General features: G+C 52.3%; 3 protein-coding genes across 3 annotated transcripts; all 3 read right to left on the bottom strand.

The window, feature by feature from the left end:
* Positions 1 to 4,103: 4,103 nt before the first annotated feature.
* On the bottom strand, positions 4,104 to 18,888 carry LOC100901434 (uncharacterized). The gene is made up of 3 exons (XM_003740127.2): positions 18,610 to 18,888; positions 7,562 to 7,682; positions 4,104 to 4,554 (listed from the first exon to the last, which is right to left on the bottom strand). Exons 1-3 carry the CDS (start codon positions 18,663 to 18,665, stop codon positions 4,384 to 4,386), a joined length of 348 nt encoding a protein of 115 aa, XP_003740175.1. The 5' UTR covers positions 18,666 to 18,888; the 3' UTR covers positions 4,104 to 4,383.
* A 20,113-nt stretch (positions 18,889 to 39,001) lies between these two features.
* On the bottom strand, positions 39,002 to 48,064 carry LOC100902300 (uncharacterized). The gene is made up of 18 exons (XM_029110557.1): positions 48,018 to 48,064; positions 47,705 to 47,775; positions 47,285 to 47,367; positions 46,841 to 47,033; positions 46,517 to 46,716; positions 46,195 to 46,392; positions 45,108 to 45,302; positions 44,744 to 44,954; positions 44,354 to 44,589; positions 44,031 to 44,222; positions 43,689 to 43,885; positions 43,004 to 43,193; positions 42,520 to 42,849; positions 41,348 to 42,145; positions 40,858 to 41,143; positions 40,432 to 40,716; positions 39,461 to 39,685; positions 39,002 to 39,354 (listed from the first exon to the last, which is right to left on the bottom strand). Exons 1-18 carry the CDS (start codon positions 48,062 to 48,064, stop codon positions 39,002 to 39,004), a joined length of 4,290 nt encoding a protein of 1,429 aa, XP_028966390.1.
* Positions 48,065 to 52,161: 4,097 nt separating this feature from the next.
* LOC100901292 (apolipoprotein D) lies at positions 52,162 to 65,335 on the bottom strand. Its single transcript, XM_003740126.1, has 4 exons — positions 65,181 to 65,335; positions 56,177 to 56,390; positions 54,158 to 54,356; positions 52,162 to 53,763 (listed from the first exon to the last, which is right to left on the bottom strand). The coding sequence occupies exons 1-4, from the start codon at positions 65,301 to 65,303 to the stop codon at positions 53,655 to 53,657; spliced, it is 645 nt and encodes a 214-aa protein (XP_003740174.1). The 5' UTR covers positions 65,304 to 65,335; the 3' UTR covers positions 52,162 to 53,654.
* Between the last annotated feature and the right edge of the window lie 4,736 nt (positions 65,336 to 70,071).

Raw genomic sequence — 70,071 nt, 5'->3', positions numbered from 1 at the left:
CATCTCTTCGCTTTCCACGTATGGATCCGAGAGGATCGCGAGCCCGCATAAACGAATCCTGCCGTGGGAGAGTCTCAAATCATATTTCACACGGGAAGGGCTTCGTATCAGCCAGGAGGAAAAATCGTCCATGAATATATTTCGAAAAGGGTGAAAAATATAGAAATATTGGTTGATTGATTGATCGGTGGCTGGTGATCGGGAATCGATTCCGGTTTTTTACGCTTCCCGCTTCGAAAAGCGCTTCCGATTTGGTGAGCACGATGATGGAAGTCGATATTGTCGCGGTGCTATGAATCTCAACTCACCGGGGAAGTTCCGGGGAGATACGGAGGCGAGGTTCTGCTCATGGAGTGCCACGCAAACTCGATCACGTGAGGTCTCCTCAAGTCGGAGTCGAGACTGTCCGGAAGAGTGCAACCACGCCGTGCGGCCGAGCTCCGTTAGCTCGGAGGGAGAGCGAAAAATCGCGTTCCTAATTCCATGCATAAAATGTCTAACCACGCCCGCAGGTTGCCGTGAGAGAGCCGGGAATATCCGAGCTCTCTCCACCGGTCTCCGGTCGTCTTGTTCCTCCTCCTCCTACTCGAATAAATGTCTACTCACAGCGAGAGACTGATGAGTTGCCGCACGCGAAAAGTAGCGAATCTCCCGAGCGCTTCCTTGGCTGCACCAAAGAAGATCGTAACCGAAGTCCCAATACAGCTCGCGAAGGAGTTGTTGCCTGGAGACGTACCTCGCGACTTGGCCACTCGCTGTATGGGTGCTAGGAATTCACAGAGTCACACCATTTGATCAAAGCGTAAGCTCGTTCCGACAAGTTTTCCTCGGTGGTGTTTCATGCTGCTCAGTGTTTGAGTTGCGAGCAAGTCTCTCTTGGGCTCCCTCAAGGACTGCGGAATAGAAGTCGCTACGAGCAGAGCTACTCAGACTTTTGGAATACACTTCCAGACTGACTGAGAAGTCTGGGCTAGGTAGGAGGAGAGCATCCATATTCAGACTCCGGGTCCAGCGACGGGATTAGGATTCAGGTCCACTCCAAAATCGGAGCGGCTTTTATCTTCATATAATTGCGTATCATATAATTGCGTTTCATATAACGTGCAGATCCCTAGTGGCATATCGGGGCCCTCTAATCGTTCGTCAAAAATATTCAGGCACGGGAGACTCGATTTACAATGCGTGCGGAGCTTGAGGAACGCGCGCTTCTTGTTCTGCTCTCGGTATGGAATTGCATCGTGTCTCGCGCTAATATGATGGCGGGCGGCTCGGAGCACTTGGGGAGTGATGAGACACAGGAACCTTGAACGGCCCAACTTGCTACACTTCCGAAGTTGATGGAGCAGGCGCGCATGAATTCACAATCCCTATAAAACATTATCCTCTTCCCATGAGGCATTAATTCCCCTTTCACGACTCCCCGTACGAGCCGGGGCCCCGCGTCACTAATTGTTACTAGTGGCGTCATCGCTTTACGATCGAGAGCAAGAGCCGCGAATTCTTTTTCATTGCCCCAAATTATTCTCATTGCCGCCTCTCACGGGTTCCTGACCTCCAACTCGAAACTTCCCACTGCAAAGACGCAGAAGTAGCCCTGGATAAAAACTGCAACAAGTCCGAAGATTTATTAGGAGAAGATGAAAGGAGTCCCGACGGCGCTTCAGGCCGGAGTGGACTCCTAGAAGGGATTCGGGAGCTCTTCCTTTCAAGTCTAAACGTAGCACTCGAACAGCGCCAATGTCTATTCCTCAGGCTTGAGGCAGAGAGTTCCACGGATGGGGATGCCTGGCTATCAATCGTGCTAACATCGGTAGCGAGCAGAGGATCAACCCCAGGCTCCGAAACTTCGATGCGGGACTCTCTCTCCGATTAGGGGAATATTTCACTTTCTCTTGTCTTCCCCTCTGCCTCTGGGAACGGGCGCAATGCCCGGTGCTTCTCCTGACTTCTGAGCTGAAATTATTAGTATCGCTATCGATGGATAACCGAAGGGATCTCCTCTCTCATTATTTCCCGTTCGACTTCAGGCTTGAATGAAATAGAAGGGAGAACACTTTTTCAGCGGCGATATTGACAAATCCGATGGCCGACATCTTGGGCGGCTCAAAGTCTGAAGCGGAGACGGATGCGGCTCCCGGAACGGATGATATTTCTTCTTTCAAATCCGGCAGGGCAACGGGGTTCGGACGCTGCCGCCTGGGCCTCCCGCTGAACCATTCCAGGAGGGGAAGAAGCTTCCTCTGAGTTCTGTGCGATCAATAGCGAGGCCCAGATGGCTCTGCCAAATGAAATACTGTCTTACGTTTGACGGGGGGCATGCCCCGATCTTCGAGCATGTTCTATTTAGCAGGCAGGGTCTGAGACCTCTCATTAACTCGCTAATTCCAATCGCTAGGAACGATATCTCCTGGTCGCCAAGAAGCTCGCTGAATCTCGGAGAGGTCATGATGCAGTCTCGGCGGAGTGTCAAAGGAGACAAACATAGACGAGCTTAGTGCTAGATGATCCGAAACCGACTAAGATGCGCGAAGTACCATAGAACGGTACAAAAATGATACGGAGATGGACACGGGAGTCGTCCTTCGTGTTTTTCTATGGCTGCAGAAACGAGTCTCCCCCTGAAACAACAAATTCTCTAATATTGATGAATTATCCTATCCGAGGGGCATGCTCCAATGCTGGTAGAGGAAATACGGTATTCAATCCGAAATCGGTGATAACACAGAAGTTGGCTCGAGCCTCAATCGAAATTGTCGAACAGATATTTCACAGATTTCAGTCGATAACTGAGAATCTAAGAGTGCGGGATGTACATCGCGCACCCCTGGTGAAGAAGGATCTCGAACAAGCGATTCGGATCTTGGGATCATTCGATCCGAACGCCGTGGTGATGAGGAAAATTCTGAGACGATGAGATGCGGCGCGGTGTTCTTTGCTCCTTCGGTCTATCCTTGAGTTCGAAAACAAAGATCTTTGGATAAAACGCTGGATTTTATTGACGTGACCGATTCGCCTGATCAGTTCGTACGGTTTGATATCAGTGTTCGGTCTTTCCGAATCTCCTCGATCACATTGCTGGGGTATATCTCTTGCTCGTTAATTTTATTGTAATCGTCGCATTGTAATCGTAGCTTTCGTGTCAATACGACAGTCGTGTCACCGGTTGCCAATGGGGTGTCACAAGTAGAACCTGAGAAAATCTTGGATAACCATTTATTGTAATGAGACGAAAACCCTCTCAAATGGAGAGATTTACGCCAAGGAAACAGGCGGGTAATTCATTTCACGGTAACTCAACCCGCGAACGAGCCAGGTAGGTGCTGTGCCTGAGGTGTCGAGAGTGGATAACGCATTATCAGCGTTTGATCTGACTCGGTTCTTCTCAAGGAAACTCCTCGGGAGACGTGAAACAATCCTAAACATCAACATCACAGAGGGGTGCGGTGTGGGGTTGCTGATTTCAGCCGGCCAGCCAGCCAGTCTGCAGACACCAATAAGTTCCGGTGGAGAGCTCGAAGATCCCGGCATCGCACGACTTCGTCGAAATACTTCAGTGTTTTCCCGTGACCGTTCCAAGTTCGACGCCGCAATTGCTCGCATCCCCGCCATGCGCGAGTCAGACCCTGAGATCCGCGTGTCCTGTTTCGTCGTATATGTTTCGCGAGCCAAAAAAACTCCCCTCCCCCAACTCTCGTATAACTCTCGTATTAGAAACTGCGTAAGTCCTCAGATAAAAATATCAATCTGTCGGTTTCCTCAGTCAAGCTGACGCTTTCATGGGGCGAGAAAGGACTGGCTGGCTCCGCAGGTGTTGCTTTCGAAATTGCCCTCCATCGGGCGTCCAGAATTGATTCTCTCACGGTATTCATTCTCCCTAGGTTTGAGGAAAATTTCCTCCGATATGCTTAATGTCTTCCATGGGTGTCGTCATGCAAGAGTGTGTGAACACATGGTGCAAACTATCAGTTATTCCGGTGAACTACAATATACAAGCGAAATCATGATATGTGGCTCCCTCGGATGTCTTCTATTCAGTCGACACCCGCCGGAATCTCCTGGCGTCGTCGTGTCATTCGTCTCCCGCTCCCTCCCACAGGAGCTTGCGCGGCATCCACTCTATGTACACTCGTTCCTTATGTTGTGGGGTTTCTTCCGCTCGATCACAAAACGATCTCACCCGCAGGCCGAGTTGACGGAGACACGACGCTCAGGATTTCTCTCGGCAAACTCGTCTCTCGCTCAGGTCAAAAGTTTCATAAATCTCGACTTGGGCATCCCTTTTGGTTCCTTTTCCCTTCCCGGGTAGCGGTTCTCCGAAAGCATCAATGTACACCAGCGAGCCCCCAACCTAAAACCCATCACGCGAATGAAAACTCTCTCTTTTCACACAGGTTCCACGGGGACCTCAGGATTTGACTGGGACGTTCCTCCGTCTTCGAAGCGGACGACTAGTTGACGTCTTTCTCCCGACGAGCCTTGGTTAACGGGTTGATAACGATGACATCCGGTGCCCACAAGGAGCAAAACGATTGCCGCGAACAAAACGAACACCACCTGGAGGAGAAGGGGAAATTTCGTCAGTCGAAAGTTTTCTGCGAAAGAAAGACTGCGCGGAGAGCTCAGCTCCGCTCTAATTGTAGCGACAGGTCGACGGTCGCAAGGGAATTGTGCTCTTGACTCGGTTGGATTGTGATTCCCCATCTGTCCTGAAAGTTGGGACTGTTCTTCTGCTCGCTCCTGATCCTCCAGTGGAGCTTCGAAATGAGATTCTACGTTCTCCGCGAGGTCTGAATTTCCTGAGGTCCGAGGACTTATCTCGCCAGCAATATATCGAAGCGATTGCGGGACCCCGGAGCGGGGGGATCAGCGATCATTTATTTCCACAAAGCTGAGATTGAAAACGAATAGAGGACTACGTTTTCTGTTATGATATGATCATCGTCCGGATGAAGCGAAAGGCGTACCTCGAAGCGAGAGGGTCTTTTTGACTTTAATGCTCTTCGATTACGCCATGACCTCGATACCGCGAGGTTCACCACGGCGACGCCGACGTGGCGGTCATTCAATCACGCGGTGGATTCGATTCCCATCCATGAGTATCTTGAGGATTAAGTTCCCAGGCATCCGCTCGTGGGTTCGGACGCCACGCAGCTCCAAGCGGAAAGAACGTACGGTATGAATTGGGTACGGTACCGCAGCTCATTTTTTCGGCGGAGCATTATTCTGCCGTGACGGCTCTCTTCGGCTGTCCTCCCGAACTCCGAGCGAGACGTCCCTGGTTGGTGGTGGTGAGAAATATGGTCAATGGACCGCTATCATGCCGAGTTGTTGTAGTACCCGAACAACAATGAGAAGAAAAGTGGGTCTCGAGTTTTTCTGACGTATTCCGCTCACGGAACGAGTCGTGCCCCCCTCTTCACATTGAGGATCATAATAGGCTCGAGAATAGTTCCGTAGGAAGGAAGATTTCTGTTGACGCGTAGTATCCGCTCCAAACAAAACGAAGGGGGGCGGGGGAATCAGAGCAGACAGCCGGGGAACGCCGAGATTTCAGACGACGATTTTTCTCTTCCTCCCCTGATCGTACGCTGTCCTGCCCTCGAAATTTGCTTCTCTCTTGTTCCTTAATTCTTCTCGACAACAACAACATGTCGGCTCAGAGGATGAACGGAACGCGACGCGTCTTGGGTCGGGGGCGCAGTTCCCGAACTTGTTGAATCTAGTTCGGCGCGAAAGAAATCCCCGAACATCCAAAGCCGTGATAAGGATGCTCACACTCTCTCGCTTCAAGATTGTTTCACTTTGATTGGCGTCTGCTCTCGGATTTCCAGTAAGAAGACATCTCTCGTTTGTTTCTCGTCGGATCCGTTGAGGAGCAGTCACGTCGCGCTGTCGGGATCAGACGAGATCTTTTGTTCATTTTGAATAATCTCTTCGTTACGGCTGGAGAGAGTTTGCAGATACGCGGAAGCACTGGACTGGTAAAGAAGCACTCCAAAATCAACTCGTCGCCCCCGCTGCTGCATGGGGGATGAAGTTTCGAAATTATAAGAGAAAGTCATAGGGGGATCCTCATATTCACCGGAGCGTGAGAGGTCCGCCGGGACGGTGCTATTATCGCTCCTAAGACTCCCCGGAAAAGCGTTCGGAGTCCTTCTCTGAGTCTCCTTCCCTTTGTCTTTCTTGACTTGCAAATACATCGATGAGCACTCCGAATTCATTGCGCTGCTCAGACTCAATTTCCAGTGCTCCTCCCTGCCCGATGCCGACTTTTGTTTATGCCTCCCCTCTCCCTCCCGCTTCGATGGGGTTTAATGGAGATGCATGAACGAACCGGGTGACGGAGAACGGTTTCACGATGGGACTCAGCCGGGATGATGCGTGGGCGCAACGCTCACGCTGCGTATGAGATGGGCGTGCACCATCGCCGATTGGAGGAGGGGGAGAGGGGGGAGGGGGTCACAACGTATGACTGCCGGTGTCGTTGGCGGTTTCCCCCGAGGGCCTTTCCGCGAGTCATTTTCAAACTACTTGGGAATCGGAACCAGCGTCCGACCCGTCCGGAAAACGAATGGGACCCGATTTTCCCGATTTTTCCCCGTCGTCAACCGACGCCTCTCAGACCTCTAGCCGAGCTCCCATCGGATTCCCTGGACGTCGTAGGTGTCTCGACAACGGACCCGCTTCAGTCTCTGGTCAGGTTTCGGAACGAAAAACGCTTTCCACCGATCAAAAATTATTTCTCCTCACTCGGGCCCTCGGCTCTCCCGACGGGAGGCTGAAGGGGCGAAATCAGCTCTGAGACCCTATCTGACACCGGGGAGCTTAACGGCGACAATTCGGCTCTGTAAACAATGACCGCAGCGGGCTGGCCGCCGACACCTGCCCCAGAAGCGCCCATTAGCCTGGAGCAAATCGAGCGAGCCCAAAAACAGGAGCCTTTCGGTCTCGGTCAATTGCTCCCGTCTGGCTCACTGTGCTCAATACGCTGAGCGCAGCGGTCCTCCAAGCAAGCTTCATGGCCTGCCGGCCTCATCCCATGTCGAATTATCTGCTACCGGAGAGCACCGCCATGCGGAACATCGCTCCGATCCTGAACATGAGCCCAACTTCATTGTCTTCGCGAACGACGGGGCCCTAGTTTTCTTAAATGGAGCGCCGCGCCGAGTTGGAGTCCCGAGAAAGAGCGTCAGATTTTCAGCCAAGGCAGCTGAGGACCTCCCCTTGGAATGCCCCTGAGGGAACGACCTGAATCGGGCGGCGACTGAAGACGATTTCTCAACGACATGGAGCGGGAAAATCACCGGGACCAAGCGCGAAGAGAGCCATGTGTTCAAAACACTCGGTGCAGATCACGCGCCGATTTGCATGGCCACGCCGACGGTGTCCCGAAAAGAGAGCTGCCGAAACGAAGTTGGAGGGCACCCGTTGCTCCGATGAGGACCCCACAGGAATCCGGGGTGTTCCCCCCTCCAGATATCGGCGTTAATCATCTCCGTACCAATAGTTTAGAGCTTCGGTGCTATTTTCCCGGGGTAAAACGTTGAAAGAAAGAGCTCACCGTTACATAGATGACGGCATCTATGGATTGATCGATGCGCGGGTAGTGGAACGTCTTGTATGTGGGCGAGTGTGTGAAGCCCAAAGCATTCGAGTTCAGCGTCACATCACATATCCGGAGCCTGGAAAACGAAAAGATAAGACCATAAGACACTCCATCCGCCCCACGAAAATTCCTTGCGCCTCGTTATGGGAGGTTTTCTCTCTCTGAATGTATGGAGTTTGGTTTCATCGAAAGTGCAGCCACGGCCGCTTTAGTGGAGGCCGCGAATTTCCGCGGATTTGGCGGAAATTTTCCGCGAAAAATTTACGTCCCTAATCATAATTGACTGAGCTAATCTCACTTCTTTCCCTTGATGAGTATGAGAAGCCTTCCGATCTGCCGGAGATGTTCACTACCCGGACATGCGACACGACTGATATTTTCTACTAATGGGCAGTTTTTTGAGACTACTATGTTTTCAGGCGCTTCCAGGGAAATTCACGTTCACACCGAATAGAACCTCGGGTTGAAGAAGATCTCATCTGTGTCCAAAGAGGTGCCAGCAGCCGTGGCACCGCTCGTTTGAGCATCGGAGCGAGAAGCGGAGTGCACTACGGCCAGAAAAGACTAAGAAAGTGAAGGAGTTCAGACGGCCACACACAACGAGCAGTTGTATGCAAATGTATCCCCTCTGCGCCGAACAACAAGCCTCCTCCTGAGTAATAGGGACTAGCGGAAAATAAACTTTACAAACAACAAGCCGCCTTGTTTTTATTTCACGGATCTCTCGCTCTCTCTGGGGACGTGACGACGACGACGCCGACGTAGCTGCTCTTATCAAGTGCGCTCATCTCACTCGGTTGTCGGCTTTCCCTCATCGACTCAGACAGCGCAACAAATCCTCTAGATTCTAGATCGCTCGCCCGCTGGTGCTCTCGTCTTTCTTTCCCTTGCAAGAGCCAGCTCAGCCGCCTGTGCGGCGACAGACTTCACCCGGCGGGCTCATTTGACACTCCGTCGGGGTATGCGCGACCGAGGAGCTATTTTGCATGAATGATGGATGTTCATCCTGGTGCTGAGGGCGAAATTGTTTTTATTCGGTCATCCTGCCCGGCTGCGCTCTCAACTCGCCGGATTCTCTCTTTTCTTTCCATCTCAACGTATTCGTGTCCCAAGGAGCGAACCTCGCGGCGAGCGCGAGTCAGCCGCAGACAGAAGCGGAATGAAGAACGACTCCCTTGGAAAATGCCACCGCAGGAGCAGGAGAAACTGAAGGTAGTGGCAGAGTTTCGCAAATAGACGCACGATCAGAAAAACAGCGCGTCATTCCGAGCGAGTGTCCCTGGTTGTCCCTCGAGGAAAAATATTCGGCACATTCGTCCCTGGCAAATGTTTTCGTGCATCAAAACCGTAGCCGTCGCTGCAGGTGTTCAGTCCTCCGCTGCGTTCGACAATGGTAGCAGTCGCAGGTGTACGAGCGCACATCCGAACACTACGCGGTACATAAGCGAGAACCACTTGCGCTGGATAGCCGGAGCATTGTGAGTGCAGATGCACTTCCTGAGGGGTGACAGTGTCTCCTCGAGAAAGACTGTAGATGCGCAGCTCCTCGCAGATGGGCTCAGCTACAGGTGTTCGCGGAAGACGTTTCGGGAGGAAAGTCCACCAGGGGATCCTTAACCGTTGGATCCCGGTTAAGGATCCCCGGGATCCAACGGCTAACACCGTGTCCGCATTTTTGAGACGCAATCTCAGCCCTGTCAGCCAGCCGGTCGACTTCTTCTGTGCTGGAAGTTCCTAAATTCAGAGCAGCCTTATTACTCCTCCGCATCGGTTCCTACTGCATAGCCTAATCAGGATTCATTGCAATCGACGTAGAGTTCAATCAGGTGGAGGAGGGATGGGAGAGGGCGAGCGGAACCGAGCCAGGGAAAAAAACACAAGCAAGGAAGAACCTCCTGCGACGGGAATAATCGCAGGTGAAAATACTTCGTGGCACAAGCTCGACGGGGGGGGGTAAGGTACTTTGGATACACGATGGAGCAACTTTCATGCGGGTGTGTTCTGACAGATCTTTTGTGTGGTTAGCGAAACTCTCCGCGGAGTTCCGGCGGCCCAGCTACTCCCCCGCTGCTGCAGCGGGGGATGGCCGCAAGATCTAATACAGTTTGTTGACGCCGGCGCCGCTTCTATTGGTTCTATTGGTGTTGCTGCTCAAACACACTCGGCCTGCATCTGCTCGCTCGTCTACAAGGGAATTTCTACGAGTAGCGGGACGACGGAGAACATTCGTCGTATCCAACGCGTTTTCCTTCTGTAGTTTGAAGCTGTTGCCGGGGAACAGAAACACGAGGCGACCGAAGGCCGATAAGCGCGCACGACGCTGAGGTCGGCTCATCGGAATCGTCGTCGTCGCGATCCAAAATAAAGACTCCCGAGGGAAAGGATCGCTGAACTGCCAAATCACCCCCCTGGGCTCCTAGGCTTACCGTTCCGACCGGGAACGCGACGGGCTATTTACGCGCCTAGAAAATGGCGCTTTAGATTCAATATGCGTCGTTGTACAGCCAAAGGCAAGAGCCGTCTTAATCCCGAGACCGGAAAACGTTTCTTTCAACGGCTCCATAATGTTTCCGAACGCCAGGCGGGGAACCGAAACATCCGTTGCACTGATTTTCTGTAACACGACTCCCAGAGAGAGGTTCCACCCTCCCAACGGCGAGCGCAACGATCTTTAACGCTCCGGTATCGTGATGATTATTCGCTCCGCTAATTGATCCTAAACCTCCCTCATGATTTCCGCAATAATTGAGGAACATCAACGGATCGACTCCACAGAGGAGGATCGAGGAAGATGAATTATTTGGATAGAGTGATTCTAGACTCATCCAGCCGAAATCGTAAATCGAACTCGGGCTGGGGAGGCTCAAACCCAGAAGACCGTTTGAAATCGGAGGAGGTCGGGCTCGAGCCGGACGAGAGGAACTGTGGACACCGGCGTCAGTGCAGTGAACAGGTGAGGAATCGAACGACTCTCTTGGGACCGGTGTTTCGAGCGCACAGGGTAGTCAGCGGACGGCAACGGGAAGCCGCTGGATGACGAGCACTTTTCACTCCACGCCACTTGTGGCTGCGATCTGCGACGCGGAGATGCCGTGGTAGAACACAGTGTTCATGGCTCGGCCGAGCTTCCTTTGCGTTATGCACGGTGAGTGTTTTCCGTGCTCGCCCGAAAAAATGCCATCGGAATAGATCCATGACTCGCAGCAGGAATTCCATCGACCGGAAAGCGCTAACCCGATGGAATTGTGGGATGGTCCAATCGCGGGACTCCTGAGACGCGAACATGTCCTGACGTCAACAAAGAGTAAAGATAGCATTGATGTCCACACACAAGGAGCGAACTAATGAAACGGAATAGGACCATGCTTTCGCCTTCCTTTTTTGTGTAGTCGACCGAACGACGTGGCCGCTCCCAAAGTAGATCCGCGTCACGGACGACACGCGCATTAATCCATCGGCGCTTCAGCGAGCCCAACCAGGGGAATGAAATATTCAATTACACTTCCAACGGTGCGACTAAGGCTGGAGTTGAAGTGCGCTGATTTGTCACGTTCCTCCGCTCCACGTCTGATGTGAGGTCGTCATCCGCCAACCGATCGGATCTCCTATCGATATGCGAGTCCGAGCTTGCTTCCATCACCTATTGTGGGCACTCTTATCGTCACGTCGAAATGGGTCCCTGAGATGGGGCGGGCATCACTCCCGAGATAAGTCGTCAAAGAGCTTTTCGATTTTGTTGGGGGACTCTCTCGAGACGGTACCGGACGGCTCCTCGTTTGACGGCCCGTCGCTCCCAATTGGGGAGCGGAATTATCTCCGAGAGGAGCAGCTTGAGGAGGGGACAGGCTCGGGAGTGACAGACTATTTCTTCCGAATTGCGCCCGACCAAATGCGCGTCATCGGCACTGGGATGATAGATAGGTGTCCGGAGTCTGGTTTCTTCGGCAGGGGGATTCCCGCCGGTCATCACGGTCGGCGGCAGACCTCTCGGTCCTGAGTCGCAATCCACTTGCCCGAAGCCGATCTGTATCTTGTCGTGCGAGATCGGTACGCCTTGTTTGGAGCTTGATTAATTTGTTTCCTTCTTCCCGACTCCTGTTCCCCTCCTCCCCCGTCAGGCCTCTGTCCTCATGTTGTTACGGCTCACCAGCGGAGCGATCGGGATTGATTTACATTTACCCGATAGATGGGGAACCGAGACGGACTGAGTGGAGGACAGCTTGCCAACGACAAATTCATTATTCCCGGCGAATTGAATGCGCTTCGCTGGATTCGATCCCACGTACAGCAGCCACTGTTGATTACTTTCTCACCGCGCCTGCGGACGGCGATGCTCACGAACATACATTTGATCGGAACGAGCCCCCCGGAAAGAGGCACGCGCGGTTATACCAATGCTGCTTATATTTTCCCGGGAAAGATTTCTGGACAAGCCTCCGGTTTCGAGAACGAACCGAGGAGCCGATGAGGGATTGAGGTACGGAAGAAACGCTGGAAAGAAACGAAGCTGCTGACTGGGCTTCCAAGCGACCAAGTGGCTCAATCGAGTTCATTCGGCGCGTTGCTGACGGATGGTGGGCGTAGCAAACTGTTGATTTATGAGAGACGTGCGCCGCGGGTCAAAGGCTAGCTGCCGGTCGGTCGTTGGGTCAGCTAGCCCCACCACCATTACAATAAAACGGAAGATCCACAGCAAACTTCTCACTTTCCAACACAAGCTTCCGATTGGCGCTGCCGACGCCGTCGTCATCGCCTTTTCCAGTCTCGCTGGATGACCGGTCTCACGAAGTCATTCTTCCCGCAGGGGAGGAGCAACCCAAGCGTCCTGGCAGCTGTCCCCGCGGCTGTTGTTGTGCAACACCTGCGAGGACTCCGAGACGGAGTCGAGAAGCTGCTCCAGACCCTCAATCCGTCTCTTCCAAATCTGGGCAACAATTTAATTTTTCCCGAGGAAGTATTTGCATTGGGAAGCTAAAATGGTTGCCATGAATCTTCATGAGCGTCCTCCTCCTTGGAACAGTTCTCTCGCTGCGTCGTTCCCCGGAAGGCGATTCGAGGCGGCACGATCCACCGGGATGTATTAGGAACGGCGTGCCTGCGATGATTTATAGGAAATTCCACGGAAGTGCTTCCCGAACGCCCGCAGAAGAGCTCCCAGCAGAGATCGTTCCGGTGGAGGCCTTCAGAGCTTTGCGAGAATGAGGTCTCTGAATCAACCGGCAGGAACAAGCCGTTGATTGCCTCTGACTCCGACCGAGGAAACGTTTAAGGATAAATAATCGAGGCGGGAGCGAGCAGTCGAGAGAGCCGGCGCCTTGGTGAAGCGCCAGCGTTAATTGGGGCAGAAGAGGCAGAAATGCGTTCGGTCGATTAAATCCTTTTAGCATTGAGCGGGTAGGGATGACGAGGAAAAGCGGAGCGAGATGGTGGGAGGGGAGGATCTCCGGATCCATCTCGGCGATACGGAAAACCAACGCTGTGCGTTGTTGACATTATTCTCACTTATGTTAGTCGATCATCTAGTCCTTTTTGTCCGTTCAGTCATCTTCGCCTTGTGTTTGGCATGTAATTCCGACGCGGGGACTATATGCATCTCCACTACAGCTCGATTAGCGAGAGGTCCATAAGGGAGAAGCCTTTTCCCGGTGGGCTCTCTTTTTCTGAGTCTCTCCTTTCGATAACGGTGATACTACCTAAGTAAACTTCGCCATATGCCCCTGCGCGGGCTGTGACCATCCACCACCGTGTGATCGTTAGCCGAGTCGCCTCTAACGTGTTTCGTTGACGATATCCCCAACGCTAGATTGGGCCAGTGCTCCCTTCGCGAACGCGAAGCTGTGGACGGTGGAGTTTGCCGCGGCCCGATCATTCCTTGGGAAGTATAGGTCATTCCTGTAGCCTATAGGTCACTCCTGATTTTCTGAACGGCTCTCCTCGGGAGCAGAAGACGAGAAGTTTTTCATATTACGATCTGCAGGCAAACCGAGTGAAGCGTGCATCTCTCATGCGTCCTCCGGAGCTCGGAGCCGCCGGAATTGCGAAATCGGGAAACTAGGCGTGTTGCTTCAATCGAGCCAGCGGTCGATCAGGAGGGCTTTTTCTTCCTGTCGGATACCCGCTCGAAATTCAGCGGAAGTAGGTCATTTGGAGCCACGACCACAATATTTCCATGCTCCCTTCGGATGTTTTTCCTGGAACAGCCTTCCCCAGGCAGTTGCTTTCCGTCGGGAAGCCCACATATCGCGCTCGAGCCAGCCCGCCAGTTCAGAAAAGCATTCGTTGCGAGTATTCAGAGAGCTGAATCGCAGCCTGAATCGCTGCAGAGAGCCTCAAGGAATGTCTACACCCGTGATATTGGAAGCAACGTTCGTGTTGGTAAGGGATTACTGGAACGATCACAGGCAGCGGTGTTCAACCCGTCGTTCTTTCACTCGATCAAGTCCCGGCATCCAGCTTCGGCTGGATATTGGGTGGAAAATGCGTCTGCCTGTCGGATAGCCGATCCGGCCTACCGGCAGACGGACCAAATTCTACAGAAAGCTCGCATGGCGAGAGTCTCGAATAATTGGGAGTGCGGTAGAAGTATCCATTCGAAGAGGATCCGCTTAGGGCTTGACGTCTTTGTCGAAACCCATCTGTTCATTGTCGTCAGCCGTTCCCCTCATTCCTTTGATCTCTAGACACGCGTAATTATCGCATGATTCGATCGATGCGAACGATTCGAGTCTCGCTCATGGAACTCCGAATCGGGCAGGCACAGGTTGACGAGGGAGAATCGAAGGCGGCACGACGGGGGGGTTTTCAATTTGATTCGACAGCGTGAATATTTAAACAAGAGATTTCTGCCAGCTGCGCATTTTTGATGACGACGGCAGCGGCTGCGGCATTGGTTTCATGAAAGGAGCACGGAATGGAGACGGGGAGCGCACTGACAGTGAATCCCCGCGAACCGATTCGGCGCACAATGCAAACATGCGAGAGCGAGTGGGAATCTCCATGCGTGCGACATCATGGCAAGTGTTGCTTCGCGTGTATCTTCATCCGAACTTTTCCTCGAACGATCGGCTGGCTCATTGCAAGCGGAGGCAATCATGCGAGCTCCCCGGCGGAGTCTTGAGATTCTCAACAAAAATAAATTATGGCTCCCGACTCCTTTCGATGTGCCGTCGCGGGCCCGACCAGAGCGGGTCGAGACACGAATGGCTCCCCCCATTCCTTTCGGGTCGTAATGACGGGCGCTCGCGAACCCTGAACGAAGTCGAGCGGCTCGGCAGGTGAGGGGCTTGAGTGGAGGAGTACCGTCGACGTCGTTCCATAAGGAATCGTTCGCTCTTTCGTGGACCCGTTTCCGATTGGAATTCGATTACGTCGTTCTCCCATTCCAAACAAACGACTCGAAGCTCGCACGAAATGCTCGTCGAGTTGCTGCACAGTCGCCCGCTGCGCGGCCGGAGATTAGCGGCGAGGCAGGAGTCGTACACGACGAATAGTATACTCGTTAACATGGTTACGACGTCAGTCAACCAGACGCAATATGTAAGCGACAAGCTAGTCCAGGCCGACGCCGCCACGTCGCATTCGATGTAAGGTCGATGGGTGTTCCCCTCGCCCATGTTCCCCCAGCCGGTTCACGCCACGAACGAGAGGCAGTCAAGACTCCGCAGAACTTTCCAGAGTACATAATACATCTTGAATCTGGAGCATCGAGCAGAGATAACAGTAGGACAGAGCCCTAACTCTGAGGGATGTCCACGCGTGGAAAATGCAGGAAAAAAATCCCCAGCGCCCCTGCAGGAAATAAAGGCGTGCCCAAACTTTCGAGAAACGTCGATGTTTCTATGACAATATCCAGGAGGGAGCGCCACGATTCACGAACGTGACAAGCTCCCTATGGTCCCGCGAGCCGAGGGAAACGGGTATCCGTTCGGTGTTATTCTTCTTCTTTCGCCTCAAGAATTGTGGTCAACGTTTCCTAGGAGCTCGCCCGGAGACGTGTCGGTCCGAATGGCGCGGGGAAAGAGGAGAGACGGAAGCTTCCCGAATGGGATCGAATTCTGAGCGCAGAGACATTTTCCGAACACATAAAAGGATATTTTGGATCGCATAAGCGCTTCCAGCATGCTTTTACCGTCCGCCGTCGGCCTTCGCTCGGGCGCCTGCCGTGGAAACCAACAGTGCGGAGGAGACATCTGAGATTTTAGTCTCACTTTTGAAATCCCCTCCTTTCATTCCGGTTCCCAGAAGCGAACGACTAAGCACGGAAGCAAACACGCATACGGGCGGGCACGCTTGCTCGCATGCACCCACGCATCGATGCGAGGTGCACTCAAGTGCTCTCTAATCCGATACGGTGCCTGCGTCGGTCGTCGATGCCGCCTCTGAAAGCCCGAGCGCCGAGTATTTTCATTTTTCCATCGTCAGAAAGCTCTCTGCGGTCGTAGCCCCGGATTAGATATCCGACGAATGGGAGGAGTCCTCTGAGGCGTTTTTCCATTTTGTCAGCAGCCTCTTGCCGAGGACATCGGGCCAAAACTCGGTAACAATATCGTTAGAATTCTCCAAAGCTCGGGGCCCAGGCTTCGCCCGAGTTCGCATCGTCCCATTCGTACTGGTCGCAACAGTGTCGCTGAGTCTCTCTCACTCCATAAACATGAAACAACGACGACGACGACAGCCGGTCAATGTAGCTCTTCTTCCTTTGTGTATCTGATTCTGAGTACTCTGTGCTGCGTCAGCGACGAGAGGCAGGAAACGAGTATTGAGAAAGGAGCCGATGACCTCCTCCAGCGAATAGAGTCAGAACCTCGCCGCGATACCCGAGAGCGATATTCGCTCGATAGATCTGGCCAAGCGCACGGACTTGACACATTTCTACCGACCGCACAGACGGAGACGAAAAATGAACTCTCAAATCCCGTCTCGCTTACGGGCATTCAATCTATCCGAGACTCTCTCCATATCTTCGTTTTCGCGCTGGGTATGCAATCGACGAAGCCTCGCTAAGCACATCACCTGTTTCGCAACTACGTATACCAGGTACATGCGCCGTTCGACCTTCTGTTTAGACCTCCGAGCGGTCTGATGCCAACCCTCCCCCCCCTTCTATACCTTCGCCGCGTCTGAAACCGGGAGATATCGCCCGATTTTCTGCGAACTCATGAGTTCGACGAGGGATCATAGGCCCGACGTGGCATTCCCACCTGAAGGCTGCTCCCATAAAAACCTCGAGTGATAACCGCCTCGAGAGCTGAGCAGAGTGCTGGAGTAAAAACGCAGTCAATCATCGCAAGATCCGTCTTCCGTGGCTCCGCATCGTCAGCGTCGAGGCATGGCAGCTGCCAACTTTCTTTTTTAGAGTGAGCGCGATTTTCGAACGTCCACCGACGTTCTCGCGAGGCTCGGTGGTGTGCCCGCCGTTTTCACGCTCGAACGTGCGGTTCTCTCGCTCCGCTCGAGGAGGGTCACATAGCAACAATTTACAGCTGGATGCCGTATGAAGATATCCGGGTTCATCGATTCCATACCGTGTGCGTCCCGGGTCCTGGCAGACCAACGAATACTCGAGCTGACTGAGGGGAATTATTCAGAAAATTTCTTCCTCGAGAGAAAGCCTCCGGGAGAGCGAGTTCCGCTCAAAGGATCTGGACTCGATCGGTGCAGATTCGTGCGAATCGTGTCCGCCCATATTTAGGGACGAGGTCCCTGGCCTGAGGTCGATCGTTGTTTGACCTTCGGAGTACGTCTCGTTGATGAGCTCCTGTTGGGTGAATATCGATGATTCGAATCGAATGCAGGGGTAAACGACTATTCTTGGATCGTTATTTGGGGATCTTTCGTTATCAATTTCCGGCCGGCTTGAATTTCCCATCGAATCCAGTGATTGTACCTCCCTTTGCCAGGCGCGCAAAAAAAGCCGAATAAGCAAGGAGATGATGACGAGAAGTGCACTCGATCCGTCGGATGCAACAAGCGCAAATACAGGCGTCTATAGCCGATACAAGCTAACATTGCTCCATCGGAGAACCATGGCCATGGAACACGGCGAGTCTCGGGAGAAACGAAGCATCGAGCGATTCCCACCCTCCACGCGTTGCGGTGTTTGTCGAATGAACTCGACCACATTATCGCAATGCGGCTTCACGGCGGTGCGCCATATTTACCCCCTTTCCGTCCCTCCCATACAGCTTCGCTTCCCGGAGGGAACATAATCGTTCCCTGTGCGCAAGGAAACAGGAGCGGTGGGAGCTCTTAGCAACTGAGAGGGGAACGGTGAGAAGCAGAAAGAGAAGAAAACTCTCGTGTCCGATGCGATGAGGTCTTCGGAAGAAGCTCTCAAAATGTTCCACATCCTAGAATCCTCTAGGCTCTGTGACTCAGTACTCTTAAGTACCTAGGCAAGGTTGCGAAGATTATAATTGGCCGACATAAGGTACACTCTGAGAGTCATTCGGAAATTATAGGAACCCCAATCCGATTCAATCGCTCCCCATAAGTGCCCCATATCGATATACCACCAGGAGCTCAGTGGGAGAAAGACTTCTCGGGTACCATGGCTCGCCCTCCATCGATGGGACATCATTTCTACCTCAGAAGATCCGGTTCCACGTCATTTCTAGTCACCGGATCCGCCTGTCTAATGATGGGGTTAAGCTACTATCTCATGATCCGCATTCGGTTCAGTAGACTCATGAATACTTCAACGCATGGTTCGAGACTCGTGAATAAAATGAACCACATCAGCGAGTCTTTCGTCGGAATGTTTCCTCTCGTCCATGAACGACGATACTCTCAGGAATGAAAATTCTCCGAGCCTCCGAATGAAGACCGAGCGAAGTCGAACCCTCGCCAGAGAGCGCAAAGCAACACGCCGGCTCGAGCAGCAACGTCATATCTCCAGCTGGGGCTAAAAATACGAATTTCGCTTCCGGACGCCACACCGGTCCTGCTTGTTGACAACTGAATAATAAAATCAAACGTTTTTCCTTGTTTATTTCTGAACTCACTTGGCCTCCTTGCAGAGCCTCTCGCGGGCGAGCTTCAAATCCCAATGATGATGCATGTTGTTGGAGCTGAAGGCAGCCTGGAGCTCAGGATGGCCGTTCTATATTTCCTGGCTCCGCCGGTGATCCAAGCGCAGATCTCTCGACCTGAAGCTCACTCGTTTCAGCCGAACAGCCCAGTTCACGGTCCGATCAACGATCGGACGATCCAACGGACGAACGTACGAACAAACGGATAAAACACTTCAAACGACGGGCATCGTGAAAGAGCGCTGGAGTTCTGCTCGCTGAAGCCGAGCCGAGTGAATCGGAGAGCCCTTCCCACCTCGCGCATGCGTCTACCAGGAGTGAGGGGTCCGTGACGTCAGTAGGTGGCCCCACGTCGTCACGGCTAACGGGATGCGATGCCAGATATGAACTTGGACGCCAGCGTCAAAGTTCACCATCGAAACGTGCATTTCCGGTTCTCTGCAAATTCCTCCGCTTGCTGCGTCCGGTATTTGCCGGACCGCACTCGAAACAGAGGAAAACTCTGAAACATTCCGAAAGCATGGTCGCTTCGTGACCGCAAGAATTAAGGAGCGGGGAAAAACTGATCGCGGGGGAACTTCAAAAGCTCCGCTCAGCCCTGGTCCCGGGGGACCTTCTGCAAAGCTCCACGTTCCGCAGCGGATCGGAGAGACGAACTACAGAGCACTCGGGAAACTTGTTTTAGACCCGGTCGCTCTGCGGAGATGTCGTCTGGAGTCTCTCGAATCCGTTCCGCTCTGTGAGTCGGTCCGCAAGCGCCACAGGTTGTAGCGCACACCCAAATCCACGGATGGACCGACCGAGTGGTACTTCCCTTGTAAGGTTTTTAAAGCGTCCTCCGGCGCGGCTCTGCTCCTCGACGTGATCCGATGCTCCAGTGGGAGGACAACGTGCGAACAAACGAGCGGAAGAGCGAGCGCGCAACAACTCCAGGGGAGACAATGGGCAGGATCAATTGGAAGTGGGAGCGGAGACCTCCCGTGGGTGTCTAGCGCTCTTTTGCATGCTACTCTCAGACGAGAGCATAGTCGCAAGCGAACAATTGCTTCGCGAAACTTTCCGGTTGGAACTTCTGGAGCTCGTCGCCCGCCGCAGGATCTTTTCCCCCTCGCCCCTCTCCAGGGATATGTCCCCTCGCTTGAACTCCCCCAGATTGTCCATGATGCGTCGAGGTGTCTCTCAACGATGGAACAACTGGCAAGCGACATCCGTGGAAAATTGCAGAGTTCTCCAGTTGGATCGAGACCAAGCTCTCTCGGCTTCGCCGCATTGATCAATCATTCGCTCATTCACTTAGAATCAAACGTCGGTCTGACTGAGCTCCCCGTTCCCTCGGGGGATTCTCTCCACGCTTGCAGTCGCTAACACGACAACCTGATGCTTTGTCTGATTCAGCTTTTCGCTTTGAGAGCCTCTCGCGTCGCCGTTCTCCTGTTTCCTTTTATTCTGTCTCTCTTGCTAGGAAAGCGTTGTACTCGTCGCCGGGCGGCGCGCCGAAGCCCTCCTCCTCTACAGGTACTACGATAATGCTGGCTGGAACTCCTATATGGTGCTCAGTGGGGCGATACCGGATGTTGCCAACAATTCATCCTGACAGCTTATAGTCGAGCATTGTTTGCCCGGTTCCGTGTGGACTGCCGTTCGCGCTGCGCACGCTTGCGTTACTTTCATGCCTCCTTTCCCCAATTTCTTCTTTTTTCGCTTTTCGCTCCCATTTGAGTTCTTCGCCGTAGTGCGCTGCGTGTAGAAGAGCGCGAGATGAGCCGGCTCTCCCATCCGTCTGATCCGAACACCCGAGTTGCGGCGTAGCCATTATTCATTCCATTGTGCAGGAGGACCAGCTAGCGGACTGTTAGGCTGAACGCTCGCTCGTTCACTCTTGAAGACTGGAATACTCTCATTCATTAGGCAGAATCCACATAATCGCTAGCGGCGCAACTATGATTTAGTGATCTACGTGAGGCGCCGTATGTCGTAGACCGTGTTGTCGTGTTGCCAGATTTCCCGAACGCAGGAAACGATCTCGATCGACGGAATCGGTTGCGAGGTAGAGCCCATTCAGGAACCTCGAGGAGGCGCGCGTCGACGAAATTCGTCTCTGGGCGGATCTCGATGACACATTTCGAAATGTTGACGAGTATTTCCGTCACCGGAAAAGCGTTTTGCGATCGACGCTCCGAGATGATTTCCACTTCCGCGACTCGGGCTCCTCGCGAATCCGCTGGAATTCGTCGAGTGTCGATCGTTTATCGAGAGCTTGTATGCGGTTCGCATTGATCGAACCAGGTTACCTGGAGGTGCTACACTCTGCTTCTCGGACAAGATTAGGTGTGCATGAGGAGCAGAATGACTTTCGGGTAACAAGCATTGTTTCGCTCGAAGCTCTCCGCCTAGGCAATAGTCTACCCATCCGATCACGTCTGGCGGTCGGATCACGTAGATGACGTAAAACTTGGGAACGAACAGACATCGTTCGTGCTAGCTAGCAAGCCCGTACCTGCTTGCACCAGGCAGGCAGGTATGTAGCTAGGTAGGCAGACGGGTGCCCGAGCTTACCAGGCTGGCTGGCTGTCTGGCTGGCCAGCGAGCAGGCGTGTCTTCACAAATTACAGAATTGCGTGCCGACGTAGCTCGGCCCGCAGAAACCGACAGATTCAAGGATTTGACAGAGCGCACTCTGAGTTTCCTTTTGTGCCGGTGCCCTTGACGGTTCGAACGTGGGAGGAGAGTTCAGGAGGGAATAGAACAATGGACAAATATTCTGAAGATTTTCCTCCAGAGTCTGGGGGAGTTTTCCGGGCAGAATCCTCCTTTCAACATCGACGGAAAATTGTCTGGATTCTTCGGTGAAAGGGAGTAAGGAACTCCATCGAGGATGATGTCCCGGAGATGCGGAGGTGATTCAGGGATTACCTCAGACTCGAGAGCAAGCCATTATAGATTCTGTCGCCCGTGAGCTCAATTTGCGTACGTGGAGTTTTTTCGCAGACTCAGTCATCGATCTCACGTGAGGTGCAGACAGGGGACATTGAATGATTTGGCGTCCGTCAGATCGGCCTACCGTCGGACGTGTCCCCTGATCGCCATAATCCAATGAGACCATTGGAGGAAACAGCACGACAGCAGACGAGTGAACTCGTGAGGGTCAGATCTCTCTGCTCGCGGAAACTTGGATTCCTCTAAACAGAGAAGCCATCGAGGCAATCAAGCGGTGAGTATCGTCCGGTGCAATGATGGTTGATTGACTTCGAGAAAAGCCGAGCTGTTACGCCATTCCATGACGTTCTACGTCGAATTAGCAGGTGTCCCCAAGTTAGATTTGTGTCAAGATTCGCTTGCTTGTACCTATTTTCCTGTCGTTCCTGCGGACTATTTCCCCTTTTGCATCGAAACGACCACTCCGCTCGCAGTTGTCTCTCCCTCGCACCTCCACCGAGAAGTGCGATCTGCCGGAGCAAAAAACTCGCTCCTCCGTGGCTTGGCGCGGAATCCTTGGGAACGCGCACTGAATTTGAAACGACGAAGGCGTTTTGCCCCGACGGGTCTTCCGGGCCGCGGCGCTCGGACTCGAGGCTCATCCGGAATAACGGCTCAACCGACTCCGGGGTTTCCAGCCGCTGCTCAACGTACATATGGGAAAAGAAGGAAGGAGCTCAGCTTTTCTGTGGACTCATTGAAGACTGAATGAACCGTCGCCGTCGGACCGAACGAGGAGACTAGATAGGTCGGGGGTCGACCACTGAATGCTGACTCGAGATTATCGTGTACATGCGCATGTTTTTTTCTGCGAAGCTCGAGGAACGAGGGGCAACAGCTGGACGACACGTGGTGCGAGCCAGCGCAGCGTTGGTCGACAGCGGTGAATAAAGGGGGCGGGCTATGTGCGAAAAGCAAGAGAGCTGAATAACGATGCCGAGCATGAGGATAACGAGAATGAGCAAAGGCGCACCGCAAGGGAGCGAGCACGACTCGTTGAGGACGCAGATGTTGTCGTTCATTTCTCAGCGAGCGGGTGCCGCATCACTACTATCTCGAACGAAGCCCCTCGCATGGAAACGACAAACCTGGAAGGCGGAGGGAACTTTCGGAGGAGCCGCGAACTGGAGATTCCCCGAAACGCAAGGCGTCGGCGGCTCGCTCAGCTGTAGTCGCGACTGGAAATTCTTTCCATCGCGAGCTCTGAATATCAAGGGGCACATATCTGCGGAGAGGAGCAAGGGAATTCCGGGGAAAAAACCTCACCTCGCACCCCCTTCGCCGCTGGGGAACAGCTCGGAGCCCCGTCATGATTTTAGCAAGAAGGAAGAACAAGAACAAGTTTCGGCTACCAGGACAACTTGCTTGCGAGTTGTTCGCAATTCGTTCAAGCGTGGTTCACTTTCCGATTCACGATGCTGTCACTCAGCTGGAGCGCCGCCCCGCACGCTGCGGGGTAACGAGTCCGTTGACAAGTCTGTTGTCCACGGATGCCGCGGACGGGGAGGAATGACGCAGTTTCCGAGATCCATACGCGGGACAGAGAATGGGAACAGGAAAAACGATGGAAAGGGGTGGTTTCAGGAAAGTCTCACTCAGGAAATATGTCCATCCTTCCCTGGAGTGATTCTGACGCTGACGTGAGCCAATGATTCGGTATTTTCGTTTTTTTTTCGGTGAAGCCGCTTTTCGGGGTAAGCTGCGGCTGTCGAGTCAAAGTTCGAGCTCGACTGTGATATCAGAGTCGGGGCCCTGGGTTCGACTCGACCACGCCAAGGCGCGGGGGTCATCGCGGCGATGAGATCCTGTCGACTTCTCGGAACTCGCTCGTTTCCTCTTTCTTCAGCTACAACGAAATGCAGCAATTTGTGAAACGCTGCGTGAGCGCTACGCTCGATGACTCAATCGGCGAAAGTGAAACGAGAGACTGACTCTCGTGGAAAAGTTTCATGAGCGCTCGAAACAGCCCTCATATCAGTCGTACGCGCCGAAGCGGAGAGCGCCGCTAAGGAAATTCTTGCGGTTTCCCGCTCCTCGTTCTCGACAGATCCGCGAGCCACGGAATCTCGCGTTCTGGCATCTACCTCAACCGGCTGCTTCGATTCCACACCGGAGCTTCCGGCGAGCTCGCTGGCGGGCGGGGTTTCTCGAATCCGCTCGCGGATCCAAGAGCTCCTGTTTTTCTCGTCTTGATTCTCCGGAGCGTCTACAAACGACGCAACGAGCACACTCGTGTCGGCTCATCCCGTCCCACGTTGTTGGTAAAGCCGACATAACAAGCTTGTCGACGAGCGATCTCCTCGAGGCTTCGGTTGCCACACCAAATTGTCAGGTCGAAGCAGCAGTAGGATCTGTATTTCTCTCCGTCCCAGGCGACGTTCTTCGGGCAGGTGAGGAGACAGCAGAAGAAAACAATTCGATGTCATTGCATTTTCTTCCTCCGTAGGAATCCTCCGACCGAAGCCTCGTCATTTGTTGCCGTGTTTCATCTAAGCCGATGAGTCAGCGGATTCTCTGCCGCATCTGTTTCCTGGATACTCGGGAAGACAAAGGGACAGATTGGATTTGCTCGATATTTCCCGGCTTCCTCCTACTAGAGACGCGGGAAGATTTCCGATCGGAGACTTTTCCATAAGAGGTGATACCGGATAGCGCTTTCACGATTGATCGGGGTGATTCGAGTTCCGCTGAAGACTGCGAATCCGAGAACCCAAAAAAAACCGAGCATAAGAGCCGAGAGGGCGAGGGGCGAGAGACATGAAGGCGGTAATATGATCCCAAATCGGCGAAATCGAACATTAGATCTCATCAGCCGTGACATATGTATGTATGTATGTGTACCTTTGATGACGTATAAACGTTCAGCGACGTCTGTCTCGTATCATCACAAATACTCACGGACGTGATCCTCCGATTCCTCGGTCCCTCGGACGAGTTTCGTTGACTCTGCCGCTTCCCCATTGTTCGACGTTTTCCCACTAGAGCGCGAGTGCAATCACGAAACCCAGGGACTGGTGAGTCAGTCGAGCTCGTGTCGGATCAGACACGAGCAGGCCCTGGGCAGATAAGCTTTCGGTGGCGTCAATAAAGCGAATCAGTATTACCTAGCTACGAAGCGAAAGATTTCCTCTACTCACGCGGAAGAGCCTCTGACGCCGGAAGTTGTTGCCTTCTCAAGCGTCCCTTATCGGTGGCCAAGTCTGACACCTATATCATGGCCCTCTCGTTTTCCCGTTTGCCTCACCATCAGGCCGTTGCATCAAGCCAGACGAGTGACTTAGGTGGAGTGGACGACTCAGCTGGCTCTTCGCTCGACTGACGGAACGTTCTGGCGATTTGTCCTTCGATTCGTTCCCAATTCTGAGTGAGGGTCGTATAGAATGGATAAATCCGGCTGGCGGCTGCGTGAGGGAGTTATTCCAATCCGGCTTCAGGGATATTATACGTAGAAGGATTGTTCCTCGTCGGCATGGGAAATCTTCATCGAATGAATTCAGTCCGAATAGACGATTCATCAAGCTCTCATCCGGAGCTTACTAAGAGAATGAGCCGCCGAAGAAGTTCTACGACCGATTTAGTTGCAGCGGCTGGAGCTCGGTCTGATTAAGAGCTTCGAATTCAATTAGAGCCACTCGACAACCGGGGACGAGCCCTCTTTTCGAGAAGAATATTCTATCGGCCGAGGTGACGCACGATTTGTCCCTAAATTAATTTGCCAGGCCCGCGCAATATTCGAGTGTGCGGAACGAGATCGACGTATCTTCGAACCGACGGATATAAGAGGTATATACGCATGCATAACACCCGAGAATCAAATTTGTTCCTTTAACCTCTCTTCGTCCTCAGATGCTCTCGATCGATTCCTCACGGCGGAGCGACGCACCCAAAGATCGGAATTATGTTCGAAAGCGAACGGGACGGTCCTTGCCCCGTGGTTCGCTTCTCAGTTCGGGCAGTGCCGTACACAGACTGAGGAATGCATTCAGGGACGCTCGCGTTCGCCTTCAGCTACTCCAGGCTTAAAAGTTTACACGGGACGACCCAGTGTAAGAATGACAGCTGAGAGGAACAAGCGGAAAGGGTCTGCGTTTCTTGGTCTGGAAGATCCTTTCACGCCAGAAAGCCTCAAGTGACTTCATGCTCCGGGGCTTCGACCGGGTTTTCTCTAGGAACGAGAGGCGGGCGGGGATTTGGAGGAACTAAATTGGACCCTTGACGCAAACGACGACGCCGCGCAACGATCGTGCCGGAAACGAAGCCAGTAACTTCAAAAGATGTACCGTCACCGTAGCTCCCAGAAGCGCATCTCCGGTGGAGCACGGGGTGAAGAGAAAACAATCCCTTTCTCAAATGATTTGTCGCGTCAGATCCGATCGCGAACTGCGCTCGATGGTCACGCTCGGACCTTGAGATGCCACGCAGTAGCTGATGGCAACGCTCACCGAGGCCGCAGAGGAATTCCTCGAGTTGATCATCCCTTGCCTCCGGGTCGAGCTTCTACTTCGCAACAATGCGCCCCATATTCAACGGCATGGCTTCGCTTCCCTATCGCTCGAGGCATATCAGTCGGTGCAAAGGAATCATTTCGACCGCCCGGGGGCGATGTGGCGACGACCTGTTATCGTCGTCCGGTGGCACCGGAAGGAGTGCTTAGCTCAGCGTTCAGTCGCTGGAAGAGATGCACTTTCGCGAAATATGACTCCTATGCTCGCCTCGCCTCCATCCCGGTCTGCTTGAGTTCGTGCCGTTCTGCGTGCTTGCCCCGGGTCTCTCGCTTGCTCTTCCTACGTCCATGCTCGGCGTCGTCCGGGTCAAGCATGAGGGAAAAGGTCAGACAGCTTCAAACGATATCAAATATCTTCTTCCTTTGAGAGGTTTCCCTCGCTCATAGTCAACTTTTTCCTCCAGCGGAAGCCACCACGCAGTTTTCCTGTCTTGTTCGCGAAACCTAATGAGAGGGGTATTTCGTGCAGCCGTACAAAGAACGTCTCTGAGTGAGCGCAGGAGGGAATGATTAGAAAGAGTATCAGACGGACGGAAGTCGTCCAGCTACACGTCAATTAGAGAGCGCTAACTCTTTACACTCTGTTTCTCCTCTTTTGTTACTTTGACCCAGATTCTGTGGTGAATTGGTTCCGCCGGGAGGCGGTCTCTGCTGGACGGAACTCGGAAGGAGTATCGGACCCATCGGTGCGCTCCGAGGGCCGGCGGGAGCTGACATTTTACTCTCGAGAATTCGATGTTAGTTGATACCCAAATGAGTCACTACTCAATCTACTCAACGGATCGCCTGAACGGGAGTCGCTGTGAGTCGAGCGTAGAATCGGGTCAATCGTCCGCCTAGATACATCTGGAGATCAGCGTGAGGCCTCTCGTTTGCTCGCTCCGGCCCTCAGTGTTGTAGCTGGAATGAAATCTCGTATATCCGCCTGACTGACTGAGTGGACGGCGAGACGGACCCGCAAGCCAACTGACTGACCGACCGACTGACCGAGGAACTAGGCAACCATCCGAGCGAGCGAGTAAGCCAACGAGCCATCGAAAGTCGGAACATGCCCAGTCGAGTGGTAATGAAGAGATGGAGGACCATGTAGACCACTGCTCCGAAATTGGTGCGTATTCTATATCTTATTTCCTCGCTCCCATCTATACACTCGATCAGTCGGTCCGTCGGTCGATCGGTCGGTCAGTCGACTAGTCAATCATTACTCGGACTCGCACTAATTGGGAAGAGGAGCACTAAGACTCGTGGTCATAACAATGTGCTGACCTTGAGAGGACGAGCGCCCGGACCTCCGGTTCTATTCATCTTGAAGAGCTCTCTATTTTGAGCGCAGGGCCGATTCCGGTTACTAATGGTACTTCGATTGTCCTGCGAGTTCTTTCGGAACTTCTTCGCGCTCTCATGACTTATGACCCATTTAGATGAGGTCGGAAAAACTTCAACAGCCGAAGTCGATGTATTGCGCGATTCTGAGATAAGAAGTCTTCAGTCGAGAAATTCGCAGAGAAAGGGAGAACGATGAAAGCTGGGAGAGGGAAATAAACGCTTGATGACAGCGGTCGGAGCGAGCGCATCTTTCGCCAAGTGTTTAGGGAAATATCACATGGCGGCGAACCGCGCATATTCACGTTCTCAGCGAAACAAGCGACCCAAGTAGCAAAAGTTTAATGTCGGCGCCTCAGCGTCTGGAATCGTCGAGGTATCGCATCGGCCCCAAGAGCCGGAACGTGTTTACGGAGATGAGCATAAAATCCTCCTCTCGCCGAAGCCTCCTCGTCAGAGCTGTGCGCCGCGTCGAGCGTTGCAAGTGCCACAGACTCAATGCTCAAACGTCGCGTCCTGGGCACGGCGCACAGCACTGCTCCTCGTCCGCTTCGACGCTGATCAAGAGGGCGATAGCGATTCCTCAAATTCTCGGAAGCATACTCCGAGGGGAGACCCTACACACGCCCGAAAATCGACTTCGTGAGCATCTCAGTCCCCATGCTCCCAACTCAGCGGAAAGAAGACATGCCGAGTGAAATCAACGTGCCCCAGACGATGGAGGATATATGAGGCCTTGGCGACGTAGTTTTCGTTGCCGTCAGAAGTCATTGATGTATGAAAGCTGCGATAAGGTGGACAGCAGCCGCAAGTTTCGGAATTCATGGACCGTGGACGGGCCTGTCAGGCTCCGTGTGCACATGGCCGCATCGCGTTTGCCGAAGGCGTGCAACTTCCGGATGACGATGTAACCATGTGCCGCAGAAATCACCGGCGGAAAATGCTGCGACGTTCCGGGTGCGAATCCGACCTCTCTGTTGAGCTCGCTCCCCCGGAAGCCCGAGATCCGCTAGGATGGATGAACAGGTAATGCGACGATTTGCGTCACGAGAGATTATTATCGAGCTGCGCATACTTTCGAAAATCGTTCCATCGAGTCATTCCGAGGGATGTACCCACCCACTCGAAGTTGAGGTCATCGAAATTTCGAGCAGGTTGAGGCGTGGGAAAAAAAATCTGGAGGCGTGGAATCGAGCGCTTCTGACGAAACGAGCGCCGAGGATGAAGGGAAGAAGACGTCGTCGTTACGCGAGCGAGACTTTGTGTTCAGCCGCAGAAAACACACGAACTGCATTCCTTTGTGGAGGGCGAGAGACCATCTCTGCATGACAATGAAACGCTCTCGCTCTATTCTTATACCTTCTCCCGAATCGCCGTCTGTTGAGTTTTTTCTTTGTCGCCTTGGTTTCCTCGCGATTCGGGTTCTCTACCGACTCGCTTTTCCCGCACCGGAATTTGTATCCCGTTTAAGCCTCAGATGAGGCTGAATTTCCTCAAAGGATACCAGTAGGTCTCGATTAATGACGGTCGGACCTACCAGAGCCCGCCGTCGTTGGTCGGAATTGGTGCGGAATTTCTGCCCGTTCTCTTCTGCGAGACCAGCGAAGTTCTGTTTCTGTTTGCACGGGAACTATCTCCAGACTCGATGGCTCCGCAGACTGACAGCCTTCCTGGTTCTCGTCAAGCTTCCGAGCGCAGCCGAGGTCCTCGCGACGTCGACGTCGTTCATGTTGACAACGACAAAGTTCCCGCTGTGCTGTTGCTGCGGCTTCTGCTGCACTTGCAGTCCATGTCCAAAGTCTCACAATCGGGCGTAATTTGAGTAAAGTTGGTCGCTCTCCGACAACTTGAATGGTGAGCCTACCCACGCTGTCGCATTCTGCCCAGCAACGCAGCTTGACGATGGGCTCGCGAGACGGGTTGTTCCAGAGACAGAAAAAATACGCTTGTTGGAGGAATAGCGTGCTAGCGCGGTGAGTGTGTCATGAGCAAACAGCGTCATCGGCCTATCGAAGTCGCGAGTCTTCGACAGGCGCATTGCTTCTGAATTCGTCGCGGTCGGTCGATCCAGACAGCGGCCCGTAGACGAGACACAAAAAAGCGAAGAGAGTCGGTTGACTCTCATTTTGAGCCTAGCGAGTCGAGCCGGTACTTAATGAGGCATCCTTGTATTACAGACAGGGAACGAGCCCGGTTTGCTCCACAGGAGGGGGATCGCTCCAGCTCAGCGATTGGCGACGAATCGAAAGAATTTTCTCTGTCCTGCACCTTCCCCACTCGTCAGCGTGTCGGTGGGAATCTCTTGAGCCGAAATGATTTCTGCTCCCAGCTGCACTGAAGTTCTGTAATCGTTCCTCTTTTTTCCATCTTTTGGCTCCTCGCTGAAAGGCACGATGCTCTTAGGAACTTTGAAAGATTATTCTGCGCGAATCTCATACTTTCTGAGCGAAGAAACAGTGCGATGGAACCTTCGAGGATCGATTTATGGAAAGCTTCAGCATATACGAGTTCGGAAAGAGTCGACCTCGGAGTGTACTCCAGGACAAGTCTCGTGGATTCTTTACGCCACGGGATAGCGATAGCGTCTGTCTGGCTTCTCAGGAGGGAGACTCCGGGTGGAAACGACACCTGACAAATCGAACGATGGAGTGAGTCTTCCGTCCCCCATATTAATTCCATAGCGTACTCGGTTGCCGGTCGTGAGACCGAGAGTTTAAGTTCCCTCTGGTTCTCTGGAATTCCGCCTGGCGTTTGAAAGAGTTAGACGACTTTCCGAGACCTTGAAGATCTCTAGTTTTGCCCCTGATCCCTCGGCTCTTGAATTGAGAAAGCGTTGGAGCGAGTTGCTTTCTTGTGTTTCGGTAGAGCGGCTGGAACAGGGCGTGGATATCTTGTTTTCAGACCACGTTGCTGCTCGAGTCTCTTGGCTGCAGCTTCGTATATTTAGGGAGCACTCGAAGCTCACACAGAAGACGCGTTTTCCAGGCAGGTTTTCCGAAGCCAATGTCGCTATTCATTCATCACTTGCGTCTCCGGTGCGCGGGATTTCATGCGATTCGAAGCCCATGGGTATTTTCGGAGCAGAGCCCGATAATCTCGTTGCGTCGTAATTATTTCCGGGAGCGACAGTTCGCACTTTTTTCTCCGGCGGAGCGCGTTGAAAGGCGGAAGGCCGTCGCTAGGCAGCCAGTCGGGATCGGCTGAAGACGGGATCGACTGCTAGCGTCGAAATGCCGCAGCTGTACCCGGCCGGGGTTCGCTCGTGGGATTTCCAAAGCCGGGCGTGATCTGATTCGATCGGCCCTCCAAGGGAGAGTCGGGAGCTCTCTCTGATTCGAACTTGATCACTTCACCGCGTACTGTCGAAGAGAAACGCGGAAATTATTCCTATCCCGATGAGGGGCAAGCCTTGGAGGTTCGTGGGTGCAAGTCGAATGCGGGTCCGACAGACGCCGCTCCGACTCCCGATGGCTTACCCTGGAGGTCCGCCGTGCTGATTGGCTTCGAGGAGAATTCCGACGGCGTGGCGTAGGCCAGAAGAATATTTTCCTGTTGTGAGACCGAATGAAGAAACCGAGAATGTGACGATGCACGCTGTCGTCACAGGAATAATATCGGACCGCTATTATTCCGGGGAGACCCCGACGAAGCGTTCAACATCCTGGGACTCGGGTCTCCTTTTCCCAGCCGGGTCCAACCGCATACATATACCATCCCCCGCATTACGCAAGTTATTCCCCTAATTGGCATCCAGTGAACCTTTTCATGGGTAGGTGAGTGGGCGGAACGAGTCGTCTATGTGCCCATGATATTGAGCTGAATGAGGCCAGCTTCTCCTGCCGACGCCGACGGACGGAGGGCGCACGGTCCGGGGAGAACATTCCGCAGGGAATAGTCAAGCTGACTCGAATATGAGTGAGGAGCATCATGGCGATGATCCTGACGGGCGGCTTCGACCCGAGCGAGGGAGCAGTACCCAACATTCTCATCAGCATATAGGTAAGAGCCTACGAACTCGAGAATTATACCGTCTGATGGTTTCATATGTTGATCGGACCAGGTGGGAAACACCAACTGGACTTTCGGTGTTCTCCCGAGCGTCGTGATGCATCCCGGGCCCGGGCCTATTCGCGGACACTCCGAGATGCAGCTTGAGCACAAACGAGGTTTCATCCACTCCGTGAGGGCTATGGGAGCAATCAGGCGTCCAATCGATTGCTGAAAGCAGTCAAGCTCGCCTCTAAAAGGTGCTCTGTGTACTCATGCTAAATCTCATTCGCTCGTCCCAGCTGTTTTGTCCCTCGAGTGATTGTTCCGGCGGTCCATGGAAGCTAGGGGATTGTTTCGCAGACTCCTGTATAGAGACTGGCGTCTCGCCGGAAATTATCGGAGGAAGTTCCTATCTGTCGCGGGAAATCTCCCCGTGACGGACTCGGAGACGAAGCGAGTGAAGAGCGCCGTTCGCGCGTCTCTTTCTGGGCTCCACGTTAGTCTGATCCTCTCTGCTGGCGGGACCAATCTGATCGATTCTGTTCTCCGCTAGCATCGTTCGCTGGCCCGGAGCTCGAAACGAAAGCTGCGTTGATCCCAGCGAAAGTTCGAAGTCCATGGGTTTCTCTCTTCTTTCCTTTGATTGAAGTTTTTTGCGAAGCTCTTCCCCGAAAGACCATCCGGGGCCAGCTCCGTCGAGTGCGATTTTCGCGAGTCACCGAAATCCTCACGCCCAGCGGACGAGATCGAAAATTCGGGAAACTACCCAAACTGCTGGGTCGCTGACGGGCTCGGAGAATACCGAACGATCGTGGACAAATTCGTATTCAGGGAGGAATTCGCTTTCACACGTCGTCTGCCACACGGGTGTGCGCCGAAACGCTATGGAGACTTCGGCCTGGAGGGAGTCCTCTTCTGGTCGGTTTCGATTCACCGGTTGGAGGGAAGAGCAGGGATCTGCGACTTCAAACGCTTGTACTCCGATCTCTCGAACTCAGTAGGGAGGAACAGCAGATATTTCTCGTTCTCTAGTAGCCCTCCGCCTTGGCCCTCAAGGGCGGCTGGGTTCTTACCGAATTTCCGAACGAATGGAGTTATTCTCTCTGAGATAGTGCTGTGTCACTTATTCCTGTCCACAATGGTTCGAAGTCCGGCCTGCCAGCGAGGGCTGACGGAGGAGGAGGAGGGGACCTAATGAAAAAGCACGATCCCTCTATCCGGCTGAGGCTGACATCGGTTGTTCTAGTCGTTAGTAACCCGTCAGCTTCCCTTCCCAAGAAGTGCACGGCTGCGAACGCCAGGACACCGGCACGTGTTCAGTGCTCGTAGTCAGCCGTGCACTCGGTCCCTCCGGAGTCGAAGTGCACTGTAAATTATTCCGGGCTTCCCGCTTCTTTCGACTTCTTCTTGCCTCGTCTATCCGAGCTTCTTCGACCGTCCGTATCCGGTCTCGGATCACCGCTGGGAAGCCTACAACTCCCGTCGTCGGCACAGAGTCTTTCTTCGAGGAACATTCCGTTTCCAATGAAAGATTCTCCGGTAAAACGACCTTCGGTCCATTTCGTGGTCTCGGCTTCGGATCTCGAATCGTTTGCCATCACGAGCAAGTCCGAACTCCCCTTTGGAACGTGGAATGTACCGAGAGAACTGCACAACGATACTCGAATGGCAAACAGCGGAGCGAGTCAGAACGACAACTTGTTGCACCTGAAAATAGGATATCGGCGGAGGACATCTAGAACAGCGCGTGAGGGACGTCCATGAGCTGCTCGGCCGGCTTTTCGGCCTTGCGAGAGTTCAATGGTGTTTCCTACGTCCAATTCTGATGATTCCTGAGCTCTCATCTTCATCGATGCCCCCCCCTCCTTATCAGTCCCTGCGGAGGGGTGAGACGGCTTGCCCCGGAACGCGCACCTTCCTGCTCGAACCCCGCGCGATTGCTCCCGAGCCGCCCGCCCCGGCCAAACACCGAACCTCCTGCCGAAAGACAGTAACTTTCACCAAGGGCATGGCCGTGGAGAAGCAAATGAAGTTCTCCGGCGAGCGAACTGATCGCTGTGACATCCATTGCCTCTTCACCGTACCTCTTCGGCTGGGCATCCCATCGGACAGGACGATCATGTCCTTTGGGGGGAACATCTTGGATCGGCTCTGACAGCAAACGGGTCGGCCGTATCATCTCCTCTAGCCCAGAGCGAGGGGAGCCTCTCAGAAGCAAGTCACAAACGTAAACGGAAGGCCAACCTGAGCGGCAAAGGATCCCCTACTCTTGGGGAGAGCTTGAGAGCTCTCTCTCCCTGACACGGCCGTCATGATGACAATAGAATCTGATTGAAAAGAGCCTCCTAGAATTTATCGCTCAGCTTAGATGCTTGTGACAGGTGAGCTGTAAGACTTGCTGTTCACAAGGAGCCGAGCTGCTTTTTGCCCCTGTCAGACCTCGGTGCACTTCTGAGCCGGAACCTACCCGGACAGTATGGTGCTCCGTCCTACTGCTGTTTCCCTACTACCGCCCGCCCGCAGAGTCTTTCTGCACTGGACGAGGAAACATTGCCCGCCCGGGGCAGGGGCAATGAACAATGACTCGGGGTACACCAGACTACCATCCGGTCCTCTGAGGAACAACGCGGAGCGCCTGCTTGTTCGGACGACTGTCACCTCGAGTTCAGGTCCTCGACGAGCGGGTCGTGAGGGACAAATCATCAGCTCGATTTTTCGCGAGCCAGGAAGGGAGGAATCCGTAATTTCGGACGAGCCGGAAGGGCTCCATCCCCTCGAGTTCCGCACGAGGTGTTCTGTCGAGAAAATCGGACGGCTCGTCACTCTGGTCGCAAGTCGCTCACGTCTAAAATCACGACACGTCTTCCTGGGAGCGAGTTTTCGAGAGAAATTCTGAAGAACCGACCATGCGAGCTTAGGGTGTGGTTTCGACATAACTCTCGCTTCCTTCGGTCCGTCGATCGGATAAACTCATAACATCGCTGAGCTGTTTTTCCATCTTTTCTCCCGTCGGTCGTCGTCGCCACCGTCTGATCGCTTGAGCGGTCGGTGGACCGTCAGCAGCGCCAGCTTGCTCCATTCGCTTCATATTGCCCGAACTCAATATCCTGTTATGGAGGTAACGAGAGATGAGTAAGAAAATTTGTCGCTCCGATCCTGCGGATGTTTGTTCACATCCGCCGCGGGAGCGTCGATGTCCTCTCGGCGATATCTAATCCCTTTTGAAACAACCTTCGAGCCGGCAGCATCTGACACCTCGATAATGGAATAGGTACATATCCTTTTTTTATCTGCGCAAAGCTCTCCCGTCTGAAAAAAAAATTCTGATGTCTGTGAGAGTCTAGCCGTCATTGCTCAGAGACTTTTATTGTTATACTCTGGGTGTCGAGGCGCTCGGTTCTGGCTCTCTCACGTCGCAGTCACTGCACGGTGATAGATGACCGAATGGGATCTCCCTAGATCTGAGAGTCCCTTTGTTGACGCAGTAGATTTAGACGTCGTCTCGACTGCCCGTCAACCCGTCCGCCCGACAGTCTAACTCCGCGACAACCTGCCGACAAATATGCAGATGGCGAGTCCCGGTTGGAGTTTTTTTCCATCCGACGCTCAGTCGGCTTGTCGCTCGAAGGCAAGACGTTATATTATCACAGTTGGCGTGGACAAACACTCACCGACACGCACAGCTCCCATCATATTTACCCGCTTGAGCGGAATATTGAACGATCCACTGGTACGACGGCGTATGAGAAGCCAAAGAAAGGTCTGGGACTCTCGTCAATGTTTAACGCGAGCGATCGGCGGAATCTCCATAGAGCATTCGACGTTTGCTCACACCATCGAACGGATGCTCCACGTCGCCGCCCTCGTCGTCGTAGTCGTCTCGGGACCCAAGCACATCCGAGCTAGACGTACTAGTCCGTTAAGTCGACGGACAAGTCAACATTCGCGAGGTTCGCGTGCGTCGACAAGCACATGCAGATCAGCCGCTCCGGTAAATACCGAAACTCTGTGCAAATGATACCCGAAGTGCCTAAATCACTGCTCGCGACGAACAGTGGTGATCATTCTCAGCGTGTGCATATCAGCGTAGAAGAACAACCCTAGTAGTCGGGTTAGATGTTACCAGGCACGGGGTCAGAGGACTTGAGCGCGAGAACATACAACGAGCTTATCCCGGCTCAAATCCGATTCGCTCGCTGATGTTGTGCTAAGAAGAACGAGTGCGAGCTCAAGCTTTTTCCCTCTTCGTACCGACCGAGTCTGAGCCTCGCTCCGCTCGACTTGCGCTTCCCCGACAGCTGATTGTGAGCGGGGATTTAGTTGAATTCTGTTTGATCCGCGTTTTTAGTCTCCTACGGATCCGGTCTACAGAGAGGAATATTTCCAACGCGGAGAAGGATCGGCTGCGGAGAACTTCTGTGGTATAAGACTCCAAAATAGAAAAGTCCTCGGTGGAGAGTTTCGGAATTTCTAACTCGGAAATCAATCATCTCGGGTTCCAGAGTTTCACTCGAAGTGCTCTCTTGATTTCCGAACAGCACATTTCGTACGGTAGAGTTCAACAAATTGTTCCGACTGGGCTCGAGCTCGTCCGGGTTCGATCCGCTCGGTAGCCACTGCAGTCAAGCTCCGCACGGCTCTAGACTCAGAGCCATGCTGCACCCGGAGACGTCCCAAAGCGGAGTAGAAACAGTTGTGGGTCCGTTTTTCCGCTGGGGCTTTATCAGCACCGAGTTAAGCTGCTCCCATATCGGCAATTGCGGTGGTAACGGAGAGCGTAACTCTCGGTGAACTGCCTGATAAACGAAGTCGTAGAACAAAAACAGTGGACGATAGGAGGGAACGACGTCGGAAGAGCGAATTTTCTGATCGCAATCTACAGCTTGACAACCACGCTGGCATCAACAAAGAGTCTAAGTAAGAGGAGCACTCGACTATCTAACATCCAATATTATCCGACCCTAAGCCCGGTTTGCTGTAGTCGGTGTTGCCTTTCCGTGCCGCTGAAGCGTGTACAAGATTGTCCTGTTAGCAGCGTACGCTGCCCTGGCTATTTCCTTCATTTCCGCACAGCTAACAACTTCCCGTGGCAGCCCATTGAAAAGTGCTTCGACTTTCTTCCAGTTCACAAACTTACATCGAGTCCTGCAATCCTGAATTCCGCCGGAACTCTTCTTCCGGAGAACCCCGACGTCAAAGAATCGTGAACGGCGGCTACGATCGAGTCGATTGCGTCGTCCGATTCCTTCCGCCGGGACTCCTGTCATCTCTCGAGTCCACCATCTCTTACATGGCGGTATTACCAAGCGGAACTCGCGGCGGAAACCACGGATATCCCCAAGGTGGTAGACGCAAGCGGAGGGAAGTTTGGATGGGAACATGGCGTTATCGAACGACTCCAGCACCATCACTGGAGCCCGCGGTTTCAAGCAATCATCATATCTTCGTGAATTTATAATCAATCAATCACTGAAAAATATTTTTTTCGATTTTTCGGTGAATTCTTCTCGTTCGCTTCCCAACGAGGAGAAAGATTACAAGAAAAAATTGGAAGAAAAATATTGATCAATGATTAAGAACTTCGGAAAATTATGAATGCTCGAAACCACGGGCTCCAAACATCACCGAGTTAGAGCGCCGTCACTCCACAGTCTGTATTACAATAGAACTTCGATGCAGTTTTGCTTGAACGAGTCCCTTCCTCGATATTGAAGGTACGCATATCTTCCGGGAAATCATCTCCCGTCGTGTTCAGTCGTAGGGCAAGCAGGTCCGCGTGTCGCCTAGGACACAGTCTCTTGGATAGCCACATGAACGCGGTCGATCTCGACTGGCATGAGCAATAGGCGAATTCGGAGACGCTTTCTGCGATTTGCTGGGAATATTTCCAGAATTGTCTCTCTTATTATATGTCTCCAACGGTCGAGAAATGAGAAAGAACGAAATTCTCTGGAAGAAATACACGCTCGTGTCGCGGGGGCACAAATATTCATCGTCAGCAGCGAGGACTTGCCTTGTGTGCAACGACGAGATTGCTGTCCAATTTACTCGTCGATATTTGCCCGTAGCAAGTTGTCCGCCCTCCTCTCCGCTCGTTGGTTCGTTTGTTCGTTTATCGGGCGAGCATGAGCTTTATTAACCCGTAGCCGCAAGCGAGCGAGGTTGCAAGGCTACGAGACCTGTTTGCACAAGCATCACGGAGCAGACCATCGGGCAACTCCGACATCAGGAAATTAATTATCCACACAAACATCTACAGATTATGGGCGGGGAGATCGAGCGGCGAATCGAACGTGAGATTCGCGACTAAACGTTTGTGCTTCTAAATCCCTGAGAGAATCAGTGTGTCACGTCTTTAGCTCAGTAGACGAGACACTCAATTTCGGAGAGGGGTAGGGGGACTCTGAGCGATTACGATGAGGAAACATCGCTGATTCGCTCGTTAATGCATTTTACTCGGAAGCGAAGTTCGTTTCTTCCCTTCCGAAACTTACTCATTTTCCTGCCGAACACCTAATTGTTACGTATTGCCGTCCCGGACGTTGTGCAAACAGTAAAGAACCGCTTGAGTCGCTTGTCCGTCCACCTCGTCGTGCTTTGCGGCGACTCAGTCGAGCGCGATGGAAACACATGACGGGGCTAGAGTTGAAGAAACGCCGCACAGGAAACATCAAATAGGACGACATCGCTCCGGGCGCTGGCTCCGCCTGAAGGCACACGCTGACAGCTAACGATGGCAATATTCTACTTTCGGAAGTCAGACACGCATTTGTCCGAACGTCAGCGAGCGGATTCTTCGCAATGGCTTCCCCGTGAATGGGGAGAATCATCAGCGGGCCTGGCTCCACTCACGTTTATCTCTCCCCTTGAGCGAGCGACTTCAGAGAGTGCTCTTGTCCTGGGAGTCCGTGACTGCATTTGAACCTCGTGGGTGTCGCCCTGCAATGAGCTCCGATGGACGGATAAAACGAGCCTGCTCAGGGGGAGATTATATCAGGAGTTTCCGACGTCAAATGGCGAAACTCGATCGAAGAGAGCGTTGAAGGTCCGATTGCTCCGACACGCGATTGAATCTCGAAAAACGAACATCCGCGGCGATTCCTGGCTCCAAAGTATCCACCGTAGAAGAATTCTCACAGTATGCCGCAACTTTCCATGAGGGAGTTTCCAATCGTCACGGGCTCGCCGAACCTGAATATCACTGGTGACTATCGAGCCCCCATTCGACCGGAGAACTGTGAGGGGGAGTGACAGAGACCATTCGAACAATCCAATGACATTTATTATAAAGTACCAAAAACTACAATCAATCGAGGCCGATGGCAAACAACGACACCTACTTCGAACGACTCTGACCTCTCCTATGAATCTAGAACATTCCATTATCACTCAGACGATCCAGCAGACCCAGAACCCGGAAACGATCACAACACAAGCCCCCGCAAAATGAATGCATTGTTGAGCGATCAAACTCTAATCTTCGTGAATCCCTTCCCCCTCCAACCCCTCCCCCTCTCCTACCCCCTCCAGAGCCCGTAATCTCATCCTCAAATCGCAGTATTTCGTTCCGTATCATCTCTCTCTACTAAGCAGATCTCCCCGGTCTTCCAATAGCGCTCGTTGTAAGTTTTCGCTCCGGAGGATTTGCTGCATGGCGAAAATTTGTGCATCAGTTCCACAATAGTGCACTTTCATACTAAAACAGGTACGATCGGCCCCTGTGGAATTCTTGTCGTCACAGTTATCTTGGTCTGATCTAGGTGAAGTAAAACGAACGCCGCGATGATGGTGCCGATGATGTTGGAAGCGGATGCTGATGTGCTGGACTCCAGTCCACCGCGAGAGCAATTCAGCGCATTGCCTCCCTTCATCCGCGGCCAGGAAACGATGCAATCTCTCGGAGATATTAATTTTCTCCGGTGGAGCTGCAGACATATTCCCCCGATCAGTACTTATCCATCCGGTCAGAAGTCTGCAGTGAGACTCGAGTAGTGAACCCGAACCGACGGACTAATCAGAAAACGGACTCACCGTCCATGATGATGGTATTTACTTTATGAGCGCCTTGATCACACGGCAATCCGAGGAAGCAAGGATCCTTATTTATTGCGAAGCGAACGTACGCCTTCGAAGCTTCGACCGTCAACAGCGGGCAATCACTCGAGAGGAATCTACGGCACGTTGCACGAAGGCACTCAGTCGGGTAGACGCATTTGCCGCAGGCCAGGAACGTCAAGAAACTCACAATGTACTCGCCTTGACAGAAACAATGATGACAAGCATGATTACTACGCTCCCGGGACGCTCTCCCTCTAGCTCTAGAGCCTACTCTGGCGTCAACTAGTATCGGTGCATCAGCGCCGAATGCTTCTACCCCTCCGAAGGGAACTCGACACGGGCTGGGGTTGAGGAAAATGGCTCATGCGATTGCCTCTCGATCTGCGAGTCGATATCGCGGCGAAAACACGAATCATTGTTCTAGGAAGCTAATATTCCGAGAGGACCCGCCGAGAGACTCTTCCTCATGGGCGAGAAAAAAACAGTCGTCTGCCCAGAGCTCGAATTCGCTCGAACTACGCAGGGTAATGAGTTTACGAAACGACGAAGTACGGGAGGCTCCGAAGGTACAAGTCATGAAACTTCAGGGAACAAAAGATTTGCGCAAGCGAGCCGTCTCGAGCTCATAGGTTCGGAGCGCAGAAACTCATAATGTCCCCATCTCTTTGTGTAACGTCGCGTCCCCGTTGTATTTCGAGCCACGATTATATGATCGACTGTAAAACCTGTAGCGTCCTAGCAGCCGGGGAGGGTCGGTGTTGGAAATTTTCAGAGGAGCGTCGATGAATTCTCGAGAATTCTGTGATCGGCAAAGACGTCCGGGACGCTCGTCCGACCGCTAGACGTCCACTCATTTTTTTCCAATGGCTCCCAAGGATCGATTCTCCGCGTCGACCCGATTACCCCGATCGATGAGAGTACACGAACCCCACTGGGGAACTTACCAACCGTAGTCAGCTGTTTCGGGAGAGCGACAGCATCGGCGAATCTTCGGTATATTGTCTCGAAGCACTCGGCGCAGATTATCGCGTCCTTGGCAGTCAGCAAGTTCCCAATGGCATGGGCGTGCTCGATCCGAGATCCTCTTTCTAGTCGTGCAAGCCATTCCGTCAGATGAGCTCTGACTCGCTGGTGTGACGTTACCAGAGAAAACTTCCCCAGACGTTCGTCGATTACTTGAACGAGGATGTTCTCTCGACATTCGCTGAGCTCGTGCACCGTCAACATCGCTGCAGAATCAAAGATACCTGTCATTATTCGATACGAGCGCGACAGGCGTCGCAAGTCGTTCCAGCTGAATGAGTCGCCCGATAAGTACTATGTGCTACCGGGCAGCCAGACGCGCGAGCCCGGTTCCGAGCTCGACTCACATGGATAGGTCTGACGCAACCACCACTTAGCTTCGAGCAGAACGTGGGCTATACACCACGGGAAACTATAGAAAGCACCTCCGGTTAGAGGTTGGAGGGCGTAGGCGGCCATGAACCAGGCCGAGGCTTTTTGCAGACGCAACATCCGCCTGTCCTCGGCCGCATGAGCTCCGAGAACAATGCAGTCATTTTTGAGTTCAGCAAAAAATTGCTCCCGAGTCTCTTCCATCAAAGCTGTCTTCTGCCGATCGACGAGCAGTGCCACCGAAGCTTTCTCTGCGCGAGACTGAAATTTTCCAAACATCGATTTCCCCTGTTTTGAATAGGATCAATTCAGCGCCAGCTCCTAACGAGCAGAAGCGCCAAGGCGCAAGGAGTCCGCGTCCACAAGACCCTCGAATCTGTGAGCGAGAACTCGCGAGGGGTCCCGATGCCGAGCTCCGGTCGACTCGGGGTCAATTTCACCGCGATTTCGAATAAACGTACTCACCGCGTCGAACGTATTCAGGGTCCCGATACGACCGCTGAAAACTTCCCCCTCCGACATTATACCATGCTGGTCCATGATGTTTGCCAGACGCTGATTATATCTTCGCATGGCTGCGTAGGCGTCGTCTCTGAACATCTGCCAGCCGGGAACTTCTAACGGCGAAAACTTATGACCACTGCTCAGCTGGGTATCGTTGACCGACATGATCTGTCGCACAGTGCGGTAGAGGATACCCAGAGCTTTGTTCGACTGATACGAATGCTTGTGGTCGCCTTTCTCCATGAAGTCTGGGAATCTTTCCGGCTTCTCGTTCGGATGCAGGTCCACCGAGTGTCCTGTTTTCGCGAAATCGAGAGCTTTCGAGGCCTTGTCGACCAGGGCCAAGCATTCGTCCGAAATCAGTCCACGTTGGTCGGCCCAGGCCAGATGTGCGTTCGATATTATGCCGATCATATCGTTCGCTATGTAACTGCACAGGAAGCTGACTTCGTGCACCGGGCGTTGGTACGGCTTGACGACACCGAGCGGTTTGTCGTCGTAGAGATAGGGTTCGACGTTCTCTTCGAAAATGAGATCCTCCTTCCAGATACAGATGTATTCGTCGCCATCGAGATCCGAGCCTGACATTTCGAAAGGATGCGGCGCTTTCCCCTTCGCCGGAAACACGATACAGTCCCGGACATGGTGCAGTTCAGGTATGTCGACAGCGCGGAGTCGACGGACGTCTCCCGGGTGAAGACACGGACATTTCGTGACAACAACATCGGCATCGACAACGCGCGTCCGTGCTTGGCTGATCTGGAATGGAGCGGGTTCCGAACAGTATCCGCGCTGTCGGGTTTCGGAGTAACTTTCGTTTATTCATCTAAGAATGTCCCAGAGGTGAAGGAGCGGAATCGGAGCATTTTTCCAGGTAGGACGGGGATCCGCAAGTACTGGGAAATTTCTGCCGATTCCTCCCTAGCGGAGACGCGTCTAGAAATCTCGCGTTTTCAATCTCTCAAGGACATGGTATGACTGAAGATCGGCGGCCCGGACGACGAAGGCTTCCGGTTTCACGTCGAGAGATTGAAGTCGACCCGGGGCGTTGTTCCCACACAAGGGGGGACATTCGTGGTACGTGACGCTGATTTGACTATTCCGTATCGCGAAGAGAAGATCAAAGAACTCACGTCTGAATACGGCATCTCGGTGAATTGAATGAATACTTGACCGTATTCTAGGAGCCCCGTCTCGTCGACGACTCCCAGCATGTTGCGGCCCTCGTTCACCGGGATGGCGATGTTGGCTTTTTCTTTAAGGCTCATTAGCGAGGTTTTCAATAAATCAAATAGCATCTGAGTAAAAAAGGGATCCTGTACAAGTTGCCACCCGGTCTCGGCCAGACCGTAGAACGGTATTGGCGTTTTAACGAAACTCGTCAATACCCGCAAAGCCGAAGCTTCACAGACAAGAGAGTCGGCTATCTGTAGAATCATTTCAAGTTCCAGTCTAAGAAATACCTGGAATGGATCGAAAACGTTGATTGGCCTCTGCCGGTCCGAGGTGTGCGCTCTGCGAACGGTAGAAAAGTAGCTCTGTATCGTCAGCCTCGTTAGAGGAGCTTCCGACCGTCTCCACGCAGCCCCCGGCGAAAATCAGGATTGAACAACTCACGTCAATTTTAACTCCGTGGTGCTCAAGTATCGCGATGAAAGGTCGGTTCAAGAACATGTTCATCGGAGCCGACCATTTGATAACTTCGAGCTTTCGATTCGAGTTACATTCGAACTTCACCATGCTTTTTCGCAGTACCAGCTGCCGACCCTCGAGGGAAGGGTCCAGGCAGACCATACCCTTACAGCCTCTGCGAATGAATGGGAAGACAGTTCCATGGATTATCTAGAACCTCCGCGGGCTCATTCTCGAATCTTACACTTCCTCCTCCAAAGGTTAAAGCGCGGAGAGAAAGGCTCCGAAGGCTCGCGAGAGGTCTGAGAGAATGAGGGACGACTTTCACGGACGAATTTCCGTCCGGGACTGACTATCAAGTAGGTTAGGGCTAGAGATCTAATTTCAAGTTTCCAAGAGTCCAGTCCTAGCTGAGTTCCACCGGCTGAAAGGTCCAGATCAGCGGAGCATAGGCTAATCTGTGAGGCCATAAGTAGGTCCCGAAAGCCCTTCGAAGTTTCCGAAGGCTCAAATCGGATTGGAATCCCCAGACTGCGCACGTAGTGAACCTTTCCTGATTCTCGGATCGAGGTGTCGTCTGCGCTCGCCAAGATTCGGCTACCGAGCGGATCGACTGCGATATAGGGACACGAGCCCGAGGGAAGAGAAGAAATCTTGAGCGAGCCCCTACCTGTAGCGAATTTGCAGGGCGGAGGGCTGGGAAATGGTATGGGGCAGACTTCCCCATACCTCACTTAATAAACTCGGAGATATCTTGCCACAACCGTCTGAGAAGCAATACGGTTTTTTCGAGGTCGGATGCACTTGCTCCGGGTACCAAATATCATCTTCATGGACCTCCTCGAGCGGCGTCACTTCAACCGTTTCCTGAGCGACAAGGAGCGAACGTAAACAACCGGAAAGGCCCCGTCCTTGTGAGCGAGCGGGTGGACGGACGGACGGGCTAACGCCCATGGTAGCATATCTACCGTCTCTCGGAATGAGGAAAGGAAGATGAATTGAGGTCTGAAACCTGTGTTGACGAGAAACATTGTCCCATTCGAGCCATCCGGGTGGCCACGTTGCTGATATTGCTGAAGTCCCCCATCCATTGTCGGATCGAGGCAGCATCGAAGCCCGATGGATCCAGCGCATAGAACCAAACGCCGTGGTCACGCAATTGCGACGACGAAGCTGCAACGTACATGTACTTGCGATCTCCGATCTGAAAGCCGCATAACCGCTGCGTTTCGATCTACGGGCAGGTGGACAGCTATACATGACTCTCAGAGGTGGGATTCCTCAGATTTCTCCACGTTTCCGCCGAGCCCGACTGACTGAGACAGGAACATTTACCGTGATTCCGCTTCGGATGTGGTCACCGACGACGTGATTCAGGAACGGCAGCTTTTCCCTCATATTGAGAACCGAGAATGTCAACTTGTCTAGATTGTCATCGCGGAAGCAGACGCGGATTGCGTACTCGGAATCGAAATGTCTCAGAATACGGTTTTGTGTATGCAAGTCAGCGAAACGCAGGATCATTCTCGTCGGCGTGACGAAAACTCGGCGTACGTAGACTGTTCCCGGAACTGAAAACGAAAACTCCACTTGAAAAATGTGCGTCTCACCCATTCAGTTTTCCTTCGACCGTCACCGATGCTGAGCGGATTCGCTTCGAGGCGAATCGAGTTTCTGGACGGGACAGGGTTCAAATCCAGGAGGAGAAACGACCCAACAACGAACCGGGCATCTCGCGTGCTATGCCGTCGGAGGAATAGTGTTCTGTGAAGAGCATTTCGAGCACCGATTCAAAAGCGATAATGGCTCCGTTCTCGAGCGAATTGAAAACGTCTCCCAGCGCGAGGCTCAGCGAATGGGACGACTTGAGTTCCAAAGCCCGGATCAGAGCCAGGACCTCTTGAACTCTGTTGTATGTGAAGAGTTGATCGATGATCTGGAACACGAAGGAAAAGAACAAGAAGTAGAGCCGTAGCGGGGGCAGGTGGCGGTCCCTTTCAATATCGTTCAATACAGGCCACGGAGGGGAGAGAGACGGACAGAGTGACAGGCAGGGAGAGAGAGAGAGGGAGAACTACACGGTATGAACCTCATTGCTCCACGAGAATAACGCACACATGGCGTACTTGATTTCGAACGATCTAAGGAGCGGGATAAAAGCTTCCTGGATAGCTCGCAATCTGGCCCTGTCAACGGAATGTATTAATCTTCGTTCCACGCGACAGTAAGCGACTTCGCCGTAGTGGGAGACTTTGCGGCTCACTCGGGATATCAAGTTGTTCAGCTGTAACATAGACAATGGGTTACGGTGGAGTTGCCTCCAAACGCCTTTCCCTGGATCCGAGGAATCAACAGAAGAGTTCTCCTTCGGTTTCGGAAAACAGAAAGCTTCCGCGAAAGCGAACGGCCGAGCCGATGCGCGCACGCCCAGGATCGCGCATTTGTCTCTGTCGTAGAATCGAAGGGGGCTTTCGGTGTGCTTCGAGGGAGCGCGCGATCCGAGAGCGTACCCCGCACGGATGACGTCGTGCCGACATTGACGGTATGACTCGTCAGCGTTCCGTTAATTCCTCATTGTTCCGCCGAGATAAAACACGTCCGAGAAACGCACGCGCATGACTTACGTGCGTGGAAATATGCTTCCGCTCGTTGTACGAGTCTAGATGGGAGCACGTATGTAAGTCCGTCTTCGGAATCTCGACACATGGTGCAGAGAGAGCTTACATCGGTTATTTTGCTCTGGAGAACCTATTCCTCTATGTTTCCGTCTTTCCCTCCGCCGGGCTTTTGCGGGCTCCATGTGCGTGACTCGGAGAGGTCTAGGGAGGCCATGATTCGGCACATGCAATTTCTTCCGACCGAAAATTCGTTCCTATTACGCAGCGCAGCAGAACAATCCGGAATTCTCCGGAGAATCGACTCGTGAAAGTCTCGATAGAGTTTCACGAGCTTCGATCGGGCTTATCAGGGACGATGGATGCTGGTCAGTTACATTAAAAAAAATCCGACCCACTGTGATTCGCAGTGATTGCCCGGAGCAACGTGAACGAGAAGCAGGAAGTCGTTGCTCGGAACGACGGAAACCAATATTTTGCAATTATCGCAGCGCAGCCTAAATCCTCGACGTCTGGGAGAATCGCGATTAACAGCATTATCGAGAAACGATTGGTGCTCACCGTTGTCGTGGCTCCCCGAGCGTGGAGACTCATCGTTAGACAACTGCCGAATTCGGTCGCTGTCGGAAAGGATGCGTCGAACGTGTCTAAATCGTGTTTCCGCTGATACGTTGAGATATCCTCTAGACGAAGCTCCCCACTCGACGACGCCAAGTGGCTCTCAAGTTGCTTGTTGTCGACGAACGACACCAAACTCACCTGGGGCAAAAGAATGTGCAGAGCAAATGAGCGAACCTCTCGATCGGAGTCCTGCCCCCGATTAAATGCCCCCCCCCCACTCCTTTCCCCTCTTCGATAACTTATATGTGGCGCCGGGGCTCACCACTCTCATGTGGAGCAACAGGTAAACATGATTTGGGTCTAGAATGGTGACCAACATCTTCTGGATCTGGTTATAGCGCACGGTCAGTCGTAAAACACCAACGTTCGCACGCTCGAGGAACATGGACAATGTTTGCGCAGAGTGATCGAATACGCTCAGTGCCGCTCCGAGACGGTGATGCTCGCAGAAAATCGATCTCCCTGAAACAGAGCGGAGATGGGAGAAGAGAACGGAATACAGCGAATATCGAGACATGTTCGATTCCGATTTCCCAATAACTGCACACTCGCGCTGCGTTCGCGTGGATTATTGCTGGCTGCGTACCGACAAGGTTTCCAATGGACAGCTCACACAGCTGGATTTCATGGGAACGTTCCCAGGACGTCGTCGCTAGAATATGGTTCGGGAGCGTCGGCAAGGCCCAGAGCGGCATCTGTTGACACCAGTTTTCGAGCAGTTTCTGCTGGCGAAACTCCGAAGACAGGACGGAACTCTGCAGCTGTAGTCGATACACCACCTGCGGAGTTGTTCAAAACGCCAGCCGCGTTGTGGGAGAGTTCGGATATGCACTTCGAGCAGATAAACAAAGTTTGTGGGAATTTCCGTTCGGAAGCGACTGTATCCCAGGTCGGACCACGCGGGAGCGCATCCCGCAGAGATGCAGGCTCCCGACCCGTTTCCGGTCGGGCCGTCCTGGGCTCAGTCGGACCGGGAAAAAGGAAATCATTTTCGAAGAAGTTCACCGAGAACAGTGGAGAGTATATTTACCACTTGCACAGGGTCCTCATAATATTTAGGTCGGGGTTTGGGCGCCACCTCTCGGAGGGACCAGGACCTGACGAATAGAAATTCTACCGCTTTGACACCAGCCGTTCCGGAAACTGACGATAAGGGAATCTCATCGGAGGCTATCTCCGAGATAAGTATCTCAAAATTCCAACAGATTATCTACGGTATGAATTCGATGGAATAGTCTCTCAACTTTCCGAATCAGGTAGATCAAATCACACATCCGTGATGATGTAATTGGGTCGAAAATGAGATCTTCCCGTATTTCAAGGAGAACGTGTGTGGGATGACGACCCGAATAAATCGAGCGTTCGGTGCAATCTCCATGTCTCGACACGAATTAGGCGATAATCATCGAGTTCAAAATGTTACGGGGGGCTTACGCGAGGAGAGTCTGACGACTGAAGAATTCGTTGATAAGTTCAAGATGGATCTGCACGTCTCCGTAGAAATGTACTGCGATATCGAAACTGGAAACAAGCGTCGGTGTCGAATTAGCAATTTGGCTGTCGGCGCGATTTTCCGAATCCGAAAAATGATCATCGAGGTCGGGACTCTGTCGGAGACACCGACGGGTTGCGGGAGCGGAAAAATCGAAACCCTCGAATTCTCTGAGTCTGACGCGAATCTTCCAAGCCTCTCTGTTATCTGGTTCTGCACTAAAAACTTCTGAAAACTTCGAGAGCGCGGCGTCGTCAACGAATCAACTCACGTCCCGGAATCCAGCTGATGAGATTGCTGGTTACATCGGAGTCGCATGACCGTCGCTCTCGGAATCCAAAAAAGATCCTCCGAAGTCTACGGCCGTAGAGCAAGCACCACGTCACTTATGCACTCACACTCACTCGCAGCTACCCACGGGAGAGGTCCCCGATCTGAAATCGATTTTTACTTGTATTTCTGCGGTGCCCTCCGCTCGGGAATTTGAGGTGCCAAAATTGCTCGGAGTGCGGTGGGGCTTCCTTCCTGGATAATCCGGTTTTTCCTTGTAATCACATTTTCAGAAAAAAACAGGACGGGATCGGCAAGCGACACCATGCGGCGGAGTTTCATCTACGACAGAGGCCGACGAAGTGGGGAATGAAGCTCTCTGGCATCAGTTTCTTTTTTGTCTCCGGATTCGATAATGATTAACGGCGTCCAGTTTGCTCCTCCGGAACTTCTTCGGAGGAAACCCCCAGGCTATCGGTCATCTGGAAGGTTCCACGATGCTTTTGTGAATCTTCCACGAGACGCGCCGAAACTTTATATCGAGAGAAATAGATATTGCTGAAGAACTCTAGGAAGGGCTCCGGTCGTTGTGTCAATATTTATCCTCTCGGTCAGCCGGGGAACCGCTGCTCGAGGGACGAGAACTGTAGGAAATACACTATCGGACAATACCCGGAGTTCTGAGGACAGGCGGAGGGGAAACGGCCAGAAACTGTCTCTTGAGCGTAGCCTTTCCCTGTAACGATCCTGGAGCAATAATTGAGATCCACATGAAATATACATGAATGATTTGGCGGGAATCGTACGATAAGCATGAGGCATGGGGAACATGCATCCCTGTCAAGGGAACGTTGTTGAGAAAACCCTCATCGAGAAGACGAGCGACTCTTTGCTTTTACGAAATCTAGGATGGCATGACCCGTTGCAGGGACCGCCCAGTCGATATCTTTCACGTAAGTCATCTTCTCACGTAATGGATCGGAATTACATGCAATGATTCCGGGCTCCTAATTAGCCCAACGCTTGGGTTTCTGCGCGACGTAAGCGCAAGGAACACCAGGAATGTGACTCCGCGAGCGCGGTCATTCTCGCCTCCGCGAGCAGACTCGACTGATGCGGACGTATGGGCCTGACAATATGGGAGCGTTTGATCTATATGCATACTCCCGGCTAGCTCCTTCACTTAGTTCGGGGGAAGAGCCGAACCGCATGCATAAGCGATGAAAGGGCCAAAATATGACCCTGCCTGCGAGCCTGCCAGCACGTTCGTATTTCTTTCGAGCGTTCGAGTTTGCTCTGCGAGAGCGATGTCATCGGAAGATTCCCTTTGTTCCCGACAGCGTTTCCCCCTCTTTTCGGAAAGCTGCTATGTGCGATGGTAGAAATCGCATAGAAGTTGTGATGTTTCTCCGGAATCACAGCATCCTGCCGCCATCCATTTTCTTGAGGTCTCCCAAAGGGCTTCACGCGAGCCCTCTTTGAGCCGACGACCTGTCAGATCAGCAACGATCGTCTTGTGATCCGCTTTCACGCAGAAGGAAATCAATGCCGGCGCATTGTTCCGCCGCACGATTCATCACTTTCACCGATTTTCAGCTACAACGTCGATCTGTCAGTTTTTCTGTCGGTTCGAAGCATGCTAACAGATCTCTGTTTGATGCATGGAGCGATCGGTGGTCCTGAGACATCTTCCTCGTCCTGCTCCGGTGGCGGTGCGGGACACAGAGGCTGTTCTCGGGGAATGTCTCGTGTTCCCTCGTGGGATGCCTCGCGATTAAAATCTCGGGGAGGAAAAGCGTCGATTCCGCCGGCTGCTCATTGAGAAAAAGGTCGATACGGGGGCGTATAGGCGTCAGGGAAACATTGTAGCGCGAGAAGGAGATTTGGGTACGCAGACCTGCTGGCTCAGCTCTAGGGTGTTCTCCAGTGGAGCTAGGCCACCCAAGCGAAACCAGGATGCCGGCGCGGTAGACTGGGCGGACCTCAACCAGCTAGCCAGCCGTTCAGATGACAGAGTTTCTCTGTCGGTTGAGCGACTCTCGGGTTCAGGAGCTCTTTGGAAAGTCTTCTCTCCCTCGAGATGAATTCACCGTCTCGTTCTTACCGCACTATCACCCTACAACGGTGATCAATCAGAACGCTGACTCGGGACCCACCTCAACGGCTTTGGAGTCCTGAACCGGCTGCGGCTGATGTTCTTTCGGACGGGCGAATCCTTCTTCTCTGAGGCGTCTCACGTCTCCTTCATCCACTCGCTGGAACGAATTTAATGAAAATGGAGTGGTGTTTGAGCGGACACTTAGTATCCAATCGGGAGCGTCTTGCCCCGTGAACGATCATGAAATAAAGACGAGTGCGGGTCGCGTGTGAGAACTACCGGTTCCACGCTAGACGATCGGATGAAGGCTTGATTTGAGCGTTCAGCTTCTGACAGAATCGATTATTATCCACTTTCGTATCGTTGAGCTTCGGCATCGAACCTCCAGTACGCATGCGATCGAAAGTTTGAGAAACTGAGGCGAATTTCCCATCTGGAAAGCGGTCGGCATGGCTCGATAGCCTCCCGGCTAGCTCGGATGCAGTGAGGCATGCTCTCTCCGATGTTTGGTTTTGTTTTCTACAACTCTTCGTTTCATCCGGTCTCGTACCTCCCGCTTGTCGTAATGTCTGTTTATTTTCGTTCGCCGCGTTCTTGTTGTCTTCGCTTATATAGTTCAAACAGAAAGCCTGTATGCGCAACCGCATACGAAAGAAATTCGAATGGGGAATATTTTCAAACATGCGAAACCGAAACGTCGATTCGCGGCATCGCAAACACTCGCCCCCAACGAATGGGGCAGTATGACGTCCACCGTAATTTTCCGAAAAATCGGCAGCAGTTCCGCACTCCGACCGCCCACGGACCATTAAACTGTTGATGCTCAGTTCCACGACAGAGATCCATATCGAGCGACCATCAGGTGAGCTTTCACCCGATGATGGGGCCCTGTGAACACAAGGCGGACTCGCGCGGAAATCGAACGGAATCGCCAAACTCCAGGGTGCGGTCCATGGAATTCGGTCCCAAATTAAATGCATTCCGTACTGGGTGCCGACAGACGCTGATCATGTCGATGCTCCGATGAGCTGATCTGTCGAATGATTGAGCGTGTCTTGGACGGAAATCCGACCGTGGACGCGGCTCCTTCGGGTAAATAGGAGCTCGCTCTTACTCCCTCGTCTAAATTGTCGGCTCCAATCCTCGGTTTATTCCGAACCTCTATCGCAGTGTATTTGATCGGTCCGTCGGACGTCTCGCCTGCTGTCCAGCTCACTCCTCGAACGAATGCGGGCTTTATAATTTGGGCCAGCAATTCGGGCGATAATCGACGCCATATCCCACTCGCCTAAAAAGATCGAAGAGGTCCCCTGCTATTATGTATGTGAACGGACGACTATTACGGCACTGGCTCCGAAAACCGCTGTCGAGACCACGAAAACGATGCCCGATGATGATCGCGTGGGCCACCTCGACTCCATGCCAGATCGGGCCTACTTATAGGCCACCGACAGAGACTGCGCGGCGCAACAGAATAAATGAGAGGTATGTCCCCGAATATTGGAATCGTCTTCATCGAAGTCGATTGCTCTCTTCGAACGGAAACTGAAGAACTTCTTTGTGAGACGTAATGATACCCCTGGGAATTTCTCTTCTTTGTTGCGACGCGTGTGCTTCTCGGTCCCTCATTCTGGCTGCTCGCCAGGAGAGCAAGCGCGCGCGCTTCGAATTCGACCGCCCGTGAGCCCGCCCACACAACCGCATTATTTTGTTGGTGATTTTTTCTGTGTAACTTACCGCGGTGTGACAGAAAGGTATCGGCCAGTATCTTATTGTAACAGAATGAATCACGGGCGGAGTTCACCGACGTCCGCGGACACCGGATCCGCTACTATTCCTCGGCTCCCTACTTGCCAGGTTTGAGCTTACCCGTCCGAGGGTAACCTATCAGTGATATCACCTACCCATACATAAATTTTTCGAGTCTGTTCGTCTTGACAGATCTAGATCTTCGCGGAAATGCTCCGTATAGCATCGCGTCTCGCCTTCATTGGAGCTCGTCCCACCATCAAGCGCATAGTTCCTGACACAATGAAGAGAACGTGCGTTTTTCTGCGACGTCAAATTTATTCTCGAAGATACCGCCTGCCCATTTCCGGGCGACTCACTACGTTGATCTGAGGTGATTGACAGTGGAAATCCAGACTCGAACGTCATTCATATCGATATGATAAAGGATTCATGGAGTAGGTACTTCCTTAGCTCCAGGACTCTCCTCCCATTACTGGGGGAGCTAGGAGTCTGCGTGACTCTCGAGGTTGAAAATAAAGACGATGCTCGTTCCGGTGTATGGCACACTGTATATTCACATCCTCATAGTGCTTCGGGTAAGTTTATTCATTTATCTGCTTGCTAATCCTGACCCAAACAGCTCTGGAACTCGCAATGGATCATACGATCCTCTCCCTCGCAAAAATCCTATTTTTTCATTAGGCAACTTTTATGTATGCTCGGGTTGTTGCAACCTAGTTATGTACTATAGGATAGAATGGGGATACTGTGCAGATTCTTCACACGGAACTCAATTCTGAGCGCAATCGAAGCTCGGTGAATTCGAGATTCCGAGGAATCGTTCCAAAACCTTCGTGATAAAGCTAGGAAAACAAACAGAAACATAGAGTAACCGAGGAGGAACACACGTCCGCCTGAGCGAAGGAGACCGAAAGAAAACCTTGCAGAGCTCTCCGAGTGCTTCGGAATCAATTATGTCAATGCTCGAAAAATTCTCATTTCGTTTCCTGGATCCGCCAGGTAGGATATCGGAATTCTAAGCGCTGTTCTTATTCACCGGATCTCTGACGGTCTCATCTTCCGAATATGGGGATCGTGCATTAATCCTCAGTTTTGATTCCGTCCTTGTGCATTGGAGTAGAGTGGAGATGATGTTTTCCTTTGGCAAAGTGAGGTGTGCGTCGTCAGCCGATTCACTTTCTGATCTCAGTAACGCGATGAGGTTTGTTAGTGGGTATGTATACTGCTTGCCCTTATTGCTGCTCTTGCTGATGCTATTGTTGCGGTTGTTGTTGCTACTGTGGCTGCTATCGTTGTCGAATCCAACGAAGCTTCGTGTGCTGCCTTTTGGTGCGACAGTTCGTCCGAAGCTGCTCATGATCGAGTCGCTTTCTATGGGACACTGTTTTGAACGGGATTTTTCGCTTTTTTCTTTATATTCTCAAAGAGATTGCTCTGTGCTTTCGTGCCTCGAAGTGCCTTAGTGGTGGTTGTGCTGCTTCTGCTTCTGTCGATTGCCCTCGATGTGAAAACGGCCTCCTATGTCCCCAAGTACTGAGGGCAGCTGCCGGAGTGTGCATTCCTTGATTCCTACGTACATCCCTTTCCTCCTAGGTTGAGTGCGCTCGTTCGATAAAGACCATGGATAAGACCTTTGCAGTGGCGGGGAAGTGGGATGATCGATCAGTGAATTGAACCTATGGGGGCTGTGCTTGAGTGCAAACTGAGAACAAGTCTATCAGGGAAAAGGCTGCGATGCGACCGCACATAGTGCTGACTAGGCGGTTCTGAAGCGGTGTCGATTGGGGTCTACTTGTGTTTAGGGTCGCGATTTATATTCAGCGTGCCCAGAGAGATTATCCTGTCGTGCTCTGATTTAGACTTGAGAAGACCCGTGCAGTCTTTCTGATTGATGAAACTGCAAGCGAAAAGATGAGATGGAGTCAATTATCAGACAATTATTATTGAGATTCTGCCAACATTGTAAGAATTATCGAAAAACTATTGAACCGCCGCAAGAGACGGTCCCCAGAATGAGAGTAATTGAATCTTCGTGACAACAGCCACCGTGAGCATAATTCGAGCCGGACGGAGATTTCACGTGAGAAGGATCCATGATCTCGTCTTCTCGTATAGCCACTTGGCTGCTTCAATGCTTCCTAGCGATCGCTAATATACCGCCTATGTTCCCAGTAATCTGAAGAGGCCATCGGCATTTCTGCCCCGTAATCCATCGAATGGCTGGACCCGTAGCCTATTATTCGGCGTCATTGTGTCGTCGCAGAAGATGTGCGCTTCCACGAGCTGCTCACCTGAGAGAACTTCTATCCGCCCCGAAGAACTCGAACGTCTTTCGAAGCGAGTCCGCGGTCGCGAGGTCGAGGTACGGCTTCCGCGAGAGGATCATGCCGTTCTGACGGTTTCCGACATGGATCACATTCACGCAAGAGAATGCGGCTGCGAAGTTATCGTAGTCGGTCGAGATCACCGTGAAATCCTCCCACCACATATCTGCAACGAATTAGAGAATAATCACCTCAGCAATTTTCCCCATCGGTCTTCATTCGCTTCATGTTTCTGAATCTCTCCTCCCGCTCGTCTTCTGACGCTTCAACGTAAGCTCAGGAATTCCGAAAAGGATTCGCGGCGATATCGCGGAGCGATCCACGATCGGAGTGTAAATGCTTTTCCTCGAACTTCGTGCTCTGGTGTTGCCACCGAATCGTTCTCGATGCGAGAATATGGAACGGCAACGCGTTTTTGGAGAGAGACCATGGGTTCTCAGATAATTACAGCGATACTCGATTCAAGATTTGGTTCGCCGCCGACGATTGCATATAATTATGGTGATCTTCCACCAATTTGCACCTATTGATTTTCGATGAGGATACAGATCGATTATCCGTGCGGCAAATCCATATCTCATAGCAGCTTCGAAACGCATCGAGGATTCCGTTTCTTTCTCCTTCTCTGAGGCTCTTCGAATTCAGCCGATCTTGGCTCGCATCCGACCCTGCTTTGGTTTTTCGGACGAAGAAAAGGTACCGACGTTTTCCTCCTTTTCGTTCCTTCTTTCGTGTTTTCCGTGCCGACAAGGGACATCTCGACTAATCCCTTTTCACCGCCAAGTGTCCGCCTTGTATTCGTGAGCGATACGCAACGACAGCTCGGCTCAATTTATTAGCGAGAACTCCATCAATAATATCAGTCGACGGTTTTTCTTTCTCCGAGCCGAGCTGTGGGAATTCTAAGACAGCTCCATCCTGTCGCTAGGCGTAGCTTCGCGGATGTTGACGAGAGCGACGCCTTTTCTGGTCGTATTCATAAACGTTGTCTTGAATAATTCACGCCTAATTATAATGAATGTTCGATCGGAGCAACAAACAACAAAAGCCGACGAATTATCTCTAATATTCGCGGAGCATGGGATGACGTATCCGTGGGATTTAGTCCACTTTTCGGTCGAAGACGTTTCGCCCAGAACTGCTTGTCCATGTTGACGACGACAACTGAGATTTGCAAATTGGAACGCCATCATGATGTCCTAATGGACTGGCTACGGAGCCGCGGCGGCGGCGGCGACAACAACAGGGCTAGCGAAGGCAGTCAGTGAAAAGAGAGACGAGATTGACAGAAGTCGTCGTCTTCGTCGGAGGGAAAGCCTCCGAGAAGGATAAACCCGGTTGGCGAAGCGAGCAGGACGAAATTGCATTTCATGAGCTGTCAATGTTCGATTATCCGCCGTTTGAGAAGAGCGTCGCAAATGGCTGGATTTCACGCTGCTCGAAGCCTCGAGGAAATTGCGGAGTCGGAGAATATCCCTCTCAGAGTTCAGGAACCCGTGCCGCTTGATTTCGGCGGCGGCATACATGTCTCAATCAGTTGATCTCTGAACCGAGATGACGAACGCTGCTCAACGAATGCTTCGGCTTGAATGGATCCCTGATCGCCGCTGCCGCAGACGCGAAGCGAATCACGACAATAGACATTCATATAAACGTCGATAAACATCTACAATTACGCGGATAAAGGCTCCCCGCGAAAGAAGCGCCGATACGCCAAGTTGTCCGCTTACGAGCTCATTTTCGCTCGAGGGAACTATATCGCATTCCGATGGAGTATAATTCGGCAACGAGCCATCTCCGAATCACGATGCTTTCGCGTTATGGTTTCGAGGCGCTATCAACTCACAGATTCGGAGACTTCCCCGAATGAAGTTTTCGAAAAAAATCTCCCTGTCCAATGCTCCCGCGGGGAGGGTCACATGGACCCCGATCAACAATCCGACGTGTGGAAGGTTCGTCTTCCGAATAGTGGAGATCGAGACTTACACATCGAGTATTTGATCTTCATCTTGGCAGGCTCGGTCGGATCCGGCATTCTGAGCGCGGCGGTGTCAATGAAGGTGTGGTCTACGGCTTTCTGCAGCAGACCATACCTCGAATAGGTGACCAGTCTCAGATCTTCGCCGTCGCGCGTGATATTCAGCTTGTGGCACGCGGAGGCCGAAGACGACATCTGGATGACGTACCATACTCCCAGGAACTGGAAAGAGGGGAATGGAAATTAGCATAATACGGAACAGCGACACAGCCGATGTGTAGCCGAATTCAATTCTACGCGTTCCTAACGCTCCTCAGCTCCCACCGTATATCTCCAAATTTCCCCCTGACCCACCAAGTGGCCGGGGTAGCATGAGGGCAAGGAACCGCGTAAACAAAGGAAGCAGGAAAATGAAAGGAGCTGAGAATTCGGCAGGCAGAACACAGACTTGAGAATGTCAGACTTTCGGAGGAGCTCGGGAACGCACAGAAGTACGCCACACCCAATACTGATGAGAACAGCTTTGTGTCCCTTCTCAGTGGAAGCACACAGTAAATTTCGCTCACTACAAAAGAAAACCGGGAAAAGAAGGCGCGTCTCATTGTTTTAAGGGATTCACGCAGCTCTCCGACAGGATCGCAGAAAGAACATCGACAACAACGATACAGGCAATGATTCCCCGAAAGGAATGGAAGTCACCACCCTATCGACTTTCGTTCGGAACGGAGTTCAGTCGAAGACAACGCCGCAGAATGAATACGAGAGGAGCATTTAAAGCCGCGGAGCAGCCGCTAGCCGTCGCGGGTTCTTCCTCGCCGAAAACTCTCCGGCATATCTAACAGGCTGCTAAGACTCCGAAGCCAGAAGAAGCGTGTTTGGCGTACACGCCGCGAAAAACGTTCGGTCTTCCGTAAGTTATTTATTCTTGCTAAAGCGAATGTTTCCCTCTGTTTGAGATCTTCTGACATTCGCTCGTTTCCTCTGAAAGTCGACGTTCTGACTGGGGCCGACTACCTCTCGCTCCGTATTCGGAGTTTGCCAACACGCTTCAACACCTACGATGACGGCTGTGTCTCCTCTCGGCGTCACCATCTTCTCCAAATCAGTTCCAACCGACACCGGCTTAGGCAGAAGATCGGCAAGGCACCGGCGGCCGTCGCGCCTTTTGCGGCGGTGACGGACGGACGTACCGTCCGCAGGTTCGCTCGGCTTGCTCGCTTGCTTGCCTGCCTGCCATCCATAAACGCCATCTTGCGTCAGTGAACTGCGGGGCGCCAATCGAACAGAAAAAGAAAAACGAATCCCGTCCCGCCGCCCGCCCGTAAGCCGCGGCCAGACTACGCCAAATAGACAAGCGGTTACGTAGCGAGACAGGGAACGTGTTTAAAAATTCCTTCGAGTTGCTTCATTTCTCCTGCGGTTCCATTTATCTCTCGACGGGCCGGAGCAGAAAGGCGCTCACAGAAAATAGAGAGAACTTGACCCGGACAATCGACTCGACAGTGGTCGGGCGTTGTATGTTTCTGGACAAAGCATATCCGTTGTCCGCTGGAATCTGAAAAAATCACTGAGGACATCGTGACTCGTCGACGTTTTCTCGTGGGCCACGTCTGCCGGCCTATCTGTGTATTACTCTGTCCGTCGATCTGTCCGGCGAACGGACGGTCGGTGGGTCGGTCGCCTGCTTGCTCGTTCGCTTGGAATGCCTAGCTGCCTATCTTTCGCCCGGTCTGTCGGTCCGTCGCTCGGTTGGTTTGTATTCTTTTCGCTCTGTATATATCCCTCTGTTCGTTTGTGAACGTGTCGCCTGCTAAGGGCACGAGATTCATCCGGTCAGAAACCTTTCGGATTCCGCGAGCATGAACAACTCATTGCATTCATTTACTTGTAAATTGGCACCTTTGGGTGATGTTTTTGCGAACGTGAGCAACGACAGCAACAACAACCGTGCCGACCGAAGGAGCACCAAAAACATTACCTCCACCACGGACAACAATAATGATGTCCCCACCATTAGATGGTATGTCGTGCAGCAACAAATCAATGCGGTGGTGGTGGTGGCTGCCGGTGCTGCTGCCTCATAGGGGCAACACCTCGGCCGCCTACTTCTTCTCCTACCGATCACCCTTGCGACGCCGAATCTCGATTGGAAACTTGCTCCGCGGAGGCTCGCATGCGGGAGTGCACGCGGTGATCCTTCCATAGCCACAACAAAAGCGACGGCTGAATCAATTGTTTCGATTACCGGTGCAACAACAAAGGCCACCGGATCGAGTGCTCCGATCACCGATTCAACAACAATAGCAAGAGCACCAAGAGCTGCTGCGGTGGCGGCGGCGCGGCACCGACACCGCCAACTCAGCCGCAGGGACAATTTCACACGAGTCTCTTTTCAGAGAAAAGGCAGAAGGAAAGCGGCGAACGAAGACGCAACGACCGCGAGAGGCAGCGCTCTTCGACCAGCGTGGGAATTCAATCTACTGGGAGGTCTTTTACTTCAAACTCACAACCATTCGGAAATTTCTGCGGAAAAAAATATATATATCCGAAGGTAAAACACCGAGGAGAATACGAAAAAAAGAAGATGAATCACTACTGCGGCTATGGGGAGCGAATAGCGAGGGAAAAATAAATAAGCGGCGGCAGCGGAACGCGGAGAGACTGGGATACGATTCCGTCGTGGTAGTGGGTCGGATTCTACAATACGATAGAGTCTCTTTTTTCCTTGATTCTCCGCTATCGATTCTCGGCTCACTTTCGACTTACTGCGACGAGAATCGTCGCTATTGAATCAAAGCACAAATTCTCACGAAGAGACTCGTATAGACAACCCTCCATTGCGGTGCGGATCACGAATATACACGGCCGAGTGAGCTGCAGATGGAGCGGATTTCAACTTCTACATTTTTTTCCGGCGAGGCAACGATATGCTAGAGGCGAAGTTTATCGAGTCGCGAGTGAGTCACCGAACCGGTTCTGCCGAGCTTCCGAGTATGGTCCATTAGAAACTGAAGTTCTCGATGCCTAATGATCCGAACGCGAAAGATGTTCGGGAACCCGGACTCGAATGCGGAAGTATTTCACAAATGACCACGTCAGCAGAGGAGAAATCTTCGATGGGAGCCTCGACCACGGGAGCAGGTCGGCTGTGAGTTCCTGGCAGTCGATTCCTGAACTACGCTGAACGTAAACTTGATTTCCTTCCGGCTCAAATCGGAACGAATTTCCGCTGAGGGAGGAAAGCAGCTGGACAAGCTGTGCGAAACGAAGTTCTAGCGGACGAGAACTTCCCGGCAACTTTCTCGACAACCTAGGACCTGCTCGGCGACCCTCGACTCACTGCTGTAGCCCTAAAGCGGCTGAATGACTTGATTGCCGTCTTTACTCGGTCGGATTCCCCGTCATGGCATTTCACTACGAGGTCCGCTGTCCTTGAGAGCGATCTTTCCAAACATGCTCGTAGCTCAAGAGGCCGAACGTCGAAGGTGGTTCGACGAGCGAAAATTCTCCGTCTCGACACACTTATGCAGCGACGTTAAATCTCCTGACTTTTCTGGTCGACTAGCGTTTAGTCGCGGCAATTCGGCTTTCCTTATTGCAATTAAAAGCATTCTTTGGTGCTGCACCCACCGCTCCGAAGGGTGTCATTCTGAATTTTTGGCTCTGGATCCGAAAGACATAATCTGCTTACCCGGTGACTTCTCCCTGACTTTTCCTCGTGAGCGTCACGCTGATTAATGGTTCACACATCGTAGGGATGTAGATAAGGGCAAGGTACAGAGATAGACAGATTTGAATGGTCAGATCGACGTCAGCGATAATAAAACGTAAATTGTCGTAAATCGTCCAAATTGGCCGAAAAAATTCAGCCATCGCAATTTCTGGGGGTTCTCACAGTCTTTGAAAGTTATTACATGATTAGCTCACTCGACAAACACACTCTCACAAAGTGTCATATATACTTAGACGTTTCGGCCGCGCTTACGTACGACGAGGAAGAAGCAGATGACGAGAGAGAAGATCAAAACGAAGGACAAGCAGGGGCACGTCGAAAGTAACAATCGTCTCTCGCGGAGTGGTCGCTCTTACAAAGCGGTCACATGAGTTCGGTGACGAGTGTTGACGTGGATTTAACTGTGAGTCTTCATTTCGCGTCCGTATCTGTCTGTGTGTGTTCCTTCGCCTCCAAAGTCATCAACCATAAAGCCAAATAAGGAGACGGTCGTTTAATGTCCCGAGAATCCATGACAAAGATGGCGTGTGAATTTTCTGCTGCGACTCTTCAGCTAGCCAATCTTCTGTATAAGCGTCCGTAGGTCCGACCGCCCTCCTGTTCGCCTAAAAGTCTGCGTGAGTGTGTAAGCGACGGTATAGATACAACAAACGAGAGGTCATCACCCGAATACCGGATTAAAGGATCCAGGGCCCCCACCTTGCAGCGGTAGATTTGCATAGCTCACTCGCTACCTGTGACTGTTATCTCATTTTCTGTTTTGTCACCCGCTTGCTTTTTCAGAAGAAAATCGAAAAAAAGAAAGATTGAGTCGAAGAAAAACCGAAGCGGAGAGAAAAGCCAATTAAAGACAAGTCGACATTCCCCTCGGAGCGTAAATGAGCATGTGTCTAGATCACTCAGGCCCGGAACGAAATGAAATGAACAAGTGAATAATGAACATCTTTGCTTCTCGAAGTCGTGATTAGAAATTGCATCGCTCGTAAAAAGCGGAATCTTTCTTACTCTCGTCCCTCCTCGGAAGCGACAGAATCGCTTGCTTCCATTTTTCAGGTCGACTGCCATCGAAGTATCGTGAACTGGTCCGCCGCGCCGATACACCCCGGCCGAACTCCGCGTCGGGCAGGCTCGATCATGATTTCAATGAGCTCGGACGCGCCGAAAAATTCGTTAGCCGTGCGATGAGGTTAAGGTTTACGGTGGCGAACGGTGCTGGACGTAGCGAGCGAAACGAACGGATTCGATGGCTTTGGGTGCCTCTGGCTTCACCACCGGCGAGCGTTGTGTGGGTTTGCGGCATTATTTTTTGTTCGTCTCCTACACTCTGCTTCTCGATCTTCTCGCGCGGTCGTGATAGAATCCTTTGTAACGGATCGCGTTTTCACCTTTGGCTGGTCGTACGCTCGAGCTTGAGGCTCAAACAATGACCCAAGCAGAGAAGATGGAGCTCCGAGCGGAGCGAAACATCGGAGGTCGGGAACGAGTTCTGGGAGTAAATATTCCGCTGCCGAAAGTGAATCTCGCGGACGAACAGGTAAGCAGAATCTTTTGGGGCCCTTCCACCAATGACGGCGCACACCATCGTTTACCAGGCGGCGGTCTTACCAAACAGCCGAACGAGCGGTTAGTGCGTCAAGCGACCAGAAAAATCGACAGCATCAACGGTGTTTCGAACAACACCCTCCTTCTCTTTTGTAAACATGAAATACTGACGAAGCGGGTGAAAAAACGCGATAACACCGAAATCCAGCAAAGAAATAGAAAAACACAGAGGATCAACCGAAAATGGCTCAATTGTTGATGTTAACCACAATCGTTCACTTGAATCACCGAGAAGAAGAACCTTCCGTGTCCGATTGACACAGGTTGATGGTGGAATCATGTCTCAACCAATCTGTGGGACGGCCAGACTCACTTAGAGGAGGGACGGTCATAACCACAAACAGCAACAAAGACAGTGGCGGCCACGGCAACGACATCGACTACTACGGCACAACGTTCAGATGAACAACCGTGCGACTGAATCCAATGTCATCTTAATCTGTATGCCTGACTCCGGACAGCTGAGTGCTAGAGTGACTGGAGCACTCGTTCGCTCGCTCGCCGGGAGTATCAAGCAATTGAGGAACGGAGCGACCTGGCAAACAGCAGACAAACGAGATCGCCATGGAGCAGACACAAATAATTTTAGGGTAGCACAAATGTTCGTCAGTCCTAACAAGTGATCATCGTCTTCGTCAACATCAGTAGATTTGGATCTCGTTCGGCCAGCTTGATCGGAAAGAGGTGGACTACGACGAACAGAGAAGAGGGAAAATCCGAGAAAAGGGAAGCAGGGTCGATGGGACCAGGTGCTCAGACACCGCTAGTCCTCGGTACGTTTGCAACTCAAAGGAGCCGCTCGAACATGTCGATCATTGCAGGCGGGGAAACTCCGCGAGGATCGAATCTGTACATCATTCCTCGAGTATCATCTGTATGTGACTTCGTCATGGATAGCTTGAATGCTCCGAGCGAACGACCACGGATAAGACCGGCTCTACACACGAGCCACGTCGGAACTCTCTGACTCTGATCGTCGAACAACACTTCTCTTTTCCTGCTGACAACTCCGAAAATCTCCATCGCGAAATTTTCTCGTTTTTCCCCAACACTTTTTATTTAGAAGTCGTGACTTAGTTTCGATTGTCGTCTTGTCAGTCGGCGGGCCCGGAGTGGTCAACAAGTCGGGCGAGCGAGCAACAAAGCGTGATTTTATTATCAAAAGTGAAAGAGAAATTCGAAAACTTCAACGCTCATGTCCGATGCCCTCAGCCTCATTGAATCTTCTGAACGGATGAGAGAAATGACGACATGGACCTTCATGACGCGATTGATTCCACTGATCTTCCTACGAGCACATGGGGATGAACGGTTTCGGCTCAATTGAGATTCAGAAGTCTCTGACCGCCTACTCGAAATCGAAAATAATGGAAAGACTCGTCTACGCGAGAGTCTTGAAAGATCCATCAACACCGATGTTTAAAGCTTGTCAGGCTGATTAGCTGAATATCCTCCGACCGGCACGAGAGTAACATCAACGTCGATTTATTTGCTTTTAATTGAAATTCTCGGACGTATCTGTGTCTGTGTGCACGTTCTTTGTTTCCTCCTATCTTTCCGCTTCTGATGGACGACGTTTCGTTCCGAGAATGAGCTTTGTACTCATCAATCAAGCCGGATCCCATCAAGCAGCCATCCAGGGCACGACGTTTCGAAATTAGGGGATTATTCAAATTCGATTGACGTATATATTCTATCTCAATGCACGTCGGGGAGAATGGATGAGCCGGAGAAAAGGAACCGGAGAGCTGGAGTTGAAAGTAAGGTGGGGGGGCTCCCGGGAGCTCCGGAAACACGAGAGTATAGTTTTTTGGTCGGGATGATACGTAGAAGAATCTTTAGAAACTCCTATACACATATGGCCGGTAGGGGACAGCGTCGTCGACGTGGGCAATCCAATGGCCAGAGTATGGGATACTCCGCCAGTATTTCAAGCCTGATATCGAGCTGAATGACCATGAACATCCAGCGTTCGCCGATATTCGCCGCCATACTTCCGTGCCGGATTCCCCTTCGGAACGGTAGAATCGAAACTCCCCGATGAGCTCAAGCGGTACATGTATTTCAATGACGACGACATCGGCATCGGGAGCTCAGGAGATCGTATATCTCCGGAGCCGGTGCACATTTCCACGAGATTGCGTAAAAGCAATTTCATGCAACTCTAACCATGGATCGCCAATCCCTCGTAAGTCGCTCGGTCGTCGACGACACCCAATGGATAGGAGACGAAGTTCCCCTCGGAGAAAAACGTATTTTCTGTGTTTTTCTCTCTTCTACTATGCGCCGACTCCTTGTGCACTTTCAATGGCGAGCCGTAGCTAGTTTATTATATTTCCTCTTTTTTTCTACTCGATGCAGGAGACGTTACAGGGACATCCCGAAATAATCTTCTGGCATCCGACAAGTTTCCCTTCACATCTCTTCCTCTACCTGTGTTTTTTCTCTGCCGGATCAAGCGGAGTCGGATGAGCCGAGTGTCGTCCGGCAAACTTACAGACATCCAGAAATGGTCCTCCGCGCACACACTTACAGTAGGCGACTAACGATAGGAAAACTTGGTTTTCCTTCAGGTGTACATTCATGGTGAAGTTACTATGAGGAAAACGGCTCCGTCTTCTGACTGCCCTGGTGCTCGTAACTGAGGGGCGTCCGATATTCTCAACTCGCTGCCTCACGCCTCAAGTCATTGGCGTTGCAAGATGAGTTCGTCGTTAAAATAAACCGAGTTGAGGGGAGCTCCATGTCCACGAAGCCTCATCAACCTCAAGTCTCATAGGAGAACAGTGCGTTACGTGGAGCGATCCCTTAAACATGGGAAACGTCTCCTCGAGAGCTGAGCGGGACCGCGCATGCAAGGAGGTGACGTAAGCCGGGCGAGAAATTTCGACGTCGACGGTACTGCGTCAATCATCCGATGTGATAGAGAGACGACAGACTCTCGGGGCCTAATAATCAAGCATCCCATTGGTTTCATGTCGACATTGGCGACCGAGACAACGCGACTGGGGAAACCCTAGAATATCTCGGTACGAACGCGACGGGGTACAGAGACGAAAATTTTCGATCCAAGATGTGAGCGACCCGCTCCATGAGCGAAACAGCCCTCGTATCACGAACTCTTTTGAACCGTAAAACGAAGTACGCCGTTCTGGATAATCTCCGCTCGGCAACCGGTTATCTATCGGCGCTGTCCAAAATACCTTCGGACTGACCGTCTGTTAGATACACTTGATAAGTCTGTGAACGAACACAGCCACAGAAGAAAATAACATCGACCTGAGCGAGAGCGCTGCATCGGAGCAGCAGGTCTGCGAGCAAACTTCGGCGAACTCAATTGAACGGCAGCAACGTCGAGGAACGACACAAGAATTCAGCTTCGCGAGTTTCTGTCGAGAGTCGACAGCTAGGTGCTAACGTTTGGCTCCTTCGACTCGCTATCCGCTGATGGACTACCGCATGAGATCTCCGATTCCCGTCGCGAATAAAAATCACGCATTCCATCTTAAGCTGATTCCTCGGGTCGAAATACTCATCGATATGGACCGTCGTCGATGTCCATGAGACCCTGTCCCACGATCTCCTCCTCCAACACCGGACACGCGCGGAATTATTCCTGAGCCGGTCGACCGCAGAGTCGATAAGCTTGCTCGCTCGATCAAAAATTATTCGCTTACCTTGTCGATGTCCAGGTGACTCTGGAAAGGCACGTCGGGCGGGCAGGAGCCCAGGTTGTACTGGTGGGAGACGACGGATCCCACCAGTAGCAGCGCGACTGGCAGCACGCAGATAAACTTCATTTCACGGCTCGCGGATAATCCACCTCGAGGAGCCGATGCAGAGGGCGATGGGAGAGAGACGGCCGCTTTATAGAAAGAACGGCGGCAGCGTCGGCGAGGAGAAATACCACTTGAACCGTACCAATAGAGGGGGTGCCGCGAACGCGACCGGCTTCGTTAGCCTTTGTTTGCTCGAGAGAGTCAACATGTCCCCTCCTTCTTAATCGGAGCTTAGTGGTTCGGAAGTGCCGTTCGACGTCTTCTCGACATCCTCGGCGTTTACGGAATCCACGTTCTGATGACGTCGGATGACTCCTACCTGATCGTTGAGAGTCTCCTCTGTCGGCGACTGACTGTGGTCCGTTCTACGGGGGGACGTAGTGACTCATGGAGGCGATGACGAACCTACGAGATGGGAGAGCTCTGTCCACGGAACGTTTGACGGATATAGTACAAATAATGGAAGAGTCTCTCGGTGACTGTGATTCATGGGGAGCAGCTGATGAGCGATTCCGATTTCGCACGGCTCCTGCGATCGGGATCCGGGACGTCTCTGGAGAGCCATCGCGTGGAGACGAGATATCCGGGCTGAGTTCGGGGAAGCCGTAGAAGCTTCCATTCGAAGAAAATGAGTCGAGTAGCGATCTCAACGAGAGGGAGCTCGACTGCCGTGGTACTATTCCACAAGTTTTTGTGCTCTCTAATTTTGGAGGAAGATCTGTTTCCAGAGAAATATTCCATCATTGTTTCTACGGAAAACATGGAACTCGGATACAGTGATCCGTTATCGTTTGCTTCATTCCAGGAATAACAGTCCGTCATCGACTTATTGTAAACTAGATGAACATATGTTTGTTCGCTTTCTTTCTTTGTTCTTTCAGGGCCTCGCTGTACAACATACCGCGACTCAGGGGTACCGATGTAGCGAGGGTATCTGGAGAGAAGAAGAATCTTGGTGTGACTGGTGGCGTCTCCGCTATCTCTCTGAAATCAGCCGTACGCGCTGTTGTAGGAGGAAGAGAACCAGCTGTTGGAGTTCGAGTAGTACTGTGATAGATAGAGCGAGCGACCGAGCGAAACTGGATAGAGATAGCTCGTTTGAGGGAAAATACACGAAGAGCAGGCATGAAGCCCACGAGAAAACGAAGAAGAAGGATACAACTACCGAGAGTAGTAGGAGGCCGACCGCCTGGCGCGAGTTTATGAGTTTTGTTTCCGATAAACTCCCCAATAGCCATCGCGCAAGCAAGCGCATATGTACACACACTAAACATCTGGCTGCGCGGTTCATGATTGACTCATTTTGGCTAGAGTAATCATGCATGTGATGTCGAGCCGGCCGAACGGATGGACTCACGGACAGAGCCTTGATCAGGATCGCTTGATTGTGAGAACAACTGGCGAAATTGGTTTTTTCTCTTTGTTGTTTGCCAGCTAGACAACCACCCAGTTCGGCCGCCCGCCCGCTCGTCCGATCGCCTGCGCGCTGATGAGCGATCCAATGCTCCGAAGAAGCGCTCAGTTTTCAGAGTTTCTCCGGAGCTATCTCAGCGCCAGAAATCGAAGACAGCCGCTTGAATACGACCTGCGGAAGTCGGCTATACGATTCCGCAGTGAGGTGCTCTGAGAATCTCGCCGCCTATATTTTCCGTGCTCCAGAGACTTGCTCCAACTCTTACAGACTTCGTCGCTATCGCGTACCTAGGATACGAGCGCACACATGAGCCCGAATCGGCGAAACTCTGACCCGAGACACATTCCATAGATCGCGGTGTTCGTATCCTTGCGCGCTTCTCTCGACCGTGCCTATCCATGAATGGATCAATCTATCAGTAGCGCCAGTGAGTCATCTACTACAAGAAAACTGACGCATCCGGCCATTCATTGATAGAATCACTCATTCGGAGGAGGGAAGGAGAGAACACCAAGAAAAGATGCGAAAACGTGAACGCCGGGCATTCTTGGAACGGGAGTTAGGCCCAGTCAGGGGCGAGCGCTGCGAGGCGATTCTGACAACGCCTCTCATGCTACTTCAATTTCGCTCTGTTTGAACGTTCCGTAGGGCGCTCCGACGATGAAAGCTCGATTTGTTACTCAGAGCGGATTCAAAAAATACTCGGGCCGGCAGGAGAGCCAACGTCGGATCATGAATGTTGCGGACATACAATCCCCCTGCTCAGATTGCAGATATCGGTCGCATGACGCATGTGTTATGGATTCCGATACTTCGATGGAACATAGAACTCGCTGTTGAACGACGGAAGTCAGAGCCGCCCTGTGCCGATTAGATGCCATCGAGGCCTTCCCAAAGACGCTGCGAAGAATTTTCGGATGTCGGAAAGACTCCGAGCATCTCCCAAGATCGCGGACCGGCGCGAGAAACCGCAGGCTCTTTGCAAAATCCATGACTTTGGCGGGGAATCGACGATTCATCCATTGAATGACGAATCAGACTGGGTCCGAAGAAATTCCGTTCAATGGGAAAACATGTTAAATTGGCCCCCATTTCGGAAGCTCCTCCGAATGGGCCTCGCTTGGACGAACTTTCCATGTGCAGTATGCATGTCTCTCCCTATGTGCGTTGTCTTGGATTTCTTTGGAGCCGATCCTCGGAGACGTTCATTATTGGAGTTATTCACCTCAGCTAAACCGGTAGACTACCGCGTTTTTGCTGCTCCACCCTATCGATGTGCCTATGGATCGGAGCTCCTTCCGCGATTTCGAGAGATTCTCGAAGGATATTGAGAGGGAACTTTCGAATGAGCGGCTTCCTGAAGCCCTGCGAAAGGCGCAACGTCATGAATTCGTGCGGGAGTCGGAACCGTTGAAGAACGAAGGATCGAGACGTCCCAAACTCGTCGGAAGAGGCGGCGAGCAGATTCCGCAGTTTCTTCTCACAAAGCCGGAAACACCCGGAACGGCTACAAAAGAGATCGATATTTCTCCGCTCGACCGTTGCTCTTTTTCTGTTCAGCTTCGGAACTGGGAGTGCATTCGTAAGAAGATTCATCCATTCGAGGTATGCGTCCCGTTTCCGAAATTCTTCTCGCTATACGTGACGACCGGACAATTCCGCATCTGGAAAGGGGATCGGAATCGGCGGTGCTCATAGTACGTATCGTCTTTCATTGTCGATTCGAGACTCACGGTGGAACCTCTCCGCTTCATGCATCTCTTATTTTTCGGTATCATTTGCAACATACTCAGCGTCTGGAGAGCATGTGGAACCTCCCTTGATTTCTTGAAAGATTCTCCTTGCAGAGCAGTGATCTATATAAATTACCGGACCGATCGTTTTGCCCTTGCTCATCGTCTTTTCAATAAAATACGACGGAGTATCGCAAATTGATTACCATATTCTGTCACGAGCTGCACGATCCTCCGATTCCGGATCGAGGGACACCCGGCGGGAGGGGAGTATAAAAACCTCCATTTCTCTATCACACACAATATCGTATTATGTTCCGGTAGCCGATTACTGATAATTGAGATCTCGATAAGGGGAAATCATGCGGGGTGAGAAATGGCTCGTTCGACGACGGGAATGACGACAATGACGGCAACGACGGCTTCAACTTCGGGCTCAAGAACCTGCAACAAATAAACGGCGTAGCGGAATTAAATAGAATCGAGCCCTCATGCCGCCAAGACATGGTGTTTTATTCTGCGGATCATCGCCGGAAAACTGGTGCAAATTGCTCTGAAGGCCTCTTCAGAATCTTTAGGCGGAACGATTTCTCAGTTGTCGTCGTCGTCGATGGCGACGTAAAGAGAGCCGGATCTGATCCGCCGGTCTCGGTCATCGCTCGGTGCCGCCCGCCGCCGCCATTTCTGGTGGACTCACCAAGTTGCTCTTCTCCGAGGAATGTTGAGACGAAAAGCCTCCGGCATCCACCATTTGTACTTCTCAAGGAGGGATCAGAAGCAATGAGGGGAATGAGTTCAGATGAAGCGAGCTCTGCGCTGGAACTTCCCCGTCGTATATAAGACCCTACCGCGCATTGATTTCGAGGATTTCCCTGCCCACTACAGGAACGATCTTTCGGGGAAGCGTCGGCATCACGCGCCTAATCGAGCTCCATTCATCTGCTATGAGCTGTAGTGACCTTCCCGCAAAACAGAAAAGCAGTGTACCGTCTCCTGGTGAATTCCGAGTTCTGAATCATGGGGTGAGGTCTCGAGGCAAGTTTTCTGCAAGCTCGACGGAAATGAGCCTCGGATGATTCGTGTCTCGTCTATGCGTCACCTGCAATGACCCCCACGGCTTGGAGACATCAAGTAGCCCTCTCCGCGAATAATGCTGAAGAGCTGAAGCACCATCTCGATGATCCGGGGATGGCATACTCTTTCACACCAAGAAATGAGTTGTCAGGTCCATCCGATGATAAGGTAAGGTCGGCAAGGCACGATGACAACCGGTCGAACATCGACGCAGGTCTTTCCATAATTCCACCCCATCGGGCCGAGCCAAAATCAATTTATATCACGGACTTCACTTCGGAGAGTGGGAGCGGATATCGCGTTGCTTCATGTTGTTAGTTCAAGGCAGATTCTGCGGTTCAGAGGGTCGGCACCCAAATGGAAAATCTGTCGCCTGAACCGGAGGAATGACACTGATAGATCCTGCGCCTAGAAACCGCTCCCGCGCTCTCTTTCGTTTATTTCTCGGAATTACGTAGCTCGTCTTGGCCTGTCAATTATACGCTTACTGTAGGGACCTCTATCTCTCTCAGAATATCCGTTGATTTACTATATTGCCCGAAACAAGTCATCGGAATGATCTATCATG

The sequence above is a fragment of the Galendromus occidentalis genome, unplaced genomic scaffold (genome assembly GCF_000255335.2).
Source record: "Galendromus occidentalis unplaced genomic scaffold, Mocc_1.1 scf7180000076742, whole genome shotgun sequence".
Taxonomy (NCBI): domain Eukaryota; kingdom Metazoa; phylum Arthropoda; class Arachnida; order Mesostigmata; family Phytoseiidae; genus Galendromus; species Galendromus occidentalis.
Note: the sequence above shows the minus strand (reverse complement) of the source record. Positions and strands in the feature narration are given on the sequence as shown.

What these genes read in the sequence shown, in the direction of transcription:
- LOC100901292 (XM_003740126.1), bottom strand. Translation starts at nt 65,303, where the DNA reads ATGAAGTTTATCTGCGTGCTGCCAGTCGCGCTGCTACTGGTGGGATCC. An exon ending in GTCACCTGGACATCGACAAG is followed by an intron (nt 56,391 to 65,180) that starts GTAAGCGAATAA and finishes CCCTCTTTCCAG; the next exon opens with TTCCTGGGAGTATGGTACGT. An exon ending in GAAGATCAAATACTCGATGT is followed by an intron (nt 54,357 to 56,176) that starts GTAAGTCTCGAT and finishes AATTCGTTGCAG; the next exon opens with ATATGTGGTGGGAGGATTTC.
- LOC100901434 (XM_003740127.2), bottom strand. Translation starts at nt 18,665, where the DNA reads ATGCATCATCATTGGGATTTGAAGCTCGCCCGCGAGAGGCTCTGCAAG. An exon ending in AGGCTCTGCAAGGAGGCCAA is followed by an intron (nt 7,683 to 18,609) that starts GTGAGTTCAGAA and finishes TTCGTTTTCCAG; the next exon opens with GCTCCGGATATGTGATGTGA. An exon ending in ATGCCGTCATCTATGTAACG is followed by an intron (nt 4,555 to 7,561) that starts GTGAGCTCTTTC and finishes CTTCTCCTCCAG; the next exon opens with GTGGTGTTCGTTTTGTTCGC.
- LOC100902300 (XM_029110557.1), bottom strand. Translation starts at nt 48,064, where the DNA reads ATGCGACTCCGATGTAACCAGCAATCTCATCAGCTGGATTCCGGGAC. An exon ending in TATCAACGAATTCTTCAGTC is followed by an intron (nt 47,368 to 47,704) that starts GTCAGACTCTCC and finishes TCAAAGCGGTAG; the next exon opens with AATTTCTATTCGTCAGGTCC. An exon ending in ACCACGGAGTTAAAATTGAC is followed by an intron (nt 42,850 to 43,003) that starts GTGAGTTGTTCA and finishes GATCCATTCCAG; the next exon opens with GTATTTCTTAGACTGGAACT.